The sequence below is a fragment of the Gossypium raimondii genome, chromosome 8, assembly GCF_025698545.1.
Source record: "Gossypium raimondii isolate GPD5lz chromosome 8, ASM2569854v1, whole genome shotgun sequence".
Taxonomy (NCBI): Eukaryota; Viridiplantae; Streptophyta; class Magnoliopsida; order Malvales; family Malvaceae; genus Gossypium; species Gossypium raimondii.
Window position 1 is genome coordinate 60,424,373 of NC_068572.1, and position 72,089 is coordinate 60,496,461.

The 72,089-nt window shown below is 33.6% G+C and overlaps 5 protein-coding genes across 8 annotated transcripts in view; 2 read left to right on the forward strand and 3 right to left on the reverse strand.

The window, feature by feature from the left end:
* The first annotated feature begins 17,029 nt into the window (after positions 1 to 17,029).
* Positions 17,030 to 20,429, forward strand: LOC105792738 (protein HEADING DATE 3A). Its single transcript, XM_012621486.2, has 4 exons — positions 17,030 to 17,277; positions 17,400 to 17,461; positions 18,797 to 18,837; positions 19,990 to 20,429. The coding sequence occupies exons 1-4, from the start codon at positions 17,080 to 17,082 to the stop codon at positions 20,211 to 20,213; spliced, it is 525 nt and encodes a 174-aa protein (XP_012476940.1). The 5' UTR covers positions 17,030 to 17,079; the 3' UTR covers positions 20,214 to 20,429.
* A 5,797-nt stretch (positions 20,430 to 26,226) lies between these two features.
* LOC105792741 (sister chromatid cohesion 1 protein 4) lies at positions 26,227 to 35,472 on the reverse strand. Its single transcript, XM_012621490.2, has 15 exons — positions 34,690 to 35,472; positions 33,363 to 33,624; positions 33,153 to 33,250; positions 33,017 to 33,063; positions 32,323 to 32,372; positions 31,949 to 32,033; positions 30,915 to 31,809; positions 30,427 to 30,783; positions 30,162 to 30,303; positions 29,458 to 29,594; positions 27,979 to 28,802; positions 27,436 to 27,469; positions 27,074 to 27,182; positions 26,785 to 26,914; positions 26,227 to 26,636 (listed from the first exon to the last, which is right to left on the reverse strand). The coding sequence occupies exons 1-15, from the start codon at positions 34,811 to 34,813 to the stop codon at positions 26,538 to 26,540; spliced, it is 3,393 nt and encodes a 1,130-aa protein (XP_012476944.1). The 5' UTR covers positions 34,814 to 35,472; the 3' UTR covers positions 26,227 to 26,537.
* A 2,402-nt stretch (positions 35,473 to 37,874) lies between these two features.
* On the reverse strand, positions 37,875 to 54,655 carry LOC105792739 (mediator of RNA polymerase II transcription subunit 13). 3 transcript variants are annotated; one of them, XM_012621489.2, is made up of 23 exons: positions 54,288 to 54,655; positions 53,354 to 53,427; positions 53,087 to 53,226; positions 52,885 to 52,971; positions 52,565 to 52,652; positions 52,188 to 52,268; positions 51,169 to 51,246; positions 50,986 to 51,065; positions 50,620 to 50,698; positions 50,166 to 50,477; positions 49,845 to 49,904; positions 48,786 to 49,029; positions 48,057 to 48,105; positions 47,836 to 47,975; positions 45,855 to 47,219; positions 45,382 to 45,649; positions 45,151 to 45,283; positions 43,670 to 43,757; positions 43,482 to 43,560; positions 42,621 to 42,916; positions 40,481 to 41,579; positions 39,739 to 40,107; positions 37,875 to 38,892 (listed from the first exon to the last, which is right to left on the reverse strand). In XM_012621489.2, the coding sequence occupies exons 1-23, from the start codon at positions 54,309 to 54,311 to the stop codon at positions 38,285 to 38,287; spliced, it is 5,841 nt and encodes a 1,946-aa protein (XP_012476943.1). In that variant the 5' UTR covers positions 54,312 to 54,655; the 3' UTR covers positions 37,875 to 38,284. The 3 variants fall into 3 exon arrangements, with proteins under 3 accessions (XP_012476943.1, XP_012476942.1, XP_012476941.1); XM_012621488.2 differs by having other exon boundaries at positions 47,836 to 48,105; positions 48,786 to 49,020; XM_012621487.2 differs by having other exon boundaries at positions 47,836 to 48,105.
* Positions 54,656 to 61,110: 6,455 nt separating this feature from the next.
* Positions 61,111 to 63,398, forward strand: LOC105792742 (nascent polypeptide-associated complex subunit beta). The gene is made up of 6 exons (XM_012621491.2): positions 61,111 to 61,250; positions 61,841 to 61,908; positions 62,092 to 62,240; positions 62,329 to 62,385; positions 62,469 to 62,507; positions 63,030 to 63,398. Exons 2-6 carry the CDS (start codon positions 61,841 to 61,843, stop codon positions 63,209 to 63,211), a joined length of 495 nt encoding a protein of 164 aa, XP_012476945.1. The 5' UTR covers positions 61,111 to 61,250; the 3' UTR covers positions 63,212 to 63,398.
* A 529-nt stretch (positions 63,399 to 63,927) lies between these two features.
* Positions 63,928 to 72,089, reverse strand: part of LOC105792743 (formin-like protein 14) — a 10,486-nt gene continuing 2,324 nt past the window's right edge. Inside the window, exons 5-18 of one of the 2 annotated variants that reach the window (XM_052635141.1) lie at positions 70,915 to 72,089; positions 70,419 to 70,545; positions 69,380 to 69,451; positions 68,183 to 68,281; positions 67,377 to 67,418; positions 67,214 to 67,294; positions 67,083 to 67,133; positions 66,885 to 66,966; positions 66,706 to 66,800; positions 66,171 to 66,242; positions 65,962 to 66,078; positions 64,866 to 64,934; positions 64,710 to 64,776; positions 63,928 to 64,619 (exon numbers count right to left, since the gene is read on the reverse strand). The exon at positions 70,915 to 72,089 is cut by the window's right edge and continues 453 nt beyond it. In XM_052635141.1, the coding sequence (XP_052491101.1) occupies positions 64,405 to 64,619; positions 64,710 to 64,776; positions 64,866 to 64,934; positions 65,962 to 66,078; positions 66,171 to 66,242; positions 66,706 to 66,800; positions 66,885 to 66,966; positions 67,083 to 67,133; positions 67,214 to 67,294; positions 67,377 to 67,418; positions 68,183 to 68,281; positions 69,380 to 69,451; positions 70,419 to 70,545; positions 70,915 to 72,089 (2,364 nt within the window). In that variant the 3' untranslated portion in view covers positions 63,928 to 64,404. The other variant, XM_052635142.1, reaches the window with a different exon arrangement.

A 72,089-nucleotide genomic window follows, 5' to 3' on the forward strand; every position in this document is an offset into this window, starting at 1 on the left:
TGTGTTGCGGCATCAAAAGTAGTCTTGAAACTCTTCTATTCTACTCTCTATGTTGCGACATACAACTCTCCGTGCTGCAACACAACGACTAGTATTGAGTTGGTACACCTTCTAATGGTCTCCTGCATGCTCACAAAGTATATTAGTTCACCCTTAGGTCTCATTTGGCCCCTAAGGTCAATAAAAATACTCAAATTACACACTTTATTGAATATAGATAAAATTAAGAAAACTTAACTAAAACTTAAAAAAAAAGTGCTTGTATCCAAGCTCCTAAAGTGTGAAAACTAGTTTAACCTGCTACACTAAATTACAAAAGATCAACATATATATTTTTAGCTTGGAGAAGCAATCAAATGTATCGCTATAAAGGTTTAGCCTGGACTGGTAACTTGACATGAATATACTTAGCTCGGACGAGCAATTAGTGTGACATAAATACCTGTGTTTTCGAGTCTGTTTACGAGGGTTCATCAGACGAAACAAATTACATGAATTGAGAAATTGAAATGAGACATGATAATATTTATATTCAATTGTGAAATGTTAAATTTGAACTTGAACATGATATTGATGAAATGACATTAACATGTATGCAATTGTTTCATTCATGATTGAATAAGTTTTGAACTAGTTAATCAAATGACATGAATTGGCATGATATGTGATTGTAGCATTATATGTTTTATTTACACGTTAAAACTCACCTTATTAATATGTGGTTTTCCATGTCTAGCCAACTATGCCAAGCTTAGTAACTTGTGCTTAATTGAATGTTGAGGTAAGTTTTTGTTTAATGCCTATGAACTTACTAAGCATTCAATATGCTTACCCCATTTGTTTTTCCTTTTTTCTTGTAGATCGATACCTTGCGGAACATGTCAAGCCGAATCAACTCGAAGCTCACATTATCCTATCACTGAATTGGTAGCTTTTTGATCATTTTGAGCTAGGGGTTGTGGCATGTATATAGGTGTTATGGTATATACTTTAATGTATAAAGTCTTGATGAAAATGGTATGTGAATTAGATAATGCTTGATATGGTGATGGTTGAAGCCTAGTTGAAATGGTATACTTAACACTCATGTGTGTGATATGTGTTGGCATATAATTGATTTGGTTGTAATGGTATACCTATTTCAAGTTATGAAGGTTGTGATGATTGAGTTGTACATATAAAGTTTGGCTAAACATATTTGGCATAGTGAAATCACTATTTGTGATCAAATGGGCTTCTATGATGAATGGTTAAACTATGTGACTTATATTTAGACATTGTAGTTTATGTTTAAGGCTTACAACCCATTGAGGTGTTTATTGTGTTAAAAAGAAGGTAATAGAAATGGTAAGGCATGTTTTAAATGGTATGTCACAAGTAAATGTATTGAATGGTTGATTGATACGTTTTAGTACCTTATGGTAATTGCTTAAGTTTTTTTGATGAATAAGTATAGATTGAAATGTTAAGATGTTGAACATGAAAATTGAACTTGTTTGGTATGTTTTAGATATGTATTGATTCAAATGAGTCTAATATTCAGTATACAAAATGGTTGGTTTGTTTGGAAACTTGAAATAGGTACCAAATAGCTTAAATTTTACCAAATATAGAGTCATCGTCCCGACGAGCATCTTTCATTGTCGCAAGGCCGGTCAACAATAAGTGATATCACAAAATCGAGTAGCCTGACATCGTGACGTGACATACTATTTTGGTGACGTATTGACATGGAATTGATGATGTCACGATGTCGGCTCTGAACTTTTAACTTTACAATTTGGTTATATTTCGTACTCAAGTTGACAAAATAACTTTCGTAAGCTCGATTAAGGCTCTAGAATAATGTATTAGTATAATGTAATCATGATTTATGTTTGAACGCATGTAAAAATGGTTATTTTATTGTAAATCTAATTGTGGTTGCTCTAGCAACAAATATGATATCCTGTAGCTTGGACCTGGAGATCGGGTTAGGCGAGGGGTGTTACACTAATCCTTATATACTAAATGTAGAGCCTGGATGCATTGAACAACACTAGTAAGATGCAAAATGACAACATACAAGTCAACATGCTTAATACCCTCACATTGATTATGATTTGGCTAAATAGGTTGTTATATTGGAGTTGAAGAAACTAAAAAAAGTTACTAAGATGATTGTGAGAGCTTGGATATAGAGCATAATCACCTGTTTGGTGATTCGTCAAATTGAAGTTCCTCTTAAAATTAAGTTGTCTCTAAACACCTACAATGGCACCAGTAATCTAGCTAACCACCTTAATCATTTCCAATCCATTTCATGACCTTCAAGGTAATTTTGATTAGTACAATGTTGTGTTTTCCCCAAAATTATCAAAGGCCTAACAAGAACTTGGTGGCATTTTTTAACGCCAGCTCTGTTGATAACTTTGACCAGTTTAGTCATAATTTTTTAGCATATTTTTGAGTAACTATAAAATGACATATCATACATTGAAGAGTTTGATGTGTGTCAAGTAAAACCTTGATGAGACATTGTAACACTATATCAAGAGGTTTAATGCTACTAAACTAGAAGTGAATGACCTTTATCCTGAATGAGCCATAATTGTCTTCACTGTAGGTGTCCACCACATGTCTAGGAAATCAATTTAGAAAATATGGTTAAGTTTCCATAGTGGAATTAAAAAAAAAAAGAATTCTATAAACGATCCTTCGTCAAGATATCTAATGAAATAAATCCAATAAAATAAATACTTGTGTGCCAAGGTTGTAAGGAGATCTGAAGTTGTTGAAATCCTTTAGGAAGGTGGCCAGATTTTTCAATCAACTCGATCAAAGTATGATCTCTTCACACTTTCAACCGATTGATATGCTTAACTATTTTCAAACTAACGGTTGCTTAGAAAGTAGACTCTAGTTTGAAAAATCAAACACATGACCAAATCAAGACTCTTCAATGGGGAAGGTTGTGTAATCCTCTAATATGAGATCAAATCGATTTTGAAACTCTTTAGATCCTGAATTACAATCACTTGCTGACCGTAATTATAATTCTTTACAAATTTAGAAATGAAACTCAAGAAAGATAGAATTTAGTAGAGTATAAGAAAAAAAACCACTCAAATAAATTTTCACTAGATTTCTATAGCATTTTCCCTTAGTACATGACTATTTGGAATTTTTGGCACTATTATGTACTTATAGAGGACAATAAGAAATAGTTTAATTTTTACTCAGAGTTGTAAAACAATCAAAAAAAGAGAGACTCTGATCGAGTTCCCCAAAGTCGATAGCATTGCTTGAGGATGAAGCAACCCCAAGTTATGTATACCTTGGTTGATTTGGGCTAGGGTTCTTAATTACTAAACTAGCCCAATTTGTTGGACTATCCTTTCTTAAATTGAATAAAAAAAATCCTTTAGTTAATTAAATAATTAATTTAATTTAATAATTTACACAACTCAATTATAATTATGTTAAAATCATGACTTTACCATATTAGAATTTTTGTGCAAACTTATTTAATTATGAATTGTTTTAATTTCAAATAAATTAAACCATGATGACTAACTAATTTAATTTTCACTTTGGACTCAATTATTTAAATTATTCATCCAATTAAACAATAATCTAAAGAAATTAAATTAATTCCAAGCCATCTCTTATTTTATCGAGAAGATGAAATTACTCTTTATAGTAATCCAAATAATAATTTATCCAATGGACTATATTGTTTCCTATCAAGTCCAATTGAGGAGACACCTTATTGTGAGTATCGGAGTAGATGACTTCTAGAAAGATAGAAACATAACTGTGATTGTTTAGATTGACAATACATTAGATATGACCCAATTTAAATTTGTCCTAAATTTGTTTATGAATTAATTCACTTGAGATGTTCATAGTGTGGCTTACCTAAATCCTGAGTAAGTGACTAACTATGTGTAACTCATATACATTGATATATTGAAAGCATGTGCTCAATTGGTTTTAGACCGAAAAGTTAGTATGTTGGGTATATGACTTATTTATGACATGACTCAACTTATAATAGTGGAATTCATAACTTGTTTGAAGAGTAAATGGTATCCTCTCACAGACATTGTATGAATTATGAAAAAGGAACGTGACCACGGGTCATTTTTCAGGGACGAATGATTGTTATTACTATTTAATTAGTAATAATCTTTATTATCGTGGAAGATGCAATTGTATATACAATTATTTCATATCACCAATTAACTCCACTTGATCCAATTCTTGATCTATAGAATTATTTCATATCACCAATCAATATCAAACATTTCCATAATATACCATGGTATGCATTATTTCATATAATTAAAATTTTGATTCCTTCATATTTTACATTTTATTTAATTTAGTCCCTAAACTCCGGATAAGAATAACTTTCAATTCCTAGCTTTAGATTAAAATCCAATTGCATATATTCTCATTAGGGACCTTATACTTTCTATTTCTAACATAATTTCATGACAGGTTTTACATTTATTCAATTTGGTCTCTAATGTAATAAAGTTAACAATAAGCTAAATTAACTTTACAATTTAGTCCTTTTCATAATCTAAGCTTAAAATCTATTAATTTTAAGCCTAATTATTCAAGAAATCAACAATGAAAACTTTCTAAAACTTTAAAAGTTTTACAAATTAATACACGGGCTAGCTAAATCAAGTTCCCATGACCTCAAATCTATAAAAAAAAAAAAGAAAAGGACTTGAATTCACTTATTAATTAATGGTTGAATGTGCGGAAGAAAATTTTGAGGATTTCCAAGCTCTCAACTATGGTGGACGGTGGAAGAATAGGAAAGAGATGATGAAATCCCACTATGTTTTCCGTTTATACTTAATTAATTCTAAATTAATCTAGGTTATTTAGCTTAATCATGTTTATATTAAAATAATTTAACTATTAATCTTACTTAATGGTTAGTATCATCAACACCCACCAACTATGAGAAATTCATGGTTTAATTGCCATTTTTAACCTTTGGCTAATTGCAATTTAAGTATTTAAGCCTTTTGACAATTAAAACTACATAGCGATTGGAATTTACAAATTAGTCCATGAGCCTTAATTAACTATTTAATTAACAAAATTGCTTGACCAATCTTTCATATATTTTTATACTATTTTCGTAAATATTCATATTTAATATTTACGGACTCAGTTTACGAAAATGAGGTTTCAAAATCATTTTTTGATACCACTAAAAATCGGGTCGTTACACATACATTGAAGATTCAAGACTTATCCTAGATTCATTTGAGATATTCTACATGCTGATTATCCTACTGCTTAATTGGGAAGATTAATTGTAATTGATATAGTATGTTAGCAAGTCTCGATTCCTTATAAATTGATGAGACTTGTATAGGTGATATATTGATTTGAGAGCACTTATTCTTGTTCATTGAGGAATGTTTCTTATGAGTGCATTGAGTGTGTAGATTGGTTTTTGTCCTAAGTTTTTGAGAGGAAAACTTAGAGGAGAATTGTCTAGATCTTAGGTGCAAAAGTAAGGAGTCTAATCTGGTTGTAATCACTTGTTGTACGAGTTGCTAATATAGTGGATTATCTCTTTGGGTAAGGCCTCGTAGATGTAGGGAAATCAAATTATGTAAACATATCGAATGCTTATTGTTTTTGTTTTATTTTATTCTTCACTAGTGTGTCAAGCAATTGGCACTTAAGCCCTGCTTCTGACACTGCTCGAGTTCTCTTGCAAATATCTCTTTAGTTCTTTCAATTGGTATTAGAGCCTGCTACTTAACATACCTAATAGATTTCTAGGTGTTGATATTTGCTTGTAATGGAAATTTCATCAGTGTCTCATCCCTCAATGCTCAATGGTGCTAACTACACATACTAAAATGCTAGAATGATGGCGTTCATCAAGTTAACTAATAGAAAGCCTAGAGATCAATTTTTACTGGATTAGAGCATCCATTCACTGAAGTCTCTGGTGTTAAGACACCTAAATCAGAATTGACTTAGACCCTTGAAGAGGAAAAGCTTGCTATTGCTAATTTAAAATTTCTCTATGCAATTTATTATGGTGTAGATGCTCGAGAGTTTAAGAGAATATCCAAATGTATCATTGCTTAGAAAGCTTGGGATATTTTTGAAATAGCTTATGAAGGCACTAATATTATGAAGCAATTATGCGGGAGAATGAGACAATTGACAAGTTTTATGCCAAACTTTATGATTTATCAATCAGGCTTTCGTCATTAGAGATGAGTACTCAAATTAAGAGTTGTTTAGAAAGGTTCTCTCCATATTACATGTAATGTTACTTATCTCTCTGACTTTAAGGAAAATCATAGTGATCAAGTTCAAATACATTCATTACAAGAGCCTCAAATGCCTAGTCAGATATAAGGCAGTTAGAGGAATGCCCAAATTGGGGAAAGCAGTGCCTAAGGTGTGTGGAGACTATCTCAAAGTGAAGCAACATAAGTCTCATAAGTAGTTGCAACTAGTGCATACCACTACTCGACTAGATTTGTGTTGATAATTATTCTAGATTTATCTAGGTGAGATTTCTTAAGAAAAAAAATTAGACACATTTGAAGAATTTAAAAAGTTGTGTAAAAGATTAATGAATGAGAAAATGAGCATCATCGGCATAATTTTTAGGATTAGAAGCGATCATTGTTGAGAATTTGAAAACAATAAATTATCAAAGTTCTCTGATAAAGAAGACATTAATTTTCAGCTATAAAGACTCCATAACAAAATGGTATAGTCGAGAGGAAGAACAAGACTATTCAAGAAATAGCTCAAGTTTTGCTAAACAACAAGAACATTCCACATAAGCTCCAGGCTAAATTTTTTAACACAATTGTGTATGTTATCAATAGAGTTCACTTGAGACCAAAGACACGTATAACTCACCATAAAATATAGTGGGGGAGGAAGTTAAATGTGAAGTAATTTTATGTCTTTGGATGTACTTATTACATTCTCAAAGATAAAGAGTATTAAGGAAAATTTGATGCCAAGAGTGATGAAGGGATTTTCTTAGGCTACTGAAACTCAAACAAGGCTTCTCATGTATACAACAAATGAACACAAAAGGTTATGTTGTCCATTAACACAGTTATTAATGACGAAGCTAATCAAATGACTACTATAGATGAAGATGAAGGAATAACTTAGCAAGTGCCTATTACTCCAAGCACTGATCAAGTTGATGATGAACTAGAAAAAAAAATTCACGTGATCAATGAATTTTCTAGAGATGATGATCCAATTTATGTTGATGGCCGCTAACCTTCTTTTATATTTAAAAAGAACCACTCAATCAATCATGCGACTTGAGACATCAACGATGGAGTAAGAATCAAAGGAAGACCAAGACCTAACTACAAAGATATTGTGAGGTTTCCTTGTCACACCTTACAAGTTGAACCTAAGAAAGTTGAAGAAGCCTTGAAAGATGAGGATTGGATTTATGCTATGCAGGAAGAACTTCAACATTTTAATCAAAATAAAGTTTGAAAGCCGGTACCAAGACATACAGGATGCAATGTCATTAGCACAAAATGGATCTTCAAGAATAAAACAAATAAGAATGGTGTCATAACTCGCAAAAAGGCTCGATTCATGTCACAAGGGTACACACAAGTTGAGGGAATTGGCTTCAATGAAACCTTTTCTCCTATTGCTCAATTAGAGGTCATTCAATTTTTACTAACAGTGGCCACTCATCTCAACATCAAGCTTTACCAAAAGGATATAAGAGTGATTTCCTTAATGGCATCTTGAAAGAGAAAGTATATGTATCCCAACAAAAAGGTTTAAAGGATCCATATAATATTAAATATGCATTTAAAATAAACAAATCTCTATATGGATTGAAGCTGACCCCTCAAGCCTAGTATGAGAAACTATCCTAGTTTGTTTTAAGCTAATGATACCTACAGGGTTTTATTGACAAAACAACCTTTATCAAGAGAAATAGAGGTAGTATTATTGTTGCAAAAATATATGTTGATGATATAAGCTTTGGTTCCACATCTGTCAATACCAAGAATAATTTTATAGATGATAAATAATGAATTCAAAATGAACATGATAAGAGAATTGTCTTATTTTTTGAGACTTCAAAATAAAATAACTTGAGAATGTGATCTTTTTATCTCAAGAAAAATATGCTAAGAACTTGATTAATAAGTTTGGAATGGAATGAGCCAAGCCAGTAAGGACGCCAATGTCACTACATGAAAAGATGAACATAGGTGCAAGGGGAGTTCCCACTGATCCTAGCACTTATAGGAATATGGTAGGAAGCTTGTTGTATCTGATCACAAGTAGACTTGATTTAAGTTTTACTGTAGGTGTATGTGTTTGGTATCAATCCAATCCCATGGAGTCTCCTGTCAAAGATATGAAGCGCATCATAATGTATGTTCTTGGCACATTCAATTTTAGAATTTGGTTATCAAAAGATAATACTATGAGCTTGGTCAAGTATATAAATGCAGACTAGGCAGGCAATGTAAGTGATCAAAATAGTGCTTCTGGAGGTTCTTTGTCAATAGCTAAGGCAGAGTATATTGTAGTGGGGAGTTGTTGGGATATAACCTTGTGCTCTATACTAGTGCTAGCATTAGTGTCAATTGGTTGTAACGCTAGTATATCACCATTGAGGACTAAGCACATCGACATTAGGCACCACTTCATTCAAGAACTTGTGGAAAATGGAAAAATTGAATTACAATATGTGAAGACTGATATTCAACTTGTTGATTTGTTTATAAATACCCTAGATTCAACAAGGTTTGAAGCACTGAGAAATTCAATTGGAGTTTGTTGAGTTTGAAACACTTGGCAATTAATATGAAAGGCATCAAAATGTTGATATTTGTTGTTGTTTTTGTGTTTCGAATATCAATATTTACAACCAATTCATTCACACACACTACCATTATTTTTTTGAGAGAAATTTATTAAGGGTGGTGCTACAAGGAAACTTCTATATATAAAAACCTTGTTCTTGTTTCTTTTAGCTGCTCTTGTTCTCAGTCTTCCTTAGTTCTTAAAGTTGTTAACACTAGTATAGTGCATTCATCTGGAAGCGAGGCTTAATCAATTGATCAAGTTGATAAAAATTTAAAAAATCCCCTAACCAAGAAGGTTGGGGATAATGCGTGAATGAGTATGTGAACCTTAATAATACGGTGGAGTCTTCTAAAAATCTTGAAAAGGCAATTGCTGAAATAGATTATCTACCTGAAAACCCTCATGTTCATGATTATGAGCCAAAGCTTGAGGATCATATTGAATCACTCTTTCAGGCTTGCATTTTGCAAGGTAACCTTGAATCATCCTCTTTTCTTGTTTCAGTAAGTGGTCCTTCTATTAATGAGATAGACGCTATCCTTTTATCTTTGGTTGTTGATTTTGTAATAAATATAACTGAACTTTTTGTTGATCTTTTTGAAAATGAAAATCATGTTGCTGAGAAAACATCCATGGTCATTAAACTTGAGAAGGAAGAAATTGTGGTTATAAGACTAATCATTGGGCCAAGCACTAGTCCTGGCACTGCTACTGGTGCAGTTGGTTGTAGAAATACTCAATCAATGCTGGCCAAGAAAATTGAACAACTTCATCGAAAAGCTAAGGAAAAGTTGTTGTTGACAAAGGGAAAACACCATTGTTCTCTTCTTCTCCCAAGAGAAGACGATTCAATCTAGTCTTAGATTCTTCTTCTAAGATAGAATCTAATAATAATGTACCCTTCAAAAAGTTATATCTCGTATGCATGACCTATACCAAAAGGCCTAACATCCTTTTATCTCCAAAAGTAAAGAAAGCCTCTGAAAAGAAAACTGATAAGCCAATGGACTTGATGTAAAAAAAATCCCTGTTAAACAAGAAAGGATAAACTTTCCTCTCCACTACCTACACCAACAAGTACTTGTTGTTTGCTAAGAAAAACTTCATTTAAAAACAAAATATCAATGAAAGAAGCTTTGGAGATATAGGCTTTGATATCATTCTTGAGAAGAATGGTCTTTTCCAATTAGTAAGTTTTGTACAACCTTATGTAAAGAAGGTTGTTTTTGAATTCTATACAAATCTCTTGAAGTCTATTGATGAGTCAAGCAACAAACTGTGCCACAATGCTTTTGTTAGGGAAGGTGGTATAATTTTGGTCCAGCACAAATTTGAGAACTTCTATTTCATCCCTGCTCTACTGATGTTGAACTAGATGAGTCTTTTTACATAATGGTCAAGACCATTACTAATGTCGTGCATCTAACCTAGCCACATGCAACTGAACTTCAAGAATCTACTCTAGAGCTTACTTATGTCGGCCTGTTTGTCATTGCCACCAGGAACTATATTCTTAATAGCCAAAGGAATATAGTTACAAATAACATGATCACTTCCCGAAAAAGATATGTGATGCCATGCAATTCGACTTGGGGGAGATTATATACTAAGAAATCATCAAGCATGCTAAAAGAGTCTGCCTCGGGCTATGTCTTCCTTTCCCTTCTTTAACTTTTTTTTAGATACTTTATAAATAAAATTCTAAAATTGTTCTTGCCAGTGAAAAATATAAGAGAAAGCCTATAGAGTTGAAATTTTCATACAAGTGGCTAGAAATGAAGCATTTAGAGGCCAATCCAGGAATCATTCCCAATGATAAAGCATAACATGTGGAAGTAGTGTTTGTACCAGTTAGCACTGAGATGGGCACTCCTAGGTGACTTTTAATCTTCAAGAAAAAGATGTGACAACATATTGATGTTGAGATTGCCTTTTAAGAAAGGGTCATACAAAAACTTCAAGTCAATGTTCACCGAGCAAAAACTTTAAGGAATGACTTCATGGCCAAGCAATTTTAGTAGAACTTTGGCAAAATTGTTGAACTAAAAGAGGGAGTATACTAGGATGTTGAGATTGTGTCTGTTGATGATTTGGACTTTTCTATTTTGTATTTAGGATTATTTTTGTTGAAACTTTTGAACTATGATTACTTTGGTTATTATTTTTGTGAACCTTTTTTCAATTAAGCTTGTTATAACATAATTCTATGTACTTCAATTATTAATGAGTTCACCTTCTTCAAAAGCATTAATGGTTGATTTCCTTGATTATTAATGCATTACTTAGGGGGAGCATTTATTTCTTTTGTTGCATGTTTTCTCCTCTTAAGCTTTTGTTAAAAAAATTGTCAAAAGGAGGGATTGTTGAGGTAATTTTTAAGTAGTGCTAAGGAGCAGTGCCCACTAGTGTCTGGCACTGCTCAACTAAGAAACTTGCCATGTTTAGCGTTGGCAAATTTTGGTAACAAAATCCTTGGGTTTTAATCTTTTCTGATACTTTGAACAACTGCAAGTCCATCTATGATAGCCATATTATTTATAACAACATATCCTAAAGATTAGTTTGGATTAGATCAAGGAAATCAACTTCCCCACTTTGAAGAAGATTAGATTGAATCAGGTAAAACTTAAAAACATATCTTGAAGATTCAAGATTTATCTCATTGGAGATATGTTTTATGTTGATTATCCTGTTGTTTAATTAGGAAGATTGACTATAATTGAAGAGTATGTTAATGTTAGTAAGTCTAACTCCTTAAAAATTTTGGAGACTTGTATAGGTGATGTACTATTCTGAAAGCATTTATTCTTATTCATTGAAGAACGTTTCTTGTGAGTGTATTGAGTGCAAAATCAAGTGCACGTGTGTGTGTGTGTGTGACTTGGTTTTTGGCCTAAGTTTTCAAGGGAGAAACTTAGATGAGAGTTGTCTAGATGTTATGTTCAAAAGTGAGGAGTCTAATCTGATGAATGTTAGAGGTTGTAATAACTTATTGTACAAGTTGCTAAGACAATAGATTATCTCTCTAGGCAAGGCCTCACAAATGTAAGGAAACCGAACTACGTAAACATATCAAGTATTCATTATTTTTCCTGCTTTGTTCATCATCAATGCCTAAAGTAGCGACCGCCTCCAGACGTAACAACGTCCAGAGTAAGAATATTGTACAAAGTCTATTAAAAAGGCGGTATTTGTAAGTATACGGGTCAGATTGTAATATAGTTACAACGAAGTAGGTGAGTACTCCGAGGATCGTGCCCAAGGGAGGCGAGCACTAAGTTAACTCTAACCTAAGCACAAATTGATCTAATTAATACTTTAGATAGATTACATTACGAAGAAATATAAAGAAAGGTTTTTGAGATTTTTTTATAATAATAAAAGAACATAAATAGTCTAGACCGGTTCAGGGTTAAGATGTTCACAGATAGCCCATATCAATTTTGGGTTAATTCCCACCTTAATGACTTCATAGGGTCGTTAAGCTTAGGGTTTAATTTTTTTCCTTTCCTAAACAGCTGATCAGCTAAGAAAACCCTACAAAACAGTTAATTAATCATACCTCCACTCACTAATCCCTCAAAGGAGGATTAGTTCCTCATGGATCTCATAAACAGTATAAACTTGATATAAAGAATAGACATGAAGAACGATTCAAGATTATAAAGTTTAGAAGAAGCCTGATTTGTATTGAATAAATGTCGCATCCTCACAGAGTTTGATCAAGTTAACAAATCTGATCTTTCCATTAGAGCAAAGAACACAACTAAAATAAACCTAAATCCTAAGAAAAGAGAGAAACTAAATAATAAAACTATGAAGGAAATTATACAATATGAAAAAATTATCCATAATATGTGTTAAATGAGCCTATTTATAGAATTAGAGTGGTCGTTGTCCTTAACCCTAGGCCATCTGTCGTTCTCATGCTTAATATTTGATTGTGCGGATCAAAATGCCCCTAGTTCGTAATTATTTCCCGTACAGAGTCAGTGTCGCGACACACTAGGTCCTGTGTCACGACAACGAAGGTAGTATGCTCATCTTCAAGGGTGTGTCGTGACATCCTCAGGCTATGTCGCGATACCAAAGGCAGTCTTGAAATTCTTCTATTTCGCTCCCTATTTTGCGACATCCAACTCTCTGTGTTGCAACACAAAGACTAGTATTGAGGTAGCACACCTTCTAATGGTTTCTTGCAACTCACAAAGTATGTTAGCTCACCCTTAGGACCCGTTCGACCCCTCAGGTTAATAAAAGATTCAAATTACACAAATTATTGAATTTGAATAAAGTAATAAAAACTTTACTAAAACCTGACTAAAGTGCTTTTATTCGAGCTCCTTAAATGCGAAAACTAGTTTAATTTGCTACACTGAATTACGACAGATCAAGCAGTTGGCACTATTCTTAAACATTGCTTGTGGCACTACTTGAGTTTGCTTGCAAATATCTCTTTAGTTCTTTCGTAACCTATCTCAGACCTAAGGGCAACATAATGTTATACCAACTCAAGAAAACATGCTTTAAGCCCAAAGAAACGAGCAAACCAAGAAAGTCGAGTCCCATAAACCTTTAGCTGACATGTGGCACTTGGGCAGCAAGTAGCTAACAACCCCCAATAATAGTACGTGGCATAAGTCAGAAGGCAAGATCAACAAAAGGGCTTGAAGTACAATCATATCACATCAAGAACACCTATGTGTAGTGGCAGCTTGGCTTCCACGCACTCTCATATAAATGATTGCCTCAAGATAGCTAGGGACCCTTACATAAAGACCCAAATATGCTCTCCCTCAAGGCAATATACTCGCCAACATTATCATTATTCTACTTTTTCACTCTTTTAACTTTCATTACCTCTATTACCTCGTTTTTAACTTAAGCATCAAGAGCATTCGAAGCATAAGCTCTAGTGCCTCTATAGTTTACCCTTTATTTTGCAAGCCTTCAACACTTCCAATCTAGATACATCCAACCTAATCCAGAAAGAGAGAGTACAAGATTGCAAGTATGTCAAAAACATGGGAGAAAATAGTAGAAGTTTCACTCTAATTCTCACATTTTTAAACTATGATTACAAACACATCTTAAAACGAGCAGTTGCAAACATAATGAATACTATTACGATCAAATTCAAAACCATATCGTAAGATTATATTATGATGTCGATTAAAATGGTAAGGAGTGAAATGGAAATGTGAACATGATAATGGGCGGCAGGTAGCGCATGTCAAATGTTGTCCTAGTGTCAGAATACAAGATAACGTCCAATCAAGGTTTAATCAAATGAGAGATTTGATAATGGCTGAAATTCCCGACAAGATTGCTGCGCCCAAACGACTGGTATTTGAGCTTACAACAACGAGAATGGTTTATTCTTCCATCCACTACCAAAGCCAAAGCATTGGGGACGTATGAGTGGCGATCACTTGGCAACCAATTGAGGGTTTTACCGAATATAAATTTTTTTTTAAAAATGGCCAAAAAGGAATTATGGGGAAAGGCAATGGTGAAAGGGAAAAAAGCGTGGGAAACCATATTTGTGGCTAGAAATAGAGGCGGTCATTCAATGGAATCACAACACTTGGTGTGTAGTATTGCCCCATGCAAGCTTAGAGGCCAATCTGTGTAATTGTCTATGGCCTCACTAACAGTACTGAATACTTTGCTTTAAAGATATTTTTCAGGTTTCCCTCTGCTGCCCCATTTCTTTCTTCTTCTTCTTCTTTTATTTCTTTTTAACTTAAAATTTCAAAGTGAATGTGGTCCATTTTTACTTCCTCAATTCACCATCACTCGTTTAGTGTTTATATTCAATCTATTAAGGAAAATCATGTGGTGCTAATCTGTAAATTGTAAAAATGAGTTAAGCCCAAGTAGAACCTAACACATTAGAATACATGCATAAACCCTGGGTATGAAATGTAGATAATATATATATTGACATATATATGAGTTTTATGGAGGAAAAATTGCAATATAAACTCTGTTTTTATATAATTTTAATTTTGTTTTACAAGCTATATTGTCCACTTGCTTATATCCAATAATTCAACTTACAATTTTATGTAAATTTTAAATTTTATTTATTTATCACTATTTTTACAAATTAAATACACTATTAAAATTGAAATAAATATTTAAAATATAAATAATGTTACAATAAACTATTTAATTGTCCCAATATTTAAATTTATTTAACAATCTACATTCACTAATTAACAATTAAAATCAAGCTAGAAACTATAAATAAAAATAGAATTTCACACAATCTACTATTATAATCTCTATATTTTAAAATCAATTTCTAAATATTATTTATTTAAATTCAGTACAATATCAATTACCATATTTTTAAAATTAAATTTATATATTATTATATTTTTAATTTCGCAACTTCAAAAAAAAAAAAAAACTTAAACTAAACAAAATACCTAAGCCTAAAAATCAGCTACCCTACGTCCCAATAGTTTCCTAAAAATACTTCGTGATCTGAATGACTCCTCCTCAGTGAATACCAGCTATGTGCGCAACCTCAAATAAATGTAATCTAATTAATGCTAGTTTTATATATATCAAAGACTTAACAATGTTACATGCTCCTTTCATGTGTCCCCCGCCCAAATGCTTGTGTTTTAAATTAGAAATGTTATTTTTTAGAGAGATAATTATGAAACTTTAAAATATTAGTATTTTATAGACAGTAAAATAAACATTAAGGAAACCTTGGTCATAAAAATATATACATTTTAAACAATTTTCAAATTAAGAATTCTTGATCCAAAACCTGAATTAACAATATTCACGTGTAAAAAATTACGAAATATCATTTTGAGAGGGATAATCATGGACCTCAAAAATGTTAATCTTTATAGACCGTAAAATAAACATTAAGGAAACCTTGGTCATAAAAATATATATATTTTAAACATTTTCCAAATTAAGGATTTTTAATCCAAAACCCAAATTAACAATACTCACGTGTAAAAGATATGACTGGAAATGTCAGTTTTAGAAAGATAATCATGAATCTCAAAATATTAGTCTTCATAGACCGTAAAATGAACATTAAGAAACCTTAGTCATAAAAAAATATACATTTTTAAACCTTTTCAAATTAAGAAATCTTGATTCAAAACCGAATTAACAATACTCACGTATAAGTGTAAAAGTTATTACACACGCAGATGTCTTTTTCATGATGTCAATTAAACTTTTACTTGTTTATACTAATATTATACCAAAACAACTAACAAATTTGTCAATCAAATTCCTTTTGTGGAGGAATATTAGAATTTGGACATCCTAATCCCTTTCCCTCATTTAAAATAAGTTGAAGTATATTTATATTAACTTTTAAAAAATTCATTTACTATTTTTCAAGATATTATCTTTAAAGAAGACGAATTATATACCTTTTTACTAGTTATACAGTGGCCGTGTGTTTCAAATGAAAGAAAAAATAGTAAATATTCTCAACTTAGTTACCCTATTTTACACCCCCAAAGGCAAAAAAGAAAAAAGTAAGTACTATAAATTATTTTATGTCATCGATATAGGTATGGGGAATCACAGAAAGGGCAAGCAAATAAAAACCCTAAAGAAGAAAATGGTTAACCCAAGCTGAGTTTGTGGCTACAATGGAGTCAGTCATTTTTAGTTGGGGTGACAGCCTCCTTTTTTTTGTAGTCAGCCCGATGCCCTTTTATCTTCTATATACTATACTATATAGCTAGCAAAGGGGTGTGTGTGTGTGTGGAATAGTCGAAGATCATCGGCTGAAACGATGTTGGGGGTGTGTATGTAGGTGGGGGGGTTGAATCGAATAAATTTATCGAAGAAAACAAAAAGTAAAAAAGAACTGATTTAGACATAATGTACCATGAACGGGATGCTGTGGACCGGCTTTTATGAAAAAATAAATAAACTAAAGTGGGCTGCACCACCCCTCTTTGAACTTCACTTTGCAGTTTTGAGGTTTTAACATTGGGTTTTGCATATTCAGGATCCTCCAATCAAATATCACTGCTGGCTTTAACAACATGTATTATGATAAAAAAGCAGCTAGATTCTATTGATGGTACGTAAAGTCTTAAAGTAGATACCCCCACCCCTTCATGTATAAATAGCAGTCGGGTGTTAGCTTGTGTTGATCAGATCAGTAAACCAACAAACCAAAAAAAAAAAACCTACACAGTAAGACCAAATAGCGATATCATGCCTAGAGATAGAGATCCTTTGGTTGTTGGTAGGGTTATAGGAGATGTGTTGGACCCTTTTACAAGGTCTATTTCACTTAGGGTCACTTATGCTACTAGGGATGTTAGCAATGGTGTTGAGCTTAAACCATCTCAAGTTGTTAACCAACCAAGGGTTGATATTGGTGGGGATGATCTGAGGACCTTCTACACCTTGGTAACTTACTTTTACTTTTTTTTTTCTTTATTTGCATAGTAATGGAGTAGGGTTTTTTTGTTTCTGGTTTTTGTTAATGATTACCAGCGGCTTCCCTTATACACAGTCACATTTTGGTGTAGGTTATGGTGGATCCTGATGCTCCAAGTCCAAGTGACCCAAACCTCAGGGAATACTTGCACTGGTGAGTCTTTATATATATAAATAAAGAGATCCATCATCTATTTTTCCTCCCTTTCTAGCTCTCTGTTTTTGTTGCATACTCAAACACACAAGCAAAGAGAAAGATGAACAGTCACAGTGTGTGTGATTGAATGGAAAAGTAGATGGGAAAAAGTGAAAAAAAATGAAGAATAAAAAGGGTTTTTTAAAGTATAAAAATGTTGATCTGAAAGGAAGAAAATTGATAATTTTCCGATTCTAATGTATATAAATTGAAGTTAACTATGCATTTTCTAAAATTTTTAATTATTTTCAACTCAATCGAAGCTTATAAAAAGTTTTTTTAAATCTATTCTATCGCACAATATTTATGCTGTCACATAACATTACTAGGATTAGAGTGAATTAAAAAAAATGCTAATGAGTTGAGGGTGACAGATGGTTTATAGTTTAGATTTTTTTTTCCCTTAATTTTATATTTTTCACTCTTAAGAGCACTGTTTGACAGATGGATAAATTTAAGATGCCCTATATAAATAAGTCTATTTTTTAACTATAAATAATCAGACAAAGAAAAACACAAACCATTTAGTCTAAAATAAATACAAAGTTATTTGGGACACTATAGATGCTGCCCATCCAACTACTGATGGGATGAAAGGGCAGAATTTGCCACACTATATGGTCTTAGACCAGTAGTTTTTATCCCTTTTATCATGTTTACATTTATAAATATTTTAAATATTCATCATATTTTTTCCCAATAAATGATAATAAATTTACTAACAAATTAGAAAGGCATGAATTAAAATTTAGTTCTCAATCTTGATAACTTTTTTCACCTTAGTTCATGAATTTTTTTTACTCACTTTAGCCCTTAAAATTGACAGGTTTTCTCAATTTGATCATTAAACTTGAGTTTTGTTAAGTTATAACGATGTGACATTTCGAAATTGTGCCAAAAATTACTTGTAAATTTTTTATTATAAATACTCATAAAAATACTTGTAAAATTTATGGAGCAAACTAGGAAAAATTTTCGAATTCCAAGACGGGTAGACAAAAAAAAAGAACCAAATTAAAAAAGTAAATGATATTTTAACCCAATTAGAAATTAAACTTCCTTGATATTCTCACACTGTCATCTGTCAAAGACAAAACAAAAAGAAAAGAAAACAGATTCTTCTCGTATCATAGATATGTGATGTGATTGGTCATCAAGTGGTAGTTTTTGGGATATATTGCAGAAAAGGACAAATTGTCTATTAATTTTATTCCCATCAGATAAGACTGTAGACAGTTTCCATCGGTATATTATACGTTTACTAACCTTAGCATCAATATCATACTTTTTCAGGTTGGTTACTGATATTCCAGCCACAACTGGTGCAAGCTTTGGTTAGTACTTCCTTTCCACACTCTATTCCTATTATTCTATTACACATATATATATTATATATCGAAGAGGTTTCAAAGATTCATCGGACCATGCATGGCATGGCATGTCATGTCAGGGCTAAGAAACAACCCTTTTTTTTTTTCTTATATGTTTTCTTTCTGATTCAGTTGGGTCCTCGTTAACTAAATTTACAGTCAAATAAATCTCTTTATCTGTGATATATGTAAGACTGAGAAAGGGCTGAGCTTTGAAAAAGTACCCCTTATCTCTCTTCCCGGTAAAAGTACTTTAGAATAAGTAAATAAGTAAAATTATATTTTACTTTTTTACTAAAAAAATAAGTAAATTAATTATATATGTTAGATTAAAAGTAAATTAATCTTTAATTCTACTGTTAAAAAGTATATATTAACATAATATACACATGGCACACCACATAATACTTTTAATTATTTCAACATTTTTTAATATTTTATTAGTTACATCAGTTTTTAACAATACAAATAAATAAAATTATGTACAGAGATTAAACATATTTTTAATGAATTAAAACAACAACCTAACTCTCTATATAGAGTCCTCGCCATACTTTTACCTTCTCTTACCTTGTCTTTCATTATATATGTCTTTTTTCTATATGAAATGAGCCTTGGTAACTAGTACAGTTTTGTCAAGTGATTGAAACAGTTATAGTATTTGTCGACCAATAAATATTGGATACAAAGACGGGCATATATATATATATTTCTCCTTGTCGACAAGGAGAATACCCTTTTCCTCAAGGTCCACAAGTGGGGAACCAAAACCAACACTATTTACACCACACCCAACAAATACATGCCTTGGCAAATTTTAGTTAAATATTGCACGACAACAGTTCTATGTCCCAAAAAAATATCTTAGCTATCACCAAATATCTCTCAAAAAAGTTTTTTGCCGTGTTGACTAAGACTTAATTCGGTTGACACTAATATTATTGTCAGTATAAGAAGACATAGATTCGAGTGTGTTGAAATGTGTTTATCCTCCTATTTAAAAGTCGGATAGAGGTTATAGATAATTCTAAGTATTTGTTTCAGAAAAGCTTATTGGGGTGTTTTTTTTTTATGTTATTTATATATAAATGTATATAATGTATGGTGATGGTGTAGGTCAAGAGGTGGTCTGCTATGAGAGCCCACGACCAACGGTCGGTATCCATCGTTTTGTGTTCGTGTTGTTCCGGCAACTTGGAAGGCAAACGGTGTACGCACCAGGGTGGCGCCAAAACTTCAACACTAGGGACTTTGCTGAGCTTTACAACCTCGGGTTGCCGGTGGCTGCTGTTTACTTTAACTGCCAGAGGGAGAGTGGATCCGGTGGCCGTAGGACATGAAATAAATAATATTGTTGTTGTTGATCATGTTTGATTTCAAGAACAATTTATTATGATGAATACGCACAGCTACTTAGAAGACAAAAGAACGTACAACGTTACTACACTAATTAATATTGTATTGTATGGGTGGCTACGCAAATGTACTTTAGTACATGTGTGTTATCAATAAAGAAAATGTGACTTACACTTTATAAAAACACCTTTCATAAAAGTATATCCTATATTTTTATAAGATATAATTTCGATTTAAAGGTCCAATCATGTTGGATTCCGATACTTTTTCCATAATGGCACCTTACATCCCTCTCACTTGCATTCATTCAACAAAAATTTTTAAGTGTTGGATGGGTAAATGAACTACAAAATTCTTTGTATTATATTTTAATTTTTTATAAAAAAATAAATAAATTAATTCATGTATAGTAGATGAATGAGTAAAACAACCCTTGCATTAAATTTGGTGTTTATATATAAAGTATAATAACAATTTTAACTCTCAACCTTTACGTTTATTCAATTTGACCCTACTCTTGTATTGAAAGTAAATTAGAAAATTTTGAAACTAATAAGGCTAAATGATCAAAAGATCTTGCAATAAATTTAAAAATCAATTAAGCCCTTTTAAAATTAAAAAAATAAAATTTATAAACAAAATTCATAAAAAAAGAAGTTATATTCAAAATATAACAATACCGCCGACACATTAAATTCAAATGGTTATAAGATTTTTAAAAAATTACCCTACTCTTTTATTGGGTCGGTATTGTTATTTTTAATAAAAATTATAATTTAAAATTCTTATAACTTTTTGTATGAATTACATTTAATATTTTTAAAATTTTAAAGGTCTTAATTGATTTTTTTAATTTGTTACTAAGGTCTTTTGACCCGTTAGCCTTATTAGTTTCAAAAAAAATTTAATTTACTTCCAACAAAAGAATAGAGACCAAATTGAATAAATGTGTAAAAGTTGAGAGTTAAATTTGTTATTATACCTTATATATAAACACCAAATTTTAACGGGTGGACTGTTTTGCTCTCTCATCTAACGTACAGAAGCTAATTTGTCCATTTTTGTAACACCCTCTAACCCCAAACCGTCGCCAGAACAGGGTTACGAGGCATTACCAGACATCTCAGACAACTTACTAATAATTCATAATTAAAATAATGTTTATAGTATAATTTAATAATATAATTCTTATAATGGACTCTCGAAGCCCAAACCATATATTAAGAGTAGAAAGGAACTTGTTCGAGCATTCTAAATTTTTTTTTATTTCGGCAATATTTCTGCTTATTTTTATATAAAACCCTCTGCAAATTTCAAAACACAACCAACCCAATTTCAATATTTCAACCAAGGCATTTATATACTTAAATGTTACTTGACATATTGACATAACAACTTAATTAAAAAAAATCCTATTATCTTACTTTACAACAAAACTATATAACGTACCAAAATAACCATTATAATCATTATGTACATGCCACTTTCATTTAAGAAAGAAAACATCACCAAAATCTTTATGCCGGAGTCGGGATTGTCCTGGATGCTGAACCAAAACTCTGACTCCTTTTTAACCTGCGCACGGAAACAACTGTACGTTGAGTATTTTATACTCAGTGGTATTACCATAATTCAAATTATAATAGCAATAAAGAAATAGAATTACCAAGCATGTAACTATCCATCTTCTTAATTATCAATTAATTCTTAAACTTTCATCAATTAACAATAACAATAAAATTCATTGCTATTCTTCAATTTCAACCACATATCACATGTAACAATTTCAATCACTACATAACCATTAAGTTCATGTCTTTCATTATCAATCTCAATTTCAATCCACAATTTTAAATTTTCTCACATTCAATACTAGAATCGATCAAATTCATTTGACTTTCTCATTTCAATTATTCACCCTATTAACAATCTAGACTTTGACGGATACACGGATTCCAATCCAAACACACCAGTACGGCACATTGTGTCTAAAACGGTACATAGTACATGATCAGTATACGACACATAAGTGCCTGAAACGACACACAAGATGCCTGATACGACACATAAAGTGCCTGACGTACGACACATAAAGTGCCTGATCAGCAAAGCCGATAAATCACGTACTCTTCCAAATCCTATGGCATGCCAATTATATCAGATTCAGTCCGACTAGCTAATAGGGCATTTCAATTTCACAATCAAATTTTAAAGAATTCATTTTCAATATCAATTATACTTTTTCATTCACTAATCAAAACACAATTCAATACCAACACATACTTTTCAAATTCACATTTCAATTAAATTTTACTTTTCCATTTTCAAGTCAATATTCATTTCAATTCCACATATATCCATTATTCAATTGAATTTCTTTCAACTTAATAATAATACTTACCTTATATTTCACTTACAATACACATAATTTAAATTTAACATTAAAATAATAAATAATTTGAATTATAGTAATACAAACCGTGATTTTCTCGAGTTTACTCCTTGATAATCTTCTCTTTTCCTTTCCGTGCCGATGCTTCTGATTCTTTGCTAACTACGAAAATAATAATAATTTACACTATTAATTTCAGCACTAATTATGATAAATAATTGAATTTCTATTAAATTTCTTCCTTATTCTCAATTTAATCCTAACTAAGTTCACTTACTTTCCTAATTCAATTCACACTCTATTTCTATTCAAATTTCATCCAAACTCAAATGTAACTATTAAAATTTCAGCATATTTTCCTAATTTCGAATTTCCCTCAATTTAGTCCCTAGAACATAAAATTTATAATTTCTTTTACAATTTAATCCCTTTATCAATTCTAACTTAAAATTCATTCAATTAAATCCCTAATTCAACAATTTATTCAACATGCACCATGCTTAAAAACCTAAGAACTTACAAAATATCAACTTAATTCCATCAAAACTTTGTTTTAAAGCTTCTAAATCATCAAAACTAAATAAAAGGGCTTAATTGACTTACCAATCAAAGCTTTAAACCTTAAACCTTTAGTTTTTCCTTTTCTTTTCTTTCTTTCTTTTTCCTGCTCTGTTTCGAATGCCTCTGTTCTTTCTTTCTTTTTGTTTTCTTTATTTGTTCACTAATTTAATTACTTTAATAAAATAATAATTAAAACAAATATCTATTTAGTAATTAAATTAAGTATTACAAATGTATGTATTTTATTAATACACTTGTATTAAATTATCACCATACATTTGTCTTTATTTAATTTATTTCTTAATATAATATTTATAATATAATTAATTTAATAATATACTTTATAATTAATTTATATATTTATATAAATAAATAATATAAAAATCTAAGATTTTTACAATCTTATGCTGCCTCAACCTCCAAATGTGGCTTAATTTCCCATTTGGTCCCTATTATTTTCCTTTAATTTATAATTAAACTTTTACCATTTATTCAATTTAATCTTTTTTTTTGCTAATTACTCATTATTAGGCTAAATTCACCTATCCAAAACCTAATTAAACACACAACTAGTCTAGTAAATATTTCTAATAATTATTTTCGAACTCAATTTACTAAGACGGAGGCCCGATATTATACTTTTCCAATGCCCGTAAATTTTGGGCAAATAACTCAGTCCATGAATAGATTAATGAATGTTGTACTTATATGACTTCAAGGGCTGATCAAGTCTTACATTTTTTGGTTATGTTGTCATTCTGTTAATGTTGAAAACCTATTGCTTCCGTGATGGTCAAGGCATTGCAGTTCGCATTTGTATTTTCGTTGATTCTCTGATGTTTTCTCGAGAACCCATGGATCATATCTCTATAAGCACTCTCTGCTGGACCTCAATTTTCCATGTTATTAATGCTTATTCACTTCACTGCATAGTGTGGTATTGGTTCCTGCAATTTGACACCTTTAGGCACTCTTAAAGAAGGTCGAGAGTAGTTGACAACGGAGTAACTTTTTGCCCAAACCTGAATCCGAAGGAGTGTGTGATCAAGTTAAAGAATTGAGGGGAAGTGGCAAAGAGCTCTCGTATGATTATTTCGTCGTGTTGGTGGGCGATATGATCACGGAAGAAGCTCTTCCAACTTACCAAACAATGTTGAATACGAGATAAAATCGGTGCTAGCTTTACTTCTTGGGCGATCTGGACTTGGGCTTGGATTGCTGATTTAGTAGAGACCCAACGTGACTATTAGATTCCGCTGAAGACAATGCCGATATACTGGAATATCTCGTAGGAAGATGGAATGTAGCAAAGCTAAAGGGTCTTTCTGGCGAGGGAGGATGTGCTCGAGACTTTGTGTGCCGACTGCCAAAACAGATTTGAAGGTTGGAGGAAAGAGCTCAAGCCAGAGCTAAGTAAACATCCAATGTTGCTTTCAGTTGGATTTTTTATAAGAAATTAACAGCTTAATGGTAGTTGTCACATTGTAGGTTAAGCTTTCTATCCCTATTTTTCTACCCATTGCATGTAATTAAAGTTTAGCAAGTATGATGTTACATATTCTATAGACTGGGGACAAGTCAGAAATTTTTTTTATGGGTATCGAAATTAAATTGTAATTTTTATGATAGTAAAAATGTAATTTCATTATTTTAATAGTTTATATCTTTATAATTTTTAAAGGATTAAATCAAATTTTTGTCATTTTTAAGGGGACGAAAGTGTAATTTTACCTTTACTAATTTAAAATTTTAAAAGACCTAAATGAAAAAAAATTTTATTTTAGAGGTGTCGGGACCTGCCAGCCCTCCCTAGATATGCCATTGGCTAAAGTGAGTCTTTCTTACACATAAATAATGATATTTAATGTATTGGAATGTGATGGATAAAATATCGATCTATAATTCATTATTTTTAATATCTTGAAAAGTAAATAAACGAAATGTTAATCCATAATATTTGGAAGGACTAAAGAAATTTGAGAACAAAATTTTGTAGTCTAAGAAGTTCTTAGAACAAGACTTTTCTTCCTTGCAAATGAGATCAAGATTCAAAGCTTTAATAATAAGATCGAGATTTTGTATTTATATAACATATAATTCTTACAGTAATAGTGAATATAGTCGTAAGTTGAAATATAAAATTAGTCTTGCTCGTTACAATTTTGGGTACTTTTATAAATTTATCAAAATTACTACGAAAAATCTAAGTAAAAAATTTCTCTAGTCCTCAATTTTGATGTTAAGTAAATTAGTCCCTCTAAAAAATTAGAGCAAATTGATCATTGTCAATTTCTAAAGTGAGAAACTAAAGACAACTAATCACAATGTTAATATTTTTTGTCAATTTAGCCCTCAAAGTCTACACATTTTGTCAAATTGATCTTAATTTAACAAATTTAACCGCAACATCTAAATATTTTGTCAACTTGATCCTGATTTAACAAATTTAACTTGCAAAAGGTACACATTCTGTCAATATTTACACAAAATATGTAAAAATCGAATGCTAAATTTATTACTATACCAATCAAAATTAAGTACAATTGATAAAAAAACATTAACGTCGTGTCCTTATTTGCTCATTTTCAATGTTGATAAGGATTAAATTGCTCAAAGTTTTTGGAGAAGGATAAATTTGCTCAGTTTCAAATTTAATAGGGACTGGAAAGATGTTATTACCAAAAATCTAAAAAGGTTTAGACCTTTTCATCAGCTCCAAAGTTACACAAAAGTCGTAATAGTTTGTGATAATTTAGTCATGTTGCACAACACTTTTTGTAATAATTTATATGATCAAGTAATGTTTTGCATAATTACAAAAAAAAAAAAAAACATTACAAATATTGTAATAATTTGTATAATTAGAAAATATTTTTATATTATGAGTAATGTTTTTCTGCATTCATACAAAATATAAAAGGAAAAATGAATTATAGAATCAGGTAATATTTTTGTATAATTGGAACCAATGGAAAGCACAAGCAACTCAACTCAAAAGAATATCAATGAAAGGCCAAATAGCAGCTTGAAACAAAGAAATAATATAAATAAATTAGCATCTTCATTTGCAAATTGAGATATTTTACATATATAAATATATATACATACACACACATAACTACCGTCCAACTGTCCTACCTACTCGTTACAATCAAACATGAAAGATGACGTGTGACATCCCTCCCCACTGTTAAGCTATTTAAATTTCATTTGCTAATCAACATCTTTTTTATATAATAAAAATATAACCAAACATTTTGATTGAAACAAAATAATCAGCACCGCAGGCTGAGCATGAAAGCAACACCAACAAGGCAATTTCCACCGTATCTGCTATTTTTCCTATGCAAAGGGATCAGAAATCTGATTTTAAGAGCTTCAATCGAGGCTTTATACAGATATCATCGAAGGGTTTCCCCTGTTCTACATGGATGTAATCTTTTGTCTTAAGAACCTGTAGATTGGATAATATTTACACCAAGGAACAAAGAGAATAATTTATGTTAATATGTAGTTAGTAGCAGAAATCTGTTCATTAATCCGTAGATGGATAGTGTTGTGCACTTAAAATGTTACTTTCAGATAAGTTTTAGTAGACATACCAGTGTTTCGAAAAACATCCTCGATGCTTCTTTACGTGTTTTACGAGCCAATAGACTGTCCATAGAAAGTGCCTTACGTCCATGTACAGCTTCATCCTCGAATAAATTCTGGAGATACTTGGCAACAGCCCTTAAAGAAAAAGCATCAGAAAACATTAAGATGAGATCTAGAATCATTCCAGTTATTAAGGAACAAATTTATTTCGACAAATGCTAAATTATTGTTGAAATTAATGAGAGTTAAAAAAAAAAAAATAGTTATATCAATGACTACAGGGAGCATACAGACCTGGTACGAGAAGACCATCCACTATTGTCAAGAAGACGACTTTCATCACCGCCCGGCATGCCATTATCATCATCTTCACCTAGCTCATCATCATCTACATTCAGGAATTCTGGAAAGAAAGATAAAGAAAACAAATGTTCGGTAAACAAATGTCCAATCATCGTTTACATTGGGAAGCAATAGCACCCTATGGTCCAAATCCTAACCGAAGTCCACCTGCCTGAACCTTTCATTACTAAAAGAAAATTATATATACAAACTGTGATTCATTTTACTTAAAAAGAAAATTCAAATAAATATAACTTCAAGTAATGCTCATCAACACTGAAATGTAAAAGCAAAACAAGGCAATAAGATCAAACCTGTATCATTTCCAATGGCAACATCCTCAAACTCCTGCACCCCACAAGGCCAAACAGTCATTTAAGGGATTCTTAGAGCCTCAAGTAAAACAAGGAAAACTACCACAAATACAACTTTCATAGCAACATTATAAATATAAATAGCACAATGACTGAATAAGTTAACATGAATACAAAGTTGAGGATCGGAATAATTATCTATATGTGAACCATGCTTTATGAATAGAACAAAGTCAAATATTCAACATAAATTAAAATATATTTAGAAAATATATGTTTGTTTAAGTATGGAAATATTTTCAATGAATCACTGTCAACCATGTTTTACGGAATAGGACAATGTTAAATATTCAACATAAACTAAAATATATTAGAAAATAATTTTCTTTTTCAAGGAAATATTTTCAATTAATCAGTCTGGAGTGGATCAGACAACTCAATATTGATGCCTAAATTACTTTCAGCTATTGCTCTAAAGTTATAGCACTACTTGAATATTACAAGAATAGAAATTGCTAACAGTTTGGAAAAAGTTGCACTTACAGCTTGATTATCCACAAGAGAGGTCATTTCTTTATTGACTGCATCAACTTCCTGAAAGGTTGAGGTTTCTCCCGTATTTAATGAAGCATTGTTCAGAACCACATCAACATTTTCTGAATATGTAGAATCCATTCTACATTCTTCAATATCCTTACGGATAGGGTCCTTGTCATCATGATCCAAGAGTGCAACCTCAACTTGAGCCTCATCTATCACATCAACCTTATCATTTTCAGCTTCATATGCATTTTCAGAACCATTCACAGACTCACCAGTTTGTAAAGTGACAAGAGAATTAGTCCCATTTTCAATAGGTGCAAAGCATTCTGCTATACTACCATCAGCTGATGTATTGGCTTTACTTTCTTCCAACAAAAACTCAGTACCAAGATTAGTTGGGGATGACACCCCAAACTCATTTAGAACAAAGTGATTTGATGCATTAACAGCTTCAGCATTATCTCTGTCAATTTCCATTTCTGTGATCCCATCGACAGGATTTCTATCCTGTTGAGAATTCAGATCACTGTGTTCACCCTGCCGAGTTTCAGTGTGAACAGTAGTACCCTCATTCAGATCACTGTATTCACCCTGCTGAGTTTTGGTGTGAACAGTAGTACCAACAGACTGTACTTGCTCATCATTGCCATTAATTAAAGGCACAGAGCTCCCTTCAAATCCACCTTCAGCAATATCAGGTCTGACAGAGCACCCTGAATCCTTAGCTACTTCATTTGATGCGTGGTTTTCATCACCTTCAGAAATCCTGATACTGCTTAGATCATATTGTTCACTGTGCAAACGTGTCAAGTCATCCGACATACCTGAAAGGTACACCATTTGCAACTCACAAAGTTATAATCAACGTATTAAAATTAAAAGAGACAGAATTATTTCAAGTAACATAAATTCAAAACAAAGATGGACAACCGTTAAGATGATCACAGTTAAATCTTAGTCCATACAATTTAAAGGTTGAGTTTAGATTCATACAAATGAAATCAATGCAAAAACTGAAGTCCACATCTAGAAAATAATCCGTAGAAATAAGGTAATAGTATATACGCTAATAGGAAAAATGCATGTAGTAGCAGGCAGTATAGTTCTGAATAGGGCCAGAGGATGCCCTAGACTAAACAAACATCTAAATGTCACAACTTTTTCCAATGAAAACAAGTCAAATACGAACAAGGCCTTCAGGAGATATATTAGAGGTGTATCAATAAATTTTCCTCACATAGGGATGCAACATAATATTGAGGTGTGTGGTGTTCTTTCTTCTTCTTTTTTTTTTGGGGGGGGGGGTTGTTTCGATGCAGTATTATCATTCTCCCTCTTTCACCACCATGTACATTAAAACACACCGACTATTAATTTTCACCCATTGCAATTAATGAACAAATTGGAATTCTTTTCTTTTATTTCAATGACCCAACAAAAGCATGCAGATACAGTGATTTTTCAGCACTTTGATCTCACCAGTAAGTACAGATTCACTAAAGATTTCATCTTCCAAGAATCGTCTCTGAATCAATGAAATTTCAGTGCGCGTGCAAGGTGCTTTCTTGCGAATACGACGTATGTCTTCAGTATTAACCAACTGCTGACGTATTGTACTTGATAGAAAAAAGCAAGGACAAATTAATCAGTACTTAAACACTAGATCTAAAATTATAAATGCAACACTAAGATTCTCAGAATAAATTCCATTCAAGAATATTTCATAATGTGCCATGCTGAGAATAAACACAATTTGATCATATCTCAATTCTTAAGCAAGTTAATGCAATGTAAACAATAATGTCATACTGCAAATAGATTATTATTATCTATATATAAAGCACCAGGTACTTCAAAACATGGCAAGTCCCTTTTGTAAAATTTGTTGACAACAGAAGAAAACAAAAATGTGCTTTAGATAAAGCGCGTCAATCTATGTCAAATGATGAAAAGGTTGCAAAAGAAAGCATGAAAAGGTAGAAACTTCCAAGTGCATGAATTTCATAATATAAATTTTAATTTATATAATCAAAGAAAATAGTGAGCTTAAATAAAACAATGTTATATGACTGCAAAAATAATATTGCATTTGAATTTTCAAATTCATTTGAGAAGAGAGCAATCATCAGAACATCAACTAGTGAAAGAAAGAAAGGAGCAATAAAAACATATTAATAACATACTCGCCATGTAAAACCATAGTATCATCCATAAGAACTTTTCTCTTGGTGGCACTAGGTTTTGCTGCAGATCGTGTGCGTTTCCTTGATGCAACTTCAAACTGAGGAGTTGGCTTCATTTTAAAAACTGAAGATTTTCTCCCAACTGAAGCAATAAAAAATTCATTTACAAAAATATTCTTATGAAGAACAGCCTTACAATCCATGCTATTCTAGTAATTCAATAGAAGGCAGATAATAGTTAATTTAGAGTTAAAAGTGCTGCTACCTAAAATAGAAGACAACAAGTCATCATCATCAGGAACTGATTCTGCAGTTCTCATGGATTGGGGCCTGCCAAATGATTCAACTGAGTTTATACTCTCTACAGTCAGTGTACTTTCAGTTAAACTTCGCTTTTTTCCTGAAATGAGTTTCGTTCCAGCATCAATTTCATCATTCCCTGCTAGGACCTCTTTGTCTGGGGTAGACTCAACCAGCAAATCACTTGGTTTATCAAGCAGTTCTTCCGGTGCAGAGAGTAACCTTTCAGGTGCAGGCAAGTCAGACATAGAACAACTATTTGAATTTTCCAACTGATGACCACAAAAAGCAGGTTCCAACATCTGAGTTTGGCAGACTTCACCTGCAAGAAGATAGTTAATAAGAAACAATCTAAAACGAAGTCATTATGGTTAGAAAAATTGTTGTCATATATAATCTTAAAAAGATCCCCAATCTATGTAAGACAACATGCATGAGACTCATAAAACAAACCTTGCACCTCAATTGGAGCTCCAGAAGCATGAACTTCCTCCTCCCTTTGGGACATATCCACAGAGTTCTGCTCAGCAGCAGCCAAATTATTGCTCCCAAGAAATTGAACAGACGAGACCTCTTCATGAATACCAGTTTCTTTAAGATTTTCAGAGACATTCGGTTCTTGAAAAGCTTGAGCTTCTCCATCAATTACTGTTGGCCTACTAGGTGATTCCAATGGACAGGAAGGATTTGAAGCTATTGCTTTGCCATGTGATTCTTCCAAATTACAGGTGGCTTCCGCTTCATTCCCAAATTCAAATTTTTGTAATGCTTGATCATTTTCCAAATTGCCATCTGACACGGGCACACAGTTGCTATTTGAACTTGTTCTTCGAGCAGGTTCATCCAAATCAAAGGTGACATTGGAGCAGCTAGGAGATTCTGCACATTCCCTGTCAGTTCTATCAATTGAGTGCATACCGCCATTATGCATCTCTTCCACCCTATCCAAACCATCAGGTCCTCTGACAGTCCCAACAGCAGATGCACACTCCACAGACACAGCATCAGGGAGAGAACTTTCATGCGGTTTAGTTTGTTCTTTCTCCATGTCACTAATACGGCAATCGTTCTCAGGAGGCTCGATAACAACAGCATCATGATTTATTTCATTTTCCAATGACTGATCCAATGGATTGTTATCTTCATGGTGAAGATTTGATTTATTAGAAGCATTTTCTACACACTTTGAGTTGGCCAATTCTGTAAGATTGTCATGTTCTGGTTCTGCATGATCACCACCTGTCAGTTCCTCATGAACACCAGACAAGTTAGGCACCTCCACTAATCCAGGAGTACCTGGATCTTGTTCATAATCAATAAATTCAGAATTTGCAGCGAGATCTTCTACCTAACACCAAGCAGAACATATTTATTAAGGCAAGTAAGAAAATAAAATGGTTAGAACATGAATTGTTTCTACAAGATGGACAGAAAGTATGAAATTAAAAGGAAATTGAGATTTCAGTTATGTTGAATATAAAATAAACCTGATCCCCACTGCAATCCATTGGCATAGCTTCTGAATTACTTGGGACTTGCTCTTGTGGTACATCTGACCCTTGGGGATCATATCTGAAATGAAAGTTAAAAGCAAGCAATAAATACAAAATTATCAAAATATTTGCATAAATTAACTAGTGAAACTAATGACTGATTAGTAATTGGCTGTGCTTTGCAACCTACCCAATAGGGAGTTGAGAAACCACACTATCCAAAATGAAGAAAAGGAAAATATGATAAAAAAGCATATATGAAGCATAAGTATTTGATATGCTAATGATCAGAGAAAGAATAAAGTGCGACTGTGTGTGTGTGCATCTGCATGTATATTTATGTGTGTTTGTCTGTGTGTGAAGCTTACTCTGACACTCCAGCATGTTTGGATGATGCAACCCTATCTAGGACAAGCTCCTGCTTAAGATTAATTCAAGACAAGAATTTTCAGTAGATGATTGGCATAAAGAGAAAATAGAACCATGAATAAGAAAAATCGGGTCAGTCAATTCATAAAGAAGACAAGCTAAATACCACGACCCCAAAGATATCAACTTTGAATGACAATGAATGAAACCATCAGCAATTCAGCAATTTAAAGGTTCTGCTGACCAGAGGATCCATGGAAGCATATTCTCAACTTCAAAAACCAAGATGTCAGGGTTTCTGAAGTTAATCACCTATGAAATGGTTTCAGTAAATTGATCCACTTGATGCGCATCCCTAAAAGATCATAAGCAGTCCATTTGTACTTACTACTGAGGGTAGGGATATACATTTCTGATATTAATCTGATGATATTACTGCATCACCTACTCTCACAACGCAGTAAATTTACAAAACATTTGTTCTTTTACCCCTCTTCTTTGCTAAGGCATCATTTTAAAATTGTTCCTCCCCAGCAACCCACTTTTCTAGTTCATTTCATTACCTTTTAGTGGGTACGACCTCAACATTAGTAAGCCTCCAATCTAGGTCCTACATTAGCAAGCCTCTCTCTAATTGCAAACCACCTGCCAAACTAATCCCTAAATGATGGGGAAGAAAGAATGATAGATTACCTCATCAAGCAGACCAATCTGAGAAGTGTCACCATCACCAAAACGTTCTGAAAATATTCAAAATGAAGAGATTTATATTTACTAATATTTTTCCAACCAAAAAATCCAGTGTATCACAGTCAAGAGCAGTACTGACCATCCAATCCAAATTGTGATGTGGAGTAAACAACACCGTCCATGGTATCTTGAAGCGTAATCTGCTCTCTTGAGCTAACATGATGATCAACATAGTTACTGCCAAAAGAGCTACATGTTAACAAACATATAGTACTTCCCCAGATAGCTTATGAAAATATTCAATGTGTATCTCGTATCACCAAAGCAACAGAAAAACATCATGACTAACCCCTGAAAGATCTCATTATCAGGCAGCTCAAAGTCATCAAGATCAAAAGTCTCTGGCAAAGTGATTGAATGGTAAGGCGCAGTTGATTCTTCCGGTGGCAAATCAACCGCAGTGGAGCGAAAAGCCTGCTTTATCTTAAGCAAGGCTTCACTGCAATCATCAAAAAGGTAATTCACCTTTCTAGAATATATCCTCACCACTCCGAGAAGAAGATGACTTGACAATCGTAGTGCAATCGGTACATCAGGAAACAGAATAGAGTCTGCTCAGAGCCATATAACAATAAATAAGTAAGATTATAGTTAAAAAAAGAATTCAAAAAGTTAGATAAGCCTAGGCACCTATCCTCGGTAAGAAGGTTCCCTGTAAACAAAAACAAAATTTGATATTGGAACATGAAAAGATAGCAACCCTATCATCATCATGATTGTATAGCCTTATCTAATTCTATTAGTGCAGTGATCTGCCATGAGCAACAAAACCAACAAAGTGCTGAGTAAACTCAATGGAAAATTCCTCTCCTGAGTAACCAAGTAAAAACCATATTTTATGAAGATGCTACCAACACCATGGTTATTTACCCTGCCAATAAGGGAAACTACTCCTGCATGACTATAAATTTCAAAGCAACAAACAGAGTTGCCCATAGCCCCTCCGTGTATGTCCAGCAGGGCCATGACAAGGAAAAAGCATGCAATGACTTGAAGAAAATAAGCTCATAAAAGAATAAGAATGAAGAGGAGGATGTTATGAGCTTTTAAAAATTATCTTTAATAAATATTAAAAGAAACTTTCAAAATAAAATTTTCTATTTCAGAAACTGGCAGGCAATAAATGCACATGAGCAGCAAACTATTCCAATATGCACACTACCTCCGACATATTTCTAGAGAGTCCATTTTAACCTAACCTAATAGTATGGCCATGCCATCAAGCTCGCTAATTTTCAAGCTAACCCAATATTTATAATTTCCAACTCCCAAATACCAGTTTTACTAATATTTGTTTATTGATCAGAAATGTTTTGATTTGATCAAACTGTTAGAAATACTCAATAAACACAGAAGTCTTCAAGCATCAGCAATATTAATTCCAATGATTGGTTTATTGAATAATAAATTACAAATCATGGAAATGAAATAAGCATACCTTCCAATCAAATAAATAAATTTTAACTAAGTACTTCTAGCTATTTATTTCCTTAAGAAGACATACATATTCCTCAATTTGGCAAAGAAAATAAATATGCAAATAAAGAGATAAAGATTCTAAATTTTAACTCTGGATTCCAAACTAAACAAGTAAAATGAAATTAGAAAGTACTAACCAACAGATACACCGATGTCAGTATCAGCCACCTGATTCTTACGGAGCTTCCTCTCCAGATGAGCTGCTATCCATATCGTACCCAAGGGACCTTTCTTCGCCAATATAAACTGTGAATAAAACATTTTTTTCTCCCAATACGATCCCTACTTTTTCACACAAACTTCCCCACCCCTAAATGTAAGAAAAACCTATTATCTAATCTTAAAATTATCCTCCTAATCAAAAATAAACCCTAAAGCAAACAACTTCAAATCCTCGGTACAAATTCAACATGCTCCCATAGCTCCCAGGACAACCCCCTAAATTTCCAAAATTTCCCAACATAACCCTTAATTTTTTCTACTCCCAGCTACGAAAATGAACAAAAAGAAATTCAAAACATCCTAGATTTCAATAATAAGAACGAAACCCTAATTACTCCCTATCCACCAAGCAACCATTGACACACTCGAAAAACCCCGTAACCCATATAAAACGGGCACCATTTCAGCTAAATTCACAGACCCACCACTTAGTAGAACATCCCAAAATATCGAACCATAAGAATCGACCAAAAAAGGAAAGGAAAAAAAACTCCCAACTTGGGCTTTGCTTCGATGCGTAAACCCTAGCCCTCGAATAAACGAAGCTTTCGTGGAGAGGAAAACTACAGCTTCATAACTGAGTTGAGGGGATTGAAGAGAGAGAACGAGTTAGAATAGTGAGTCAGATCGGACAGACACGAGAAGAGAAAGAGGGTGAGTTTCCGTGTTTGGTGTGTAAGGAAAGAAAAAAAAAAAAAAAAAGGAGTAGCGTCGTGTCTGTTATAATGTAATGTAAATTAATAGTAAAAGATTCGATATTTGAAGATAAAACTAAAACAAGCTTAGTAGCCCGCGCTTACTCTTTTTTGATTGGTTAAACTACTTTTAATTTATTATCTGAACACTCCATGTGGACCAAAATATATCTTACACATTCTTGGAAAACTAAACCGTTAATTTTCACAAATTTAAAATTTAATCCCTATATTTTTAATTTTAAGAATTTAATGTTTTTTTAATTTTAAAATTTAAGTTTAACTGTTAATTTATTAAATTATTTTATTAATTCAACTTTATTATAATGTTATTATTTTACTTACATTATTATCAAGTGAATTTTTTTAAAATAATAAACCAAAAATTTTAACAATAATAACAATTAAATCTAAATTTTAATTTTAAAAATAAAAAATCTTAAAATAAAACTACAGAAACTAAATTCTAATTTTCAATATTCACTTGCAATTAATGTTCAACAAAACTAATTTTTAAAACTCATAAATACAATTATGAATTTAAAATGATTAATGTACAACTTAAATGACACTAAATTAATTAATAATTTAAAAACTAATTAGTAAGTTACCTAAAGAAGCTTGATTTTTTAGAGTCCTAAAGAAATTTGATATTTTATAAAAGTAAAGATAACTATATCATTTTAATTTTTATCTCATATATTTTGTTAAAATTAAATAACTTAAAATATAGTTTTAAAAATTTAAATGAATAAATGGTTCAATTAAGAAATTTAAAATTTTTCAAAGATGACATAAAAATATTCACAATTTCCTTGAATCTTTAAAAAATTAATCCAATCAAATTCACATCCGACCTATTCACGGCATTGACCTTGAAAACAGACTTGAAATAATTAACACAGCATTAAACTTTCATGGCTTACTTTTTTACTCATTAACCTTTCAAGTTTCCATTTTTGGCATATTCAAATTCTTATATTTCTTGTTTTCATTTTTCTCCTCTCTTTTTTTTCTAATTCCTTTATATTCCTCAAAATTCGAGAATTAATTTATTTTTTCGGCATTTTTTATATAAATAACATTAAAATATTGATTAATTGTGAGAATAATTTGAAGAAAAAATTATATATAAAAATGACTTATTTGTTACCGTGGAAATAGGTGTTGCCTGACCAACTAGCGACACCACCCCTTTTCTCCCTAATTATTACCTAATCATCAATTTTTTAGAAAAAAAATTTTATTTTAGTACCGCCATTTTTTTCTCCACCGTGAATACTGATATTTTTTACGGGTATTTTAAAAAATACATATAAGTGCCGCCTAACACAGTGGTTGCACCAAAAAAATTCTCTTTTCTTTTTTTAAATATGACGATTAGGTGATTGAGGGGAAAAGAAGATGGTGCTGTTAGTGTGTCAAACGGCACCAAGGAATACTGTTGCAAACGAGTCATTTTCATATATAACTTTTACTCCAAACTATTTTCGTAATTATTTAATATTTTAGAATTATTTATATAAAAAAGCATATTTTTTTTCATCTACATTTTGCTTCAAGTAGTTTTTTTTATTTTTAAATTCAAAACTACAAGATATTTGGTGCTTTCTAATATCATGATTCCAATGGAACGTGATTGATGAAAATATTATTGCTAAACATCAAGGGAATCACTTTACATTATCTATAGAAAAGGAAAGTAAACTAATTTTTACATACCAAACTTTGAAATCACATACCAGCCAATAAAATTCCATGAAAAGTGATAATTTTCTATCATACCAAAAATGCTCTACCCGTAAACAAAACATTGGTACTCGCAAATTACTTGGGTTCAATTCAGTAAAAAAAAACTCAAATTCGATTTAATAATTATAAAATATCAATCAAGAAAAATCTGATCATACCTATTACGACTTGTGAACTTTATCAAGCTTTTTATTTTTATTTTTTAATATTTTCATACAATTAAATTACATTGCCTTTAATATATATTATTGATTTAAACTTGATTAATAAAGCTGAAACTTAAACTCGAATATATCGAATTCGTGATAAACAAGCTTAGGCAAACATTAAGCCGAGTAAGGCAGGTAAAGCGAGCCTGACAATAATTAAACTGTTAAATCAATAACAGAATATCCCAGATCAAATTTCAAAAACTTTATTCTTCAGGTATAGCATTGGGATTTTTTCTTATGCTTTTTTCCACCAATAGTTCTGGAACTTTCAATCAAAATTTTTACCCTTTTCGTTTCTCCGTGGAGCTTCGAATGTTCAATTTGTCTCATTTACTTATAAACCTTGAAAGAGCATGTCTAGGACCAAGAGTTCCTCAAGCTTAAAACATCATATCGGGCATACAACAGTAATAATATAAAACAAAAACAAAAAGTTGAAAATTTCAAAGAAAGGTCATTTACTTTTTAAGTCAATTGGTTTGAATATTCGATTTCGAGCTCAAGCCCAAGTTGTTCAATGTTCAAAGCTTGTGCTTGAGACTCACTTCAAACTCAAATTACCTAAAGAAAAAGAACTAAATTAGATTCTAACAGTTACAAGTGTATATGACAGAAATAATAATCATCCTAAGTTACGTAATCTATAATTGGCAGACACTGCCATAACTGATGTGGATCACACTACTTTTTTCTCTTTTTCTAAGGGACCAATTTGTGAGCTGATGTCATACATACATACATACATTAATACACCTAACATGATATAATTTTAGTTTTACAGTGAGTGAGGTATGGACAGAGAGACTTAAGTATTACATAAATTGATGGAGCATTGTTGTTGTTGATGCTTCTTAAACTTGGGATTTATCAGGCTGCCCAGAGAGTTCTTTCTCAGCAAAATGAAGCAATCTTCTGAGTCTCAAAACCATATCGGTGTGAAACGGGAGGGCGGTTCGGCGATCTAAGAATCCAGGACTAACTGTCATCCATGACAGAGCATGAAGCTCTGCTGCAATGGATGCCAAAATCAAATGGTTATCAATTTCGGAATCTCTAGATTCGGAGCTCGGAGTCCTTCCTGCCTGTTTTGCGGTTCCTCTTATTACTTTATCTTGGGTGACCTTATTACCTCCATAATAATCAATGAGACTAATGGAAAGAACCGAAGGCCATTCCTCTTTTGGGTGATTTCTGTAGTCTTTCCTCATAGAAGGTACAGCCTTTGAAACCACGAAACCAGTTGAGAGAGGGATCGCAAAGCCCTTGCTATGAAGAAGATGAGCAAGCGGTGGTGATTCTGCAGTTAGACATGTTGGCAGATGAAGAGGGGTTGGAGGTAGGAACCGCATGCTGGGTGATGGGATCAACATGTATGAAGCAGAAGTTGAACCAAGAGATTTGACAGGAGTGAACCCTTCTATGTAGCTTGATTGACCCGGACCAGTACCACTATGAGTTCCTGGTACACAATGAAATGGTCTTAGTTTATACAAGTATAAACAAATAATACATACAGATCTCAATTTCACTTTTCTTAAATGTAAAAGTGAAACCAAAGAAATGAATTGATGATTAGTTCCTTCGTAAAAGACAACACCAAATTGAATGCTAGTCTAATCAATAGCGTAGCAAAATATAGAAAAAGTAGTCAACAGGGTCGGCAAGATCTGACTCTAGCCTACATGTTTTCATAGAGCCAGATCTCGATCCATCCCTGTAAACATCAGGACCCAATGAGATAGTACTATTCTACAGGAAAGTTGCTTGGTTATCACTAAATCTAAAAGGTGGCAATCCAGTTGTACTGCATTGACAGTGTAGGATGGAAGGCCAAATGTCCATCTCCCCTTCACCCCTTCACTCTTGCAATTTCTCCCTTCTAACATTTTTTCCCTCTTTCGAGCCTTCTTTTTATAAATAGTTTTGCCAATAAGTACCAGTGGGAGAGACTCAAGAATCCGCCCAATCTTGCATCAACCACTTCAGAGACTCCAAAATCATGTTTTCATAATTAAAAGTTCACAATTCAGCACCACATCAGCATACTTAATGCTTTAGTATTAAAGAGTTACCAATTGTACTTGACAGCAAAATGCATAACAATATGAGGGTTTGAATGATGAAAATATTTGGGAGAGACTATGGTTAACAGGACAGGTAACCCCTACCCCGCAGACTCGGGTCCCCTTTTCATTTAACCAAACAATTCAATGTAGTCATGTTGTGAACAGAAAATAAGAACATTTAAAGCATCATTTATATTACGAAAAAAGAGAATCAACCAAAAGAGTGAATGATAGCTCACCAGAAGATGGTGAATCTGCTTGCAACACTAGATGTAAAGAATGGTCAACTGAAACTGAAACAAAACTGATACTCTGCACCCACTGAAGCAATCCCCTAGAGTTGTCAACTAATGTTTGTCCACTCAAAAGCTGCTTTCTTGCGGCAGGTTGTCCTAAACCACCTTTCATAAAGCTAGCCTTTGTGTGAGAACTGTACAGTGGACTAGGTGAGGAAGGCAATGTTCTCTCTTGAATCAAACTCATCTCTTGCTGATCCAATGAAGTTCCATTTGTGTTAGCAGGCATGCCATCAGGAACAGATCTGCGCAACTGAAGAGGCCATTTCTTCACCTCAGATCCACCGACTGAATAGATAGCTTTCTGCCACTCTTTAGTCAAGTGCAAAAAAAAAGGTATTAATGCCAAGTAAACAGAAAAAAACAACCGTTGAACTCTAGTATATTAGCATACTTTTGAACCAAAAAAAGGTATATTAGCATACCACGTCCTTAGAAGCTTGTAACTAATAATAGGCTAAACAGATTATAATTGCAACTGTAGAAACAACTTTATAGAAGGAAGCAGAATTATCAATTCAGAATCAACATATGCATAACATAGCCAATCCATTCAATAATATTGCTGAAGGCAGCTTGAATGTTAGAGCTAGCCATAAATGCAACAAGGTCATGAGCAGCAACATTTTGGCCATGAGAGAGAAAAAGAACATAAAAACTAACAGGATGAACCAAACTGACATACCGAGGTATTCAAGCTCATAGAAACTTCCTATACGTGTGATCACGAAGTCTCTGGGCTTGACAACACCAGTATCGGATGAAGTGCATGCCTGAAGTATGTGACAGCCCTGCTGCAAAACTTGTACAAACAGGCACTGTAGACCTTTTGTGTCCTGTCTACTGCTAATTCCACCAAAAGGGAATATGTTGCAGTCAAGCAATTCCCCCCTAGCATCCGTCCAGATGCATACCAGCCACCGCCAATCTTCCGTCCATCCATAGCAACAATGTAAGCTCGGAATCTTTTGATTACTAGAATCAAGACCATCAGGCTCTAACCCAACATGCTGAGAACCTGAGCCAGGATCAGTACTTCCTACAGAATTTGCAGCCTGCATGAAGCCGCCACCACTTTCGTCCGAGACTATCTTTGAAGTTTCAGAGGTTGAATTACCAAAAGCTGTAGGAGAAACTCCATGCTCCAAAGAACCAGACTCTGCAAGAATAAAAAGGGGCTCAAACATGTAACGAACTTCGTCAGGATAGAAGAAATCCCCATTTCTATTTGGGTCGCAACTTAATCCTCCTGTCCGTGTTTGCCATGAATTTTCCCAAGCACCACCCCTCAAGCTGGAATCAATTTCACCCTCTCTAGGAATAGAAGACCCTGGGATTCGAGAACCAACAGAATCCTTCCACATTGTTGGAATAGATGTCATAGGAGTTAAGACCGAATGAGATCTAGATAATGATGATGAAAGAGCTAGATCATTCATGGATCCTCGCGAAATTCGTCGAGCTTTGTTGTATACAGTGAAAGCCATCTCTTTAAGAATGATGAGTTCATTAAAAGGTGGGCTTGTAACCCTAAAAATGGCATCCACTGTTACAATCTGAACAACCACTTTTGGAACACTAAACCCAGAAACTACAGGAATATTTGATACCGATGCTTCATCCGCAGCTGCTGAGCTGCTTAATGCCTTCCCTATCTGACTGTGCAGTAGTGATCTCTTATCCCTATCTGAGGGCAGAATAATTGATCCAACAGCAATAGAAGATTCAATGACCGTTTTTAGGACTGCAGTAGGTTCGGGGAAGGGGCACACCACATATATTACCTAAATACAAGAAACCAACAGATCAGGTAATGATAAAATAGTTTGGTCACATTACGCAATACTAAAGCAAGTTTATGAGGCAGTCAAATAATGGATTGTATAAGTCACAGAAGGCCATGGACCACAAATTCTGCTCAAGAGTTTATTATTTAATTAAACAAATCATCTTAATTTAGGTATTACAAAATGAGATGGTAATGGTTCCAAAAAAATACAACTCTCTCCGAAACTTAACTGCTATCTTAGTCACACTACAGAAGTATATAGACTTCTATACTAAAATTTATGCTGTACCCTTAAATCATAACATTCTATTCGTACAAGTTCTTTTTTCCCTCTTTTTTTAATGAGAAAAGTTATGATACTTCGGAAGAACATGTAAATCATTACAGGCAAGATATTTCTAAGATATGGTGCTTTTCAAATATGAACATCAAATACCTATTGTAAGTGTATTCTAAATCCTCCAACCTTCTAATGAAAACACAAATAAATGCCATAAAAATGCTAATAAAATTATGAAAGTGAAAAAGAAATCAATAGAAGGAAGAAGCTTGCCTAATACATGTACCATCAAGTAAAGGACAACCAAACTAAGGTCTAGCCTAGACACCATATGTTCCAAAGATAACAAGGAATTCCAAAGATAACAAGGAATACAGACAAAAAGCACATGGTTCCAGAGAGAAGGTTTCAAATTGCAGCATCTTATATTGAATAAACAGTATATATCTTTTAGGAACAAAAGTCATGCACTTTGTGAAGTAGAACTAATACTGATTTTAGATGGATCTTGACAGTCAGCAAAATATAAACTCAAAGATAATACACGAATATATTGTTTAAGGTAATTGAAGTATTGTGTCAAGACTAGTGAATTTCTCACATGCATTTTTCATAATTAATAAATTGGTGGAAGGAAGAGAGCAGAAATTTCTTTCCCCTTTGCTTGAGGTAAATATGGTCCAACCATCATCAAACAAGGAACATGTTGAGAGAGAACCACTTCCATAAAAGACATACAAGGAACATCATACTTACCAAGCATGGGCTGCTTATTCCTTCCTTTTGGTTTGTGAACAAAAATTGGCCAATTTTCAAAGCTTTAAGAGCCTTAGAAAGAGATTTGAGATAGCATGTCATGTCCCAACCATTTGACAGAGAGAGAAAAAAATCACTTATTGATCCCAGGAGAGATGCATTGCTACTTTCTATCTTCATTGATTGGGGGCAATCAAGTAGGACAAAGCCAGAAGAAAACCATTTCCCCGAATCAATCTCCATCTGGTTTCCCAAACTCTGAGGAGAGTGAGTTCCCAGTTTGCATGTCTCATATACTGAGAAAAAATAAACAATAAGATCAAATAAGAATGCTTCTGCTTCAGAAAATACAAAATGATAACTAGAGCAGGAAACAAACTGCATTGGTAATTGACATCAATATGTTCACTAATCTTAATTGGACCCAAGTCACAGGAAACTCATAGGGTCTCTTCCCAATTTCACTATAAAACAGATTTTTGAGCAAAAACCAGCTGCACTAAGTTGTAAAAAGTTAATAACATCTAAAGACAAAGATGAGCCAACAATGAAGACATCCTTGGTATCAAGTACAGAGAGATTCAAGTCCCTTAAAGATAAAAGGATCAAACACCTGGGCAAAGTCAACACGGCTCCAAAACCATTAATTTCTTCCAATAAAATTTATGAGATTATGCTTTCCAACATAATCCTTGTTAGGTTGACAAAGCCATACTGGGAAACATATAACCTTTTCTTTCTCACGAGGTATGCATCAAAAGTACAATAGCTAAATTGAATTATTGAGCAATAGCCCGCATATTCAATTGAAACAATTCAAACCCAAGAAAACAAAACAAATAATGCATCGAAGCCCCATACCGATTCCTAGTTGTTGAAAAAAATCAGCAGCAGCAGAAGTAAGGGGATCAATATCTGGGCATATCACAGAATAATTTATCTGCAAGCCAAAAGTTCAGATTATAAACAGAGCAATTTCTAAAACCAGACCAACCCAATAAATAAAGAGTTTTTGTTTTAGCTGGAGCAAGCCATGTGAAGAATCTTACAGGTTTTGGTAGAGCATATGGCTCAAGAGGAGCCTTTTCCCAAAGCTGCAAAGAGTTTCCTGAAGTTTTAAGCCAATCATCCTGGTACCTACAAGTCATCATTTGCACTTATCTGTTCGAATGTCATAACTTAAATAGAGCAAACTGCAAACACTGACTAAAGTATCAACTTCATTTGAAATATGGGCCAACTTGGCTTACATGTATACCCCATACTTATCTTCACATGCAAAATTGTTCAAACTACCACTTGCAAGTCATGTAATGCTATGCACATAATTTACATTTCACAAATTATGTTATATATCTCAACAAATTCAACTGATCTACTCTAATCTTAACTGATATGTTCTCATAATAGATTTCTACTCTAATCTGGCAATTTTATATCAACATAATGGATCAAAGGTTTCCTGTCAGAAAATAAAGTTTCATGCACCACCGGATAGCAAAGTTAACTCTCATCTATGAACAATCCTGCAATGCATGAATAGTAGACTAGCAGTAGCTGCAGATAACAAGGAGTGGAAGTGCAAAATTCTCAACCACAATACCCAACGATACACCCTGCCTTTAATGCCCTATTAATATGTGCTCGGTATTGTGTTCCTTCTCAAATAGAGAGAGAGCAGAAGAAATCTCCACAAGTGTCTACCAACAGATCATGTTTATAAGCAAACTAAATCTTGGAAATCAAAAAATGAAGAACTCAGTCTAAAGACTCATTCCAGTAGCAATGCAAGGGACTGCTTTGAGTTGTTGATTAACATTTGCTAACAGAAAAAGTTATGATAATAAATAAATAATCTAGACTTAATTGGCTAACCATGATTGTCAATGATTTCTTTGTACCAGATACCATTTCAAACGTAATATACTTTCTAGGGCATAAAGAGCCTCCTTAAAATTGAATGTCATTCATATGAATAGTTCAAGCCAAATGAATTTGCATCATCTGTGTAGACTCAATTGTCTAATTATGACCGTTGAGAATTCTTTGCACCAGAATGAATTTCATTCACATGGATGGTTCATGCACCCATTCCAAGTGAATTTTATTGGCATTTATCGTCATGCCCTTGTAGAAATTATGATATATATAATATTTGTTTTTTCAAGGTATTCTTCATTTTCATATGCAGTAGGCCAAAAAAATCCCCAGCATGAAATCAGAAGCAGGTCAATAAAAAAGGGCCCTGTGCCTACTGTCCAGATAAATCAAAAAGGATTCTGCATGGATGCTGTATCGAAGAATAAAATATACTTTTCAGCCACTGCACATTAACTTAAGCCCTAGGGTTCAACAGCAAAGCACAAAGGTACTTTGCTCGGTCAAATGTCTTTTAGAAATTATTTAAGTTGGTAAATGAGGCATAGACAACATGGATGATGCCAAATTTTAAATATTTTTGTTAGGCCATTTGCAATCGACTTAAGCAAACTTGTAATTGTACATGAAATAAAAAATAGAGGACACTTACCCAACAAGTAAGGCAGGCGATGGGAGAACAAAAAGAGTTGATCTTAGCCGGCTGCTTTGTTGTTGCTCTAACTCAGAACCAGAGGTTTCTTGGTTCAATCTCCTTTGGCTGGTCTCATCAACTTTACCTCCATCTATTGCAACAGCCATTGCATCAATAAGGAAAACCCCTTCGGCGTGTCAAGTTTCTTCAGAACTCCCATAAATGTAACATAATAGTGTGTAAACATACCTTTAAGGTAAGATGATCCGCCAACAGAAGTTTGGGATGGACTCACTGCTTCTCCCACAGAGAGAGTTACGGTACTTGAAGAATCTCGGCATTCACTTATATTGGACTCTGTAGATGATCCATCAGCAGAGGCTCCAACATCACCTGATTGACCGCGACCTCTGCACCAGTCAGTGACAGACAAAGGACCATCCAAACTGCCAAATGCAGATTTTAAGGCTGATTTGATGTCAGAGTGCAGCAAACTGATTACGGAAGAAGCATGAATCTGTAAGAAAATATTCTTTGCATGAGACTCATATGATAAATAGTCAAAGTTCTCTAATCCATCACATCCATACACACATGTTTAGACAGTGAAAAGTAACAGACATTGATAACTATCAGCAATATCACATGGAGTTCACTCTTAATTATTATAGGACCCATAGATACTAGTGTAATTAGTAGTCTGGACAATGAAGAAAGCTCACATTAGCAGAAAGTGGATCTACTAACTCCACACCAGCAATATCCAGGGAATGACAAGAAGCCAAAGTCCCCCCACAACCAGCATGAACCATGGAAGGCCCACAACAAAACCCTCGCCTCCAATGCTCTTGTAATGCAAGCCAGCTGTAAGGACAGTCACCACCATCTGCATCCAAAGCCAAATCAACAAAGGAAGTAGCTTGCTGGACTAGTAATGGAATGCCATCAAGAAGTTCCTGAAGTGGTTGACTTTGCCCATAAGAGAGCATACTTTCCTCATTATACAAATTATGGGTTAAGGATGGACTAGCTTCAATACTTGAAGTAGCAAGCTTTGAAACTTTTGGAGCTCCAACAGTGCGCCATACACCTACAGGTGCATTAAGGTGTCCGTCTAGCATTACTCCATCAATATCACCAGCACTTTTGAAAGGTATAGATTCTTTCTTCACCTCATACCGGCTAGATAGGTTGTCTGCCATGGTACTAGGATCATCAGGAAGCTGGTTTAAAACAGAACTTGCTGTAGGCCTACTCAAGTTAATAGTTGCAGGGCTAGTGGGAGATAGAAGTATGTGCCTCATCCTTAACATGGAAGCTTGGAACATGGAACATTCCACTTCAGTTCCAAGCACGGTCTTCATAGATAGAAGGATACGCTCCCCACCAAATACACCTTGTGTCATTTTCCTGCTTGCCGACTTATCTGACTTGATTGAATACAAATTACCAAACTGAGATGTTCCTGACATCTCGTTTGTAGCATTGCTATCATTATGTGTGAGCAACCTCCTGCCATATCTCTCTTCCCTAGTTTCCACATGAGTGTAATATTTCTTCAGTTGGAGCATGGAGTTTGAATCATGCCCTCCAGGGTGGGCCTTCAGATTCATAGGCATACCAGTCTTCTCATCCAATCCACCAAAGCAAGGGAAAGAAGGAGGCGTTGCAGCATATTTGTAATTACTTTGGCTTGAATTAGAACTCTCCACTTTACGAGACTTTGGGAGATAAGGGTTTCTAAAAACTGATGATGAATCACTTGCAGGAGTTTCTACAGCTCCATATTCAACTGCAAACGTCATCAGTGCTTCAGCTTTCATTAAATGATCAAACTCACCAGTGGAAGAAGCTGGAGTTTGATTTGATGGACCAGATGTCACAGCACTGTTTGTGACCTCTTGACTTTTGCTCAAAAACTCCTCTGTGACAAGTGGAAGAGGTGGATTAAAGCTATCAAAGGAAGGAAGACCAACAGGCAAAAGCATCTGATCTGAAGTATCCATCACCCCAGCTGGACTACTTCCTACATCTCCGCAATCTGAAGCACCAAACATAATAGCCGATGACTCTGCAGTTCCTGGGGGCTTCACAAAAGGAAGACCACAATGAGATCAATTAAAGTTTAATTATCTTGAGGCAAAAAGGTGCTAATAACAAGACTGAATGCCAAATGCAGGCCAACACCAGCTGTAACTTCATATACTGAGCTAAAAAAGAGGTGTTTAAGAGAAAAAATACATTCATAAAGTTTACTGAAAAAGAACTTTTCACTGTATCCAGTTGATGTGCGCAGCTTGAAGGCATGAATTAAAACAGCTCGACAAATGCATATGAATTCCAAACAATATACAGCATTTAAAAACTTTGCTTCTCTAAACAAAGAGTGAATTTTGGATGGGGGATTTTGAAATGAAGGCATTTTATTATGCAGCAGCTCAAAACCAGAAGTTATAAGTGTACTGTTTGGGTAAATATTTTTTAGAATGAAAAATGGAATTTGATAAGACTACAAGAAAAGGATGATTATAAAAGAAGAAGAATGATATTAAAGACTGCAAAAAATTGAGATGCTAAAATACCATCTTGAAATTCTTCCTATAAATCCCTCATCCAAACACACTCCAAGTGATTTAAGCCGAATAGTACAAATATCAGATAAAAAGCCTTTGTTATAGAATATATGGAAGGATAAGAAATTACCTCCCCAAATGGCAGTACATCATTTTCAAAGAAGTCCCCAAAGTCTCCAAACTCAGAGAGAAGAGATTGGATATCCATGACAATTCCCCTGTCGTCGTCATCCCAATCCCAATTAGATCCAATTTGGTCATTTCCGACACCTGTAATCACTGCCCTGTTAACTTCCATGGACCTAATATTAGACTTATACACATCTTCAGTTGGAGCATTTGTAACAGTACCTGCTTGACCATATGACTCTGTCATCCCAATTCGTGGCCGTTTGGAGCCCTACACAGGAATTACAACTATTAATTTCAGTGATTGAACAAAATTTTATGAATTTAGAGAGAATAAAACTAATGAATATGCCGTTGACTTTTAAATTCAAAGAGTCAAAATGGTTTCACATTCAAAAGCCATATACAAGTCATTGTTATTTCCTGACTAAATGCTAAAAATATGCAAGAAAAGGAGCCCATCTCAATCCCCTATACAAGTAGTGAAAAAGATACGAAGATTTCACAATTCAGGAGAAAATCTAAACCCCACTATTTGGGCTTCAAGCATGTTTGAATTAAATACAGTAACAATAAACTCAGAAGAACATTGCAGTACTTCCCATCTAAATGGGTAAACTTGCCAGTCGAAAAGCGGACTTTCTCATATTCGATACATTTATGATTCAACAAATAACAGAAGTCCAGTCCAGACAAGGCTACTCAAATAGAGCACATACAACCCTAATAATTTAAAATATGGATGCACAAACATAGGCTATATATGTTTTTGCATTCCTCTCGTCTACTGAGTTTTAAAAAGTATATAATAACACAATAACATATTTGTTAGTGCATCATCAGGTGGATATTTGATGGTTGCATGGATGACACCCTTCCATCCAGAATTGACACAAGTAGCACACAAAAATTAAGAAAAAAGTAACTAAAAAACATAGATAAAAGAGTCACCAGTTTGAGACAATCAGTCTCCATCTGATCATTAGAAGATAAGCCAGACTGTCTACAGGATGAATCTGCATCTGCCTCCAGGTCACGAGCTCCAGTTGTCACACTATCACTGGAACTACTACTTAAGGAACTTATGCTGCTATTATTACTATTGCTGCTGCTGTTATAGCAATGCTGTGTGTGTATTCCACTGAATTCAGCCCAAGATTTTTCCAGGATATCTAAATTGCCATCACTGCAAAAACTATTAACAGGATAAGAGGGACATGAAGATTCAAGAGATAACTCTGGATGTTATCATAGTTACAATTACTTGCAACCAAGATCAACTATGGTTCGCATATTCTTAGTCATTGTCGATTCTGATTCACCATAACACTAAAATAGTCAAGTCTGGATGTTTTGTGATTAATGCATTTTAGATAGGGGGGCCTGAAAGTCCCGTCAAAGAGACCTTAGGAAAAGAACGCAACATCTATTGCATTCATCTATTATATTGCAATGAAGAAGAAAAGAATCAGAGAATTTTCTTCTGCACAACTAAGATGACATGCATCCATAAAATAACTACATGCAGGAAAAAAAAGTTAAGTAAAGAATAGATGATTCAAGATTGTTAGGGTAGCCCTACCTCCATATATAGTTTTCCTTCTTCACTTAAACAAGTAAAATTTACAGCATGTCCCCCCTGTATAATGTTTAGGTGAATGTGTTGAAATAGGTGCACCCTGATTGTGATAGTGAGGCACAAAATAGGAAGCTGCTGGTTATTACTTCTGTTTGTTCAATTGATCTATCATGTTTTTGGCTTACCTTCATCTGTCTCAAAATAGATATTAAATTTGGCTAGAGCAAATATGAAGGAGCTTTTGTGCAACAATTATTTTCTTCATTCCATGCATTTTTCGCAAGGCTTTCTTGCTTTGATTGTGAATTCATTGGTTTGCAGTTCTTATGCTTAAATCTTTAATGAATACCACAAGGAGGCAAAGCATGAAAGTTAACAAACAAATAAGATAATAAGAGGGTAAGAAGAGAAGCAAGAGAGAGAACACTAACCAATGCCTAAAAAAGGATGAACCAGCCAATGAAGGTCCTATCCAGTTTTGTAACCAGAATCTGCAAGTTCACATATAAGCTTTTGTAAGTGTCACACAAATAAATTTACAAGAGAGGAACAAGTAATATGGTTACCGTCATCACTTCATCTTTACAAAGATGAAAACACTATGAAATGTCTTAAAAGGATGCTGCTTTATATATGACAAAAAACCCAGATACTGCCTGCTTGAAAAAGTTGGCCTCGCCAGTTCTCAAGCTGGATCATTGCACACAAATCAACACTGGCAGCAATAGAATTACCACAGAATTCAAACATACCTTCTCAGAGAGGATCTAGCAAAGGATGTTTGCAAGACAGGGACAAGCACAGCCTCAGGTGGATAAATAAATGTCTTCTCATGTACTGATAAGAGATCTAGTGGTCCCTTCTGATCAACTCTTCCCATTGCATAAGCTTCAGTAGACTGGTGCTTGGGTAAATTCCTGATATAATCAGGGTTTGGATTCAGTGGCTTGTCACCTCTAGATTTCGAGCATCCAAGACTAACTTTAACATAGCAGTTTTGGCCCCTCAACTGACAGACAGAACTTTGAGAAGTACGGTGTGGTAGACCAATTTTGCCAGAGTTGCTGAAAAATAAGAAATTTAACAGCAGAAAGAAAATATCAATCCGGGCACTATCACTATAGGGGAATGAGTAAGTTCTATATAAATGAAAGAAGGTAATAGTGCCAAAAAATTACAAATGAACAGATTATAAATAAAGTCCACCTGAAATATACTTGCTTGACAAGATCGTTTGGACAACATCCTGTGAGTTTTCCACACATTCCATGTGGGGAAATAATCACTACAACCAAACATCAAAATAAATACAATCACAAAGCTAGTCGGTGCAGCAAAGATTGCATAACTTTAAAAGCAGGTTGATGTAATGAATAAACTAGTATTCTAAAAAGCAGGAAACTTAACTAACAAATCATACAAGATAGCACAGTCAGTTTTATCAGCTTGATTACACTTTTTTACCCAAAACCTGACATCTCTCTCACTCTTACACACACACACCAAAGCACAAACACAAGCCTCTTCGAAGTCATTTTCAAAAACCAGAATTGCGAAGGGCACTGAACGAACCAGGAAGCAGGTAACTGGTATTATTAGAAGAATGCTCTAATACTTTTTCTATATCACCAGTTGAAAGTGTCCGGATGTGCCTGAAAATATAATTAAAATAGGTATCAAAGCATGTTAGAGGGAAAATCATAAAGCAACCCAAGTGCAAACTGCTAGAAAATTAAGATGCCAGGCTTCACGAACTTTGAGGATATTATAGCATGTACAAAAATAGATTCTTCTGTAGCAGCAAAGATGAACTCAATTGTAGGCTGTGCTCTCCTGCAAAATAATAATAAATATCATTCCATAACTGAAGAATAACCAGAAGGAAAATACAACTAGCTGATAAGTCATGATGCAAAATTTTTGCAGCTTTCTTTCCAGTGCTTTTATCTCAAATTTTCAATTTTTTAAATGCAGAGAGAGGAGGCAACAGAGGGGTTAAAAAGAAAACAAAAGGAGAGGAAAAGGAAAAAAAGATTTAAAAGAGTAGAAAGTTAATAACATATATAGGAAGAAAGTGATTGGTCAAGAAATAACAAGGAAAAGAAACACCCAATTGCACGGTAACATCCATTAAGTAGTTCCCCCTACTGTGATTCTGAAAATCCTCCCAGCAAGCATTTGAGAATTAAATACCCAGATATAAGCATTCCAAACAAACAAATTCGTTCAAGAATGAAAACAGAGTAGGCTTCTCCTATGCCAGTTTAATTGAGGTACATAAATTATAAAGGTAAAAAAAGATCAACATAAAATAATAGTTTAAGCCTAGTTTGTCACTGTGATTGCAGTTGAAAATTCTAGGGCAAACGACTGCAACTGAATGCAAACTCACTGCAATCACAAAAGCATGATCTTGCTTCCACTACTGAGAGTAAAAGCAATCAGGATATTTACCATAAATTTAACCTTCTTTGACATTGCATACTGTATATTTAATTAAACAAAAACAGCTAAAACATGAGTAATGCCAACAAAGACATAACAATAAGGCGGAATACGTTAAATTGAAATTAAGCACTTCAAGTAGCATCAGATGCTTATCTCAATAATGATGATGGATGTATCAGCATATCAAGTCTTATACATACATAACCATTATATGATTTCTTTATTTCATACGTTTATCTGAATGCAGTAACCATGGCCTTTTGAGCCACACAATATCTACTTGTAAAAATTAAATTATTAGCATCTAACAATAAATATAAAGGTACCTGATAGATTCTTCAATTTGTGGAGGATGATACCTTGAAAATACATCACCAAATCTCATGTAGGAGAGTCCCAAAAGTGCCCTGTAAAGTTTAATATAGTCATGGTCAATAATAGTCCAGTCCATGGGCTGGAACAGGCCACGCTTAGATGACCATTAATTTTTCTTGCCCAAAGCCCAGCCTGGTCCATTGGGCCCAAAAGCCCACTTTACTATTCAAAAAATTAAAAAATATATTTTGTACTAACTAAATACTAAATAGGGTCAGACCTGGGCCTCAAAATCATGTCTAAGGCCTGATCCAATGTTGACAGGTCCACTTAAGACTTATCCAATATGACATACTGTTTATGGTCTAGGAAAGGGATGAAAACAAACCTTTCTATGCGATTCCTTAAAGCCTGAGAAAGGGCAGCAGCAACCTCTTCTGAGTCACCAGGTGCCAACCAGAGTCCAGAAGCAACAACTTCAACAAAATAAATAGATGAGTAAAATAGTGCATTCACACCGTGAAGTATGTGTCTATATGTGTGTCTCATGCAGATGACAAAAGGAAACTGAGTACTGAAAGAAGGGTGCCACTCTAATCTACAAAACCCCTAATACGCAAGTACAAAATACACCAGCAAGCATGTAGACACACATATAACTAAAGAAAAGAACAAAGTCAATGATAGAAACTCAGGGCTACGTGATACCTCTTAACCTGGACACTGCAGATTGAGCAGAGTCCACAACAGATGCATGACGTCCAGGGATGAAAAGCCACAGCTTAATCTTCTCATCTATAGTGCATCATAAAACTCCATTAGATATAGGAAATTAATGCATTTTATCTCTTTCTTTCAAAGTTAAACTACAGCAGAGTTCATTGTCACAGACCAAAGATTGGAACCTAACCTGGATTATGCAGACCTTGAGATGGATCCCAGGGTCCAACAAAGGAATTGGTCCATGCACTAAGAAATCCCTCCTTCTGTAGCTGCAGATGGGACGAGATAACTAACAATGTAGCAGCATCTTTCTGCTCTACTTTTATCCTGTACAGCCTCAAAAACAAATTATAAATTTCTGATTGTTTACACATTAACTCTTGAATATTTACTTCTTAAAAGCTCCAAGAAGAGTGTAGAAAGATGAGAAGAAACCGATGCCCTGGTTACTAACCTTTTGTCTGGGAGGGAGCTTAAATCAGATTCAACAGGGTGAAACTGGAACCATGATACTTGACTGAGACCTCCCTGTAGAAATGGCCCATGTTCCATGTTAAAGAAAGTATTTAACCTTATAGGTATTAAAATTCAAAATCATTTGTAACTACAAAATTCACAGCAACCTGATAAAAATGCTATAAAAGTCAGGCACATGTGCATGATGATCAATCCAAGTTAAATGAAGTATGAAATTCAATTACTAGTAAACCTAAAGGTTGCAAATCCTTTAAAGCAACTAAAAATTTCCTTCATTACCTTCAAAATTTCGCAAAGCGCTTTCAGTGCAAATAATAAATCAAATAAAGTAAAAACAAAACTGAAAGATAAAATGCCTAACTGCTAATCAGCAAATAAGTCAGACACCATGTAATAAGTAAGCAGTATGAGGTTAGTTAGTCAAGATTCAAACTAGTTCCACCAGGAATTGTTCTCTAGTTAGCAAATGAATTATTAAAGTAAACAGCACTAAAATTCACAGCAACCTGATAAAAATGCTTAAAAAGTCAGGCACATGTTCATGATGATCAATCCAAGTTAAATGAATTATGTAATTCAATTTTTAGTGAACCAGAAGGATTGCAAATCCTTCAAAACAGCTTAAAAATTCATTTATTACCTTCAAATTTTCGCAAAGTGCGTTCAAATAAAGTAAAAATAAAACTGAGAGATCAAATGCCTAACTGTTAATCCACAAATAAGTCAGCTACCATGTAATACGTCAGCAGTACAAGGTTAGTTAATCGAGATTCAAACTAATTCAATCAGGAATTATTCTCTAGTTCGCAAAATGAATTATTTAAATTAAAAAGCACTAGCAAAACCCTAATTCGATCATAACGAACAAAAAAAACATAGAAAATTAGAAGAGAAACGAAGAAGCGACATACGATTCTAAAAACATTCGTCCACATGACTTGATAATAACTGCGAATAAGCTCTCTCTCTTTCTCGCTGTTCGTCGTCTTCTTCTTCAGTTTGACCAAAATTGAAATTGATTTTCCCCCGAATTACCTGCCATCTTTTTTTTTCTTTTTTTTTTCTTTTTTTGCAGATTAAAGAGCCAAGGGAATAAAGCTTTCTAGGGTTCCGCTATTTGTGTCAAGTTTCAACCGAAACTGTTTTGAAGACCCTCAGTACCCAAAAAATACTTCACTTTGTATTCATTTATTTCGCAACACAAAACAATATCAGAAATTTTCTGGTTAGTATATATAACAATAACCAGAAATATGTAGATCCGGGACGAGGATGGAACAAAAACAATGTTCTGAAAACGAAAATAGTAATAATAATAATTAAATATGGTTTATTTTAGGTTAAAATATGCTGTTAGTCCCTATACTTTGATAGATTTGAGATTTAGTCCATGTAATTAAAAATAAAAATTAAGTCTTTTATTTTTAAAAAAACATAATTCAAGAATTGGTACCTAAATTATATCATTTTTCTCATCTTGATACCTAACCTGCTTTTTTATCAAAGTGGTACATAAATTACTTTTTCCCCAAGTTGATACTTCAATTGGTCCAAACATTAATCAAATCGTTAAATCTATTTTAAAAGATCTTGACCACAATTTAGTATCTAAGTTATATTTTTCTCAATTTGATACTTAATTTTTTGTCCAATAATAAACCACGACATTATATAAACTTAAAATTTATTTTTTAATTCTTTTATTTTCCTTTTTTATCTTTTATATTATTTTTCTCTCTTTTTTTTGTATTTTTTTCATTCTTCTACTTTTATAATGTTTGGCAACTTAAAATTTGTCATCCCGAGGTCGAAATGCTAAGAATTAATTATGTTTTTGAACCTCGTTACTTGCTTGCTCTACCTAATGAGATCAAAATTTTTATTTCATCAATCAAAACCAGTATTTTTAGAATTAGACCAGTTCAGCCGAGAACCGTTCAGGATATTAGTTCAAATATAGGGGTTGAACTGATTGACTTGTGAACTAATATAAACCAATTGAACCAAGCTAAAAAAACTAGTTGAACCAATTTTCTCAAAATTTTAAATATTTTTATTATTTTTATGATTTTTTAATAATTTATTTAATTGAACTATTTGAACTAATCAAATCGAGAACTAGTGACCTGACTGATTCGATCGGTCTAATTCTAAAGAAAGAAAAAAGAAAATGAATATATATAAAAGAAAACAACACTTTTTTTTGTTTTTTTTCATGTGTCACATTTTAATTGATTATTGTTTTAAATAGATTTAACTAACTTGGAAAAAAAGTTTCGGTATCACTTATGACCAAAGTAATCTTTACGTACCAAAATGGGAGAAAATGTGTAGTTTAAGTACGAAATTGTAAGTTAAGCATTTATTTAAAGTAGATTTAACAGTTCTACTAAGGAGATACTAACTTGGGGAAAAAATTAGTTCAGGTATCTCTTGTAATCAAATAATAATAAAAAAAGGTATAATTTAAGTAATAATTTATAAATTAAACATAAAAAAAAAGATGCTCAGTTTACATGTGAAACTAACTCCTTAAAATCTTAATTTAAGTATAAATAGGTATCTCCTAATAAATTAGCTTTAACTTAAGTCTATTATCACATGTAAAAGTAATATCAATATGATTAATTAAATTATTAAAATATCTTAATAATAATATTTATAGAACATTTGATGAAAATTTGGTATTACAAATAGAGTTGGTAAAAATCTTCCGATTTGATAAGGGTTTTTTTTTTCTTTCTTTGAAATGGTTAATATGTGTGGATGTATCTGAATTTGATAAGTTGTACCTACTTGATGTTAATTTGGTACTTTTTTTCAGGTATTTAACATAATTAAAATACGTCAATGTGACACTAGCGATCAATAGTATAGTGATATGCGGCCTCGTATTTTGAGACGTGGCAAAAATATAAAAAATTAATTTATATATATTTGATTTACTTATTTTCATATGAATGTAGTTTCACGATTCTTAATATTTGATTTTTTATATGATGTATAGAACTACCCATAACCCCTCTCTAACCCTTAAATAATAAGATAATGCGCTTCAATGCACTCAAACTCATGTTCTCTTATACTGGCAACAATCTGATGTCAACTAAGCCCTAAATATGAGTTTGTCAAATGTCAAGTACTTAAAAAAGATACCAAGTTTAGATTCTACTTAGATAAAAAAAGAAAAAAGATATAAATAAATACAAATTATCAAATTCAAATATTTCGTATATATTAACCCTTCTTGAAATTAAGTTTTTGGGTGGGCAATTTACCATAAAAGCCTTTTTTTTCAAAAATTACCAAAATTGGCTCATTATTTAATTATTTACCGGAATGGTCATTTTTCCGCAAAATCGCGTCCACGTCGGCCCGATGTCGAGAGTGCGAGCGAAATCGCGTCCCACGTCGGTAGCGAGTTCTTGACGTGAATGCGATTTCTGGCGCGTGCCGACATCGCTACCGACGTGGACGCGATGTCGCGGTTTTTCCCACGTTAGGTTTTTTTGGCTTTTAGGATTTAGGGTTCAGGCTTTTAAGGGTTTTTAGGTCCTGGAATAAATAATTTCGAGTTAACGTTTCTGATAAAATAGTATAAAATCGCTTCTAGCAGGATGCTATTTGTGAAGAATTTGTGAAATCCCGCCCTCGTGGACGCGCTTTTGCTACAGTAGGTCACGTAATAAATAATTATTTTTTTTACGTTTCTGAGCAAATAGTATAAAATCGGTTCTAGCAGGATGCTATTTGAGAATAATTTGTGAAATCGCGGCCTCATCAGCACTCTTTTGCTACAGTAGGTCATGTAAGAAAATTTTTTTTTGACGTTTCTGAGCAAATAATATAAAATCGCTTCTAGCAGGATGCTATTTGAGAAGAATTTGTGAAATCGCGCCCTCGTGGACGTGCTTTTGCTACAGTAGCATGTTTGGGCTGAGGCTATAAATTAGGCAGAAAATGTTCTCAGAATGCATAAGTCACAGCAGAAACAATTTAGAGAGGCTAAAAATGTTAGAGTTTCAAATATGAGTGAACGTATTAGTGCTGTTATTTACTACGATGGTGAGGTTTGCCACACCGAGAATGGCGTTATTTTTTTGTCGGAGAATACGGTGTGACTGGTTTTTAACCAGAACATAGATTTGACAGAACTTCGTAAAATGATTAGGCGTAAAATTTTTTGAACGACGCCAATGAAAGTTCTGTCTATCACGTATCGATTTTGTTCTTCAGTTGATCCGGTGACATATGACTCGTTCGACATAAAAGGTGCTCGTAGCTTGGAGGCAATGGTGCATACTCTTCTTGCTAGTGGAGCACATTATATTGAGTTAAATGTACAATTATTTTCACTTAAAAATGTATTTATTATTTTTACCCATAGAGTAAAATGAATGTCCATAATAAATTGATTAATCAAGTTTCACATCACGAATAAAATAATATCAACTCAAGCCAATCCATGAATAGTTTTTTTCCTCATCTTTTTTTTTTTAATTTAAATCACAAGATATATGGTGAATTACAATAACAATGCAATGTTTGAACAACAAACGTGATTGGCGCAACTCGAACTCTGATCACACTTGAGACAGTGAACACTTTTATCCATCAGGTCATAATAATGAACCAAAGTTTGAACCATGACATTTAATTTATGGGTCAAAATAATCCACCTCAATGGTTCAAATCTTAAGGATTACTTCATTGTGGGGTGTGCATGACAATTGTAAGAAAACAACAATAACAAAGTTTTGTTTTTTTTAATGGATAAATATCAAATTTATATATGAACTTTATTTTAATGTGTAATTTGATACATGAACTATGATTTGGTGCAATTATATACATGAAACTTGAATTGTGGTTCATATGTATACATGAAACTTTGGTTTTGGTTCAATTGTACACATTTAAAAGAAATAAATACATACATTTATTCTCAATTTGGATTAATATAATTTTGTGTTTATGCAATATATCAACGTAAAATGTTGCTAATTCGATAATATTGTTAATGATTTATGAAAATCTAATCAAATAAAAATTCATGTATAAAATTATACAAAATTAAAATTCATATATGACATTGTATATTAAATCAAAGTTCATGTGTAATTTTAATATTTATCCCTTTTAAAGAAAACTTTTATTCAAGAAAACTTAAAACACATTGCAAATTTAAAATCTAATTTATTATGGAAAGAGAAGCTTTTGCAAGTGAAATTCTCTAATTTTTTTCCAATTATGCTTATTTCCACATCTTTTACCATAAGAGATTGTATGAAAAGTGATTCCACGTCATTTTATCTATTTCAATAGGAGAATGACAAATCTAATTTTTCCTCATGATTTTTAGCATTCTCCTCTTAAAAAAATTTAAATCCAACTAAAAATGCTAAAAATTAGGAGGAAAAATATGATTTATCATTATTCTATTAGAAAAAAAAGCAAGGGTGACGTGGAATTACAGTTTCATCTAATCATTTTTCCATCTTTTATATCCCCAACCCTAGCTTAATGTTGGACCCTTAGGATCACTTGTTCTAATTATAGGATGATTTGGTACCAAAAATATATAAGATTTAACTTTATTATTTATAAATTTTATTTGGTAAGCCGATTGAGTCTTAACTCGATTAGCATGGGCATTGTTGTCAATGCAGGAAAACGCGGGTTCAAGTGCATTGAAGTGCACTATCCTTCTATTTATGGATTAGAGAGGGGCTATGGACAGTTTTAAACATTGTGTAAAAAAGAGTAGATATGATCAGAGCTATAATGAGATTGTTAAAAAAATTGATTTGGTAAAAAGTATATTTAATATAATTTTATTTGTTTTTAATCGGTTGAGTATTAACTTAATTAACATCAAACTATTAAAGATACTTTCACAATAATATACTTTAGTTATAAAAAAATATATAATTCTTTTAATTAAGTTAGAATCTCATTAAAAGTAATACGAACTTAATAAAATGTTTAAATAGTAATATAAATAATACTTTTTTTTATAATTAATAAGATTTTAAGCTTCTTGATGGGTGGTTGTACATCCACTTACAGTCGAGGGCCCCCTCTGTGAATTGTAAATAGCCTTCTGCGGAGGGGGCAAAACCCTCACCCGGGGATGATACTTTCCATTGTCGAGAGATTGGGTTAGCGTCCTCGAGGATGACACTTCAAAGACTTCTCAACAATTTATATTTCAAAAAAATTACAATACAGGGTTAACTTGTGCATCGTATGGGTAAGAAACTAGTATGAACTGAGATATATTTAAAATATTTGGATTAAATTTTAAAATGATACATAGACGATTTAGATACAACGTGTTTAAAAATATATATACGATACCATTAAAATTTTGGAGCATTGCTTTTTAACATGTTAAATTCAAACTGTCCATACATTAAATATATAGATGTTTAAATTTTCTATCCATTTATTTTAAATATACTAGGCATCATATCTAGAGGTGATTTTGATTCGCTTTAGTTTGACTCGATTTTTTTTATATTTTTATAGTGATATTGTGTTTGAGTTTTTGAACTAATTTTGACAAAAATAATTTTTTTATTTTTGAATATTATTTAACAAAGTTTCAATCTAAAAAAAAATTCAAATAACTCTTAGTAAACGGTATTTAAAAAATATTTTTATATAAAATTTTAGGCTACTCTCATTATTTTAAATATTTGTTTTTATATGATAAAAATAATTTATTAATAAATTAAATTAAAAATGGAATTCAAATGGGTTCGGTTAATTGTCTTTTTTTTATTTGTATTCCATTAACTGTTCAAACACTTTAATTTAGATCGATTTTTAATTTTTCTTATTTAACCCTAATCATATATAAGATGACATTTAAACATGAACAATTTAAAATTGATGTATTGAAAAATAGATAGTTTCGTTAGATTCAAGAGCATTATTTTTTTATTTTTAACATGTTAGACCTAAGCTATTTATGAGATAAGTGCACATTTAAATATTTTTATTCATATACTTTAAATATATTTTATATCAAATTTAAGATAATTTTAACTCCTAAGCTAATAATTAAGCTAATAGAATGACTTGTTGATATGATACTAATATTTTAGGGATTTAATTTAAAACATTTTGAAGTTATGCATGAATTTAAGTTATTGGAGCAGGATCAAACTAGTTGGTTGAACTAGAAACCGATCAATATACTACTGCCAAGGTTCCAAAATCGGATCAGTGGTTGACCCAGTCAAGCTACTAGTTCATTGGTCCAATCGATTTGATTGGTTTGTTTGGTTTGATTAAATAAAACATTCAAATTTTAATAAAAAAACATGGTTTAACCGTTTAGTTCAAACCGATTTTTTGCTCAATTCAATTGATCCGTATTGATTATTAGATCAACAAGTCTAATGTCTTTCTCTAGATTAATACCCCAATCAATCTGGTTCGAACAACCATGATTGACTCGGATAAATGGGTTGAATTGGTTATTGAGCAAACCATTCAAAACCAATAAATAATTGAAAATTAGAAAAACCAATTATGGAATTGATTAAATTATTATTATTAGACCGATAATTAAATTTATTTAACCGATTAAACTGAAAACCGGTGAAACATTCGGTTAATTAACCCAAAATAAAATTGAAGGAAAAAAAAGGCATGTACAAAGACAAACATGGACCTGATGGCTTCAAAGCCGTCAGATGAAAATACTAAAAATCCAACGGCGTAGATAAAACCCTAAAGACATAAAGAGCTTGTGCCTGCTCACTGGGTTATATAAAAAAAACCCCCCCTTATTTTGTGACCCTATCTTTCCTAGTTGCAGTCGAAGTTGCGGCATATCCTTTTTAGTACTCCCTACTGTAAAGGTTTTAATTTCTTAATTCTCTGCTTCTTCTTATCATTCGGCATATACGTTTTGAAAAAAAAATAAAGAAGTTAAATTTATTTCAATTTTGGTATTTTAATTTCAACGGTTGATTTGTTTTATCTTTAGATTGTTTTGATTTAGGGTTTTAAGTGACCCTTTTGTTTATAAATTTCGGGGGGAATTATTGTGTGAAAAAAGAAGAAGCTTATCTTTAAAATTCCTTTCAGCTGCCAAAGGTTAGATTTTTACCTTAGTTTATGCTTTAGGGTTTAACACTTGCATACAATTACAATAAGTAAATTAGGGTCATTGATATTTTTATATATTGTTCTAAAGTTTTATTTTCTCTGGTGGGTTGATAAAGTGTGAGTTAGGCGTTAAGTTCTTTTATGTTTTCCCTAGATTTCCTTGTGTATTATATAGTGCTTGATTGTTTCACATGCTTCATATGTATTGTGTTTGATTTGTTTGCTTTAGTGCTTTTGATAAGCTTATTACCTCAATATTCTCTTTGTTTTTATTGTGTGTATCTGGGTCTTGATTTATCGTACTTTTACTTATTTATTTGTTGTTTGCTTCTTTGGGCAGATGAACAAGGAGAGGCTCATGAAAATGGCTGGTGCAGTCCGGACCGGTGGGAAGGGTAGCATGAGAAGGTAATGTTCATGGTCTGAAAATTCCTTGGATATACCAGCTATATTATGTTTTTTGCTTTATCATCTCTGAATATAGGATGTAATTGTTGCAGTTATTAGGAGTAATAGGTGCTTGAATTTTGATGCCTCTTTGTAATTTGTATACTAATCATTATCTTGTTTTTTTTAACTTGTGTTTAATAGAAAGAAGAAGGCTGTCCACAAGACAACTACCACCGACGACAAACGGTTACAAAGCACCCTCAAGAGAATAGGAGTCAATGCTATTCCCGCAATCGAGGAAGTCAACATCTTCAAGGACGATGTTGTTATCCAGTTTATTAATCCCAAAGGTAGATATGTCTTTTATCGAAGCGGACTGTGTAATTTTCTCATAGGTTTTGTAAAATTAACTAACATATATGATGGTCTGTATTTCAGTTCAAGCATCTATTGCTGCCAACACCTGGGTTGTAAGCGGTTCTCCTCAAACAAAGAGTATGCACCTCTTAACTTTGAAAGCTTCCCATAGTTGATTTTACCTTTGTTGATCTGACATTCATGTTTTTCCCCTATTCCAGAATTGCAAGATATTCTCCCTGGAATCATCAACCAGTTGGGTATGTACACTTGACCCCAAGTAATTCTGTTTAGGAATGTAAATGAAACATTGGTGTTTGCTAACTACTCGAGTTCAGCTTAAAAACATTCAAACTCGATTTGGTAATTATCAAGCCGAACGTGAGCAGCTCGTGCTATCAATTGAGCCGAATTCAAGCTTAGTAATACTTGACTCGAATGGCTTGCGAGCCTTAAACGAGTGTTTCATATTTTTATATTATTAAATTATGTTATTACCCTTAATACATATTATTAACACTAAGCTTAATTATTGAGCTGAGCTTGAGTTTTGAGTACAAAAAATGGTAAATGAGCTTAATCAAGCTTGAACTTGAGTAGCTCAAACATATCTCGAGCCAGGCTCGAGCTTAAAAACAGATGTTCAATCGAGCTCGAGCTGAGTATCAAGCTTCAAATTTTGAGTCGAGCTTGAGCTCTGCTTGATTACACCCAAAATTCTTTCTTTCATGTTTTGACATTGATATTGGCCGTCTTTTTGACTCGTATTCTAAAACTTATAGGACCTGATAACTTGGACAACTTGAGGAAATTGGCAGAGCAATTCCAGAAGCAGGCACCTGCTGCCGGTTCTGGTGACGGTACCGGTGCAGCCACTACTCAGGAAGAGGACGATGAGGAGGTACCAGATCTTGTACCTGGCGAGACCTTTGAAGCTGCAGCAGAAGGCCAAGCTGCTAAATAGAGTTTTTATCTTTAATTTTCTTTTGTTATATGTTTTTGATGAATTTAACTATTTGTTTCTTTTTCCAAAATTTCTCTATTTGTGGTTTTTGTTTGCTCTACCTTGTACTCTTAATGGTTTGGTTCAGAGTAAGCCTTCTAGAATTCCTATTATTATTGCCAATGGATTAGAGATGCATTTTCCCAAAGGCCAATTGTTTTGTCCTGAAATGCTAATCTATGCAGCTAAGAAAGTTGCATTTGGCTTTGTACTATCATTTTTATTTTGCCCAATTAAAGCTTATATTAGGGAATATTGTCACTAAAAGCACCGTCATTAGGAGCACTGCTAGTGGAGAACATTGTTAGGGTATGTTGTGTTTGGCCAAATAATATTGCTGGTAAGGTTGCCTCTTATCCAATTAACCTATGATTGCTTAACATGTATAAAAAAAACATAAAAATATGTGGATTGAGTCATAGTTGAAGTGGCAATTGGATATTAAATTTGTGTTTGATCAACTTCTTGCCATCTCCCTAAATAAAAAAAATTGATGGAACACTTAATCTTTAACTCACTCATTTGGTTACTATTTATATTAAGATTTGAATTCAGACTATTTTTAAGAATGATGAAAAAGTCACTACTTTGTACCAATTAAAAGGGTATGAATCCGATCAAAATATTATAGGTAATTTAGAAAAAAGAAATCAAATCATAATGGTAAACCATGGCTCTGAAACATTAAATCTTTTGTACTTCCACCATGTGTGAATTTTGAATTTTTTACAATATGCTTTTCGTGGGAAAGCAAATTTACAGTCTGATCTCAAGAGAAATTGACAAAACCCTAAGATTTTAATCTTTTACAAACTTGAAACTAAGAGAGTTTTTGCATTTTCAAAACAGCTTTTGATGCAAAAACACTTGCCTCAATTACAAAAAAGCTCTAAGCGCTTCAAATATTAATATTAAAAAATTATTTAATACATTTGAAATTGTAAAACAGGATTTTTGGCTGGTCAAGTTGGGCAAATAAATTTTTTTTCTATTCAAGCATGACCCCGACCCACATGCCCGCCCATCTCTACCCACCAAAATATCCAGAAGCTTATTTACTGAATGTGGTATTAAAGCTTTCAACTGTTTTCTTGTCAGCTGCAAGTCAAATATGCAGCTTCCATTGTTGCTTGATTGCAAAAGCTTCATTACTATTACGGAGCGTGTTTCAGAATGTGAGAATTCAGGATATGAGAAGTAAGATTCGGCTCATTCGTATCGGTCCCATCCTTCTTTACAGTTACATTTGCCGCTGCTCGTTCTTTGATGGCTTCCTTCTCCAATTTCTTTTTCTCGGCATCAGCCAGCTTCTCGTTCTCCTCTCGCGACTTTTTAAACATCTTAACGAAAACAACCAATATCTGAGTCACTGCAGCAACAAGGAACAAACTCAACCAGTCAGGCGTTTGTTTGAAAGGTTGGTTTTCGATATGAACATTAATTGTCAAAGATGGAAAACCTTGTTCAAAAGGACATCGTGCAGGATCCTCTCCGAAGTATTGGGATAATGAATCCGCACTTCTTCCCTGCAAGACGATACAACTTCAGACTAAACTGCAATGCACAGCAAGTTTAAACTATCCTACGAGCAACTGCAAATCGGGAAAGTACTTACCACTTCAGAATACAAGGAGATAAGTGACCTCACTTCAGCTTCAGCCGTATCAAGGAAATTCTTCAACACCTAGAACCGACGAAACTTCTATTAAACACTAACAGGACATGCTCAAAGAAAATCCCAGTGATTGCCAGGAAAAGGATATCATACAAACATTCGGACAATGGAGATCACAATAGAAATGGTGTCAGTGGTCTTAATCATTTAAAAGCATCTCAACGTATTCACCATATGGTCATTTTCTTCCAAATGACTAAACTGCAGCACATAAACCACAATGAACAGCGCGATTGAATGAAAACAAACATAAAACCATGCCACCAATTTCTGAAGAAGATAGTATCTAATTGATTCTTGAAAAGAAAAACTAATTCCTAAACCCTAAAACCAAAATAAAGAAAAGATGTTTTTGGTCAATCTTTAAAGAGGAAAAAATTCTATAAATGATGAAAGGGGATAACAATACGGCTTTGCTTGGCAGAGTGAAAAGAAAGTTGGAAAGATGGAAAATTGAAGGGGTATTTTTCTTTCAATAGGTGTGTGCTTGGTAGGAAAGAAGGAAAAAATTTCAAGAAAAAGTAATTTTTTTTCCGTCCATTGCTTGGTAGAGTTGAAAAATGAAAGGAAAGAAAATAGAACATTTGAAAAATGCATAACTTTGAACTAACATACATCTCTCTCTCATTTTCTCTCCTCTCATCATTCCAATTTGGAAAGATTGGTTTTCATGCATTAGGACAGAAAATGACCATCTCTCCTATTTTCTTTCCTCACTTTTCTTCCCTACCAAGCATACTTAAAATTTATTTTCTTTCCACTCCTTCCTTCCATCGCTCCACTTTTCCACCCAACCCAGCACACCCTAAGTGTTTGTGAAAATTCCAAAGAGTTTGTTTCCTTCACTAGCAAATCAACATCATGCCAAATCCGAATATTTACGATGACAGGAAAAAGTGAGCGACGTAATTTTTGTATGCAAGCAAATAGGGTGGGAAGTGACAACTCAGCATATTAACAGACAATAGTAGAAAAATTTCTAGCAAAAGTAATGGAGTAGATTCTTTGTTAAGCAATAATAATTGTTCTTCCTCACCTTCTGAAAGCCCAAAGAGATATCACCATCATTATCTGAAGCGGTGAGTTCTTGCTCAACCTTTTCAAGACCCTTACTCACAGCTTGCATTTCTTCAGCAAGATTTTTCAATTGAATCTAGCCAGATGGTATGAAAATCAAGTGGATAAAAGAAATTAACTACTTTAAGAAGAGAAGGATCCAATGAACTAGAACCATATAAAACATACCTTAGAAGCAGCTTCTAAATGAACAAGATCTTTATCAAAATCCAGCAACTCTGGCATTTTCTCCGATAGAAGCTAACACATGCAAAAAGTGAAAAAATAAATAAAACAGAAAAAACCAGGTGACTTAGGAAATCTGAGTAGAACATGCCAGAAGAATTAACAGAGTGGGGCAAGAAGGTAAATTTGGTTAGAGTAAGGTTTCAAACATACTTGAATCAGAGGAAAAAGCAATAACTGAAGCAACAGCTTTTTCCTTTTAAAACAAATTACATGCAAACGATTATTTATAGCGAAGATTTACCATCCCAAACCCCAGGCACATATAATAGTAATAAAGAGCATCTAACTTCTCTCCTCAAAGCCTACATGAGAGTACCACAGTATTAGAAGACTTTCCCTAAGTCACAAAAATACCATTTGAAGGGCACAAAATTACAGCATCATTGGCCCCACCCCCCATAACCTTAACAATAAACCTTATTCCGAACTTCCAGTGCAAGTATACTACTAGGAAGTCTAACTTTCAATGTCCTACCTTGCATAGATAATGCATTAAAGTCATTTTGTTGTTTCTTGCACGCGTATCAGATAATTTAAGGAGGCTATCCAATTTGAATCCCACCGCAGATCCTAGGAATAAAAGCAAAAACAATATGAAGAGGCATCATTAAAAAAATGGTCAAAAATCCTAACTATAGACCAGCTGGGTGGTACCTCGTGCAGTGCCTTGATTCAAAGCATTTCCCAATGTGAGAATTGTCTGCATTATCTGACGCAATTTTGCAGATTCTTTTACCTGAAAATAAGTTTCTGACATTTTAGATGCAGGAAAAAGAACATGCTAGACATTTAGCATGCAAAATGAGCAATTATGCATCAACCATTTGAGATTCAGTATAGGTATAGCAGTACCTCTCTGGTCGCATTATTAATAATGCTCAGGTTAGACCTTAAGTCATCCACCTGAAACGGATGAAAGGGAATATAGATTAATGATAAATCCGAGAATACAATATCGAATATACAAATTATCCGGACAATACCTGAGAAGAAAAGGTGATTCTAAATGCAAATACTCGCAATTTTGATTCTACTCGTGGAACCTTCATCAACTCTAGGAAAAACTGAAAGATTTATCAATTATAATATTAACAACTGATCGAATTAAGGGATCAGATGTCTTAAAAGAGAGAAAATGGAACAGACCTGTTCACACTTTCCAAGCATTGCCTTGTCACCTGTATAATTCTACCAAAAACAAAAGTAGCAAACTTTTTCTTACAATTACATCCTTGTAAGTTAAATAAAATGTTCAAATGAGGGCTATCTAATAGAAGTTGTAAAGAGGAATCCTTTCCCCCCAAAGGTCCCAATTTAAGGAATTTAAAGAAAAGGATGGTTTCAAACTTCAAGGGTTCTGAATGGGTAAACCAAAAATCCCTCTCTTGTGTTAAAATATTTCCAAAGCTGGGAGAAGGCACCACTCCTCTCTTCCTTCTCCCTTCCCTTCCCATTCCTTCCCTTTCCCTCACTCGAAGCAGAACTTAAGTTAAAATTAAATAGTGGTCTTTCCATTTTCTGGTATGGGGTCAAAATCAAACTACAACTGATTCCTTACAATGGTTGCAATTAGTTCTGAATGTAGCCTTACTCATAACTAATAAGAAAAATATCCAGATGTTTAAATGGTCCTCCTAGAACTGAAAAGGTTCAGGTTCAGTCAGGGGTTCGAACAAAAAACAACAACAAAAGGCAGTTTTAAAATTTCCATTAAGTGGTCTACTGCCTGTAACTCATAAGAGATTGGTGGCAATAAAACTGTCACGTTGATATGTGAATTCCCATGTCAAATATTTTTATCACATACAAGATAACATGCTATTTCCTAGGTGATAATATGTAATGAGTTCTCTAAAAATCTACAGTATCATTTAAAGAGCACAGTAAACAAACTGGAAAATGTAGCATTTAAAAATATATGCAACCAAAATGTTACAGTATATATAGATTACCTTTAGCAGTTCCATATCTTCCTTAGTGGGACAAAATTTAATCAGATTCTCCACCTGATCAATATCAAGAGCTGAAGAATCCAATGCTAGTACAGCATTCTGAAAATAGAGGGCACTATATTTAGAATGACTGACTCAACTTTAGAAGTAAAAGTAAAAAGGGAAATTGAGCATATTGTACCAAAAGTTTGACCCAACTTGGCAAGGCAAAAGAAAGAACCAACAGAAAGAATGAATTTAAGTGATACAGAGGAACAGAAATTTCAGTATCAAAATTTGGTTGTGGTTAAAATGGAAATGAAAAACTATAAAGCAATATAATCTGGGCCACAGCAAAAGAACAAATAGTTTATTTATGATATATCCCAGATCCGGCAAAGCCAACTGTCGTTCATTCCTCCCATGGAGATAGCAAAAAGGTCCAAGTAAAACAAACAAAATTCAACTTTACCCTCAATTACCTAATCAACAGTTGTAGTGAGTTCACTACAATATTGAAATACCACCGATTTTAACAGCTACAGGATAAACAGTGAAGCTTCGAAAGCTGGTATTAGTAGTACATTGTAAACAAACTAAGAAACCAAATTAACATAAACTATATCACTTAAATCTATTATACCAAATACGTTTTTGCCCCCCAGGCAAAAGTATTCACCTTTCAACATTACTAAACATCCCTAACTTAGCCCTAAAATGCTTCTCTAAAGAATCACATTATATTGATGGAACCCTAACCAATGCCCTTCAGCAGATAGAACTCCAACAAAAAGATCATGAGCTCTAGGTGACCAATAAGAAGCTTGAGGATTAATAAATTTAAAATTCATAATTGCAGCTGAGGGGTACCAATTTTGATATCAAATCATAGAATATGCAGCATAAACAAAGATTCCGGTTTCCAGGAATCTGGTTGCCAGCAAAAGCTTTATGCACAGAACTTAACCTATGAGAAACTAAGATAGTATTACAATGGAATATTATATGCGGAAAAAAATCAAATAGAAGACATCAGATAGGGATATATTAGAAGTAATATAAAAAAAAAGAAGAAAATTTAAAGGGCAGGGGACAGGGGGCGGGGTTAAATCTCCAATATTCCAACACCATTTCAATTAAAAACTAAAATAAAATACAAGAAAAAGATAAAAATTTAGCACACTTATAACATTTAGCAGGGTAAGCTAAGAAACTTACAATCATATCGGGCAGAGGGATTTTTATTTTTGTGAGCATTATTTCACAATTATATGCTCTGCGCAACTCAACCTGAGATATAATACAAGCACCAAATACACAAAATAAGGGTAAAGAAACTTAATGTCCTTAAAATGCATATAAAAAGAAATTATATGATGAAAGAAGGAATTAGATGGCTACATGTGGCACTTCATGAATCTGCAGTAGACGGTCAAGTTCAAAGTTGATTAAGGATAAAATCATTCACCATTAGCAGCAAAGGATCTTTACAAACTTAAATATTCGTCATAAAAGAGTAGCTGTAATATAGACAAATAAATGGTGTTTGAAACTCCTATTATAGTATTTTCTTAAGGTTGTAAAATATGTAATTCGCAACAAAAGGACCTTCTTTCTGATTTTAGAACAGAACGGCATTGCATAGCTATGGTAGCAAGTATAGTTTTAAAAAAAAATAGTATGCAACAATGATACTCTACCCTGATGATTCATACAGTCATGTAACTAAACCAATATGTCATTCATGCTGCAGACATAAAAATCAATAACAAAAATGTAGTGAAGATAAAGGGGAGCATGACAATGATGGTACAACTAGAGCAGCAGCCACAACAGAATCAATCACTTCTAATATTTGTATGCTAAAAGCTTAATGATTATTTGCCATGATGGTGCCATTTAACTAGAGGAACCACAAATTAAAGGCCATTGAAATTCTCTTAATGCTTAATAAATATTTCTATTCTGTATATAGTTGGCAAGGCAATTACTTAAAGGACAGTAAACTTAAAATTGGAGAAACTATGTAACCAATTACAAAGTCTGCCTAAGCTCATTATTCAGGAAAAGAAACCCCATATCATGTTCCTTATTTATTTTCTTTCATATTTTAATAAAGCCAATTAGGATCACTTAACTGTGTTTTTCTTTATATAATGAATGTTTTGTAAAAATATTAAGCCAAAGTTAACATATATTTGATTAAGTATCCTTCATTCCATACATAAAAGGAGTTAGAAGAAAGAAAATTTCTTACTAATTGCACTTTCTCAGGTTTATTGATGTTAGAACCTCGTCGGCCTCCAAGTTTAGCACTACTGCCATCTGAAGCAGAGGCAGCTGAGAATAAACTTTCAAGTTCAGACATATCAATTTCAGGGGCCCTACACCAAAAGATATTGATCTATAGGGTTAAAAAGTAATCATCTTCCCATATTAGAGGAAAAAGCAATCCAAGTAAAACTAAAGATAAATAAAAGGGGAAACAGAAAAAGGACAGATTGACCAAGAATTTATGCTTCCTTTTTCTCTCTTTATCACATAACAAGATAGAAAGTAAACGGACATGTAACATGACAAAGCGCTTTTTCAAAAACATTCAAGTGAATGTCCAACAAAATGCAACTACTATAAAATGTTTTATCCACGTTCCAGCACATATTGTGCAATCTAAGCATCAATTAGAACTTTTGGCAATTATAAGAAATTATGAAACAATTTGGTACTGATATACAAGTTATATATGCACGCACCTTGATTGATTATCCTGCTTTTGAGAATCAGCCCATAAACTCCCTTGCATTGCTCGAGTGACTTTGACCCAATGTAACGGCTTCAACGAGTTTTTCTTAGGGGTGTTACTCACGCCAATGCCGCGGCCTCTTCCATGACCAGTCTGTCCCAAAGCTTTTCCCCTACCACTTGATGCAGGTGGTGGTGGTGGCACACTGGACACCTTTGCACCTGGCAGCCGTGCACCTGGTGGTGGAGGAGGCACAGCAGGACCTTTCGGTGGAGGAGGTGGAGGGGGCACAGCATGACCTTTCAGTGGAGGGGGTGGAGGGGGCACCGCAGAACCTTTCGGTGGAGGTGGAGGAGGGGGTGCAGTAGGAGCTTTCGGTGGAGGGGGTGGAGGGGGCGCTGGAGGGGCTTTTGGTGGAGGGGGTGGAGGAGCTTTTGGAGGAGGGGGTGGAGGGGGCGCTGGAGGAGCTTTTGGTAGAGGGGGTGGAGGGGGCGCTGGAGGAGCTTTTGGTGGAGGGGGTGGAGGAGGAATAGAACCTGGCCTTGCAAGTCCTGCAATTGGCGGAGGTGGAGGCGGGGGAGGGACAATAGTATTATGGCATTGGACAGATAGGGCAGATCCCTTGTGAGAGGAACTAGCAGTAGAGACAACCATTGGAGGTGGTGGCGGAGGTGGTGGCGGTTGGTTTGGCTCTTGCATTTTAGATTTGCTGCTGAAGGATGGTGGATGCAAGGGTGGGGGTAGGGGTGGAGGCAGGGGTGGAGATGGCGATTGAGAGGAGTTGAAAGGGGGTGGGGGAGGAGGAGGAGGAGGTGGACCATTGTTTGTAGATTCAGGTGATGTTGAAAACGCTCTACCAGAAAAACTAAGAGGTGGAGGTGGTGCAGGTGGTGGAGGACCTCTTTTGGTAGTGGCAGGCAAAGATATTGCAGGATTCCTTTCGGACAAACCAGGAAGAGGAGGGGGTGGGGGTGGAGGTGGAGGTGGGGGTGCAGATGGCTTCGATGTAATGATGTTAACAGATGAAGGTAGATGTAGAGGAGGAGGAGGAGGTGGTGGTGGTGGCGGTGGTGGTGGTGGTCCAGGAGGTGCAAATCCTGAAGAAAGACTTTTACTAGGTACCGGAGGTGGTGCTGGTGGTGTGGGTACAAGAGGTGCTGAAGATTCCAGCGGAGATGAATGAGA

Coding starts and splice junctions, on each gene's coding strand:
- LOC105792738 (XM_012621486.2), top strand. CDS start 17,080: ATGCCTAGAGATAGAGATCCTTTGGTTGTTGGTAGGGTTATAGGAGAT. Junction 17,278..17,399: donor TGAGGACCTTCTACACCTTG/GTAACTTACTTT, acceptor ATTTTGGTGTAG/GTTATGGTGGATCCTGATGC. Junction 18,838..19,989: donor CACAACTGGTGCAAGCTTTG/GTTAGTACTTCC, acceptor GTGATGGTGTAG/GTCAAGAGGTGGTCTGCTAT.
- LOC105792741 (XM_012621490.2), bottom strand. CDS start 34,813: ATGTTTTATTCACAGTTTATATTGGCGAAGAAAGGTCCCTTGGGTACG. Junction 33,625..34,689: donor TGACATCGGTGTATCTGTTG/GTTAGTACTTTC, acceptor GGCTCTGAGCAG/ACTCTATTCTGTTTCCTGAT. Junction 27,183..27,435: donor TGCCATTGGAAATGATACAG/GTTTGATCTTAT, acceptor CTTTCTTTCCAG/AATTCCTGAATGTAGATGAT.
- LOC105792739 (XM_012621487.2), bottom strand. CDS start 54,311: ATGTGGACGAATGTTTTTAGAATC. Junction 51,066..51,168: donor CATGCTATAATATCCTCAAA/GTTCGTGAAGCC, acceptor TTATATTTTCAG/GCACATCCGGACACTTTCAA. Junction 41,580..42,620: donor GAATAAGCAGCCCATGCTTG/GTAAGTATGATG, acceptor TCTTGTATTTAG/GTAATATATGTGGTGTGCCC.
- LOC105792742 (XM_012621491.2), top strand. CDS start 61,841: ATGAACAAGGAGAGGCTCATGAAAATGGCTGGTGCAGTCCGGACCGGT. Junction 61,909..62,091: donor GGGAAGGGTAGCATGAGAAG/GTAATGTTCATG, acceptor TGTGTTTAATAG/AAAGAAGAAGGCTGTCCACA. Junction 62,241..62,328: donor CCAGTTTATTAATCCCAAAG/GTAGATATGTCT, acceptor TCTGTATTTCAG/TTCAAGCATCTATTGCTGCC.